The sequence below is a fragment of the Capsicum annuum genome, chromosome 7 (genome assembly GCF_002878395.1).
Source record: "Capsicum annuum cultivar UCD-10X-F1 chromosome 7, UCD10Xv1.1, whole genome shotgun sequence".
Taxonomy (NCBI): Eukaryota; Viridiplantae; Streptophyta; class Magnoliopsida; order Solanales; family Solanaceae; genus Capsicum; species Capsicum annuum.
The window spans coordinates 175,417,534-175,489,622 of NC_061117.1; the positions used below are offsets into that span (position 1 = coordinate 175,417,534).

Consider the following 72,089-nt stretch of genomic DNA (forward strand, 5'->3'; position numbering starts at 1 on the left):
GGGATAATTTCAGAACTGGAGAGAATTTGTTATTTAACAGTTTCAAACTCATAGGGAAGTCTAGCTAAAAAGTTCATTATAAATATTTGTTTCCTTTGAGCTTGTTGCACCTTGATATCCATACTGAACGACAGAAGTACATTCAATTCTTCATAGATTTTTTTGAACTCCGTAAAATATGCAGTGAGTGACTAAATCTTTACAAACTTCATATTATCTATTAGCTTCCTTCTCGAAATAATAGAAAGCTTTACAAGCTTCACAATTCAAGATAAATTACCTTTGTAAGAATATAAATATTTCAAATGATCCATTAACTCTTTCACAAACTTACAACGATTACAGACTTTATATTATCTGTTAGTTTCCTTCTCGAAATAATAGAGAGCTTTACAAACTTTATAAACTCAAGATAAATTACCTTTGCCAGAATATAATTAGTTGAAACGATCCATTAACTCTTTCACAAACTCACAGTGATTAACTAAACCAACTACTTCATTATTAATAGAGTTTATGATTTGCAAGAGAAGTCTAGTATTATCTCTTAGCCAAGTTTTTTAGCATCACCAATTGAAGGATCATGAAAAAAATGGTCATCCTTTTCAACACTACGCAAATAAATTTTGATTTTCGTAATCCAATCTAAATAGTTAGGTCCATTTAGTTTATAATTTGTTATTTTGAATAACACTGAAATAGTTTCAACCACAATAAATTTATTCTCAGGCATTTTAACTGAAGTTTAGTCAAAAAATTGATTAAGAAAAGCAAAAGATCAAAAATTTGACACCAAACTGATTGACAAAAGTAATAAATTGACACCCAAACTGAATCAAGCAGCCATAGAAGCATAAATCAATTTTCGTATTTAAACTCACAAATGCTAAGGCAAAAAAATAAATAAAAAACTAGAGAGAAAATATACAAACAAAGATTTAATACCCAAACTGATGAGACAAACAACTAAACTTAGACATATATTGTCAGACCCAAGTAGCCCAAACCTTTTTCCAAGATGTCATGAAAAATTTTAAATTTTTTGAACCTAGGTTTTGAGTCCTATGATACCATGTAATCAACAGAAGTCGTTATATTAAATCAGGATTACATGTATATATACAATAACAAGACACCCTATCAAAGGTAAAAAGAGATCCTATATATCTCTCCTATGATGCAACTAACTATATAAGGTAATAAAATATATTTACAATCTTCCTACAATATTTCTTACCAAATAGGTTATTCACCAGCATAATTTTCTAGTAAAATTCACGATCAACCAATATTCATAGTTTTGTTCAATCATTTAACACTAATTACAAGCATAATTTGCAATAAGTAAATAAATATTCAGTTAACGAACACATATGAAATCAAACTGAGTTTCAACTTCAATACAATCATATCCTACCTCAAAACAAGCCTTATAGTGTCTTATCTTACGTGGATCTTGTCTTTTCTTGTTTTCTTGGCTTGATCTCGATCTAACAACAACAAACAAACAATAATTCAACCATTTATCGAACCATTTTAGTCATAAAAGTCTAAATTCATTGCTTTTAGACCAAGTTCATGAACAATTTCACTATTCTAAAATTCTCAACCCTTCATTCCACCCAAATTCTCCATACTTTAAGATTAATGGGGTTAATTCTAGTTTAAAATACGTAATTGAACACTTCTAAATTATTAATAAGTGATTCAAATCTGCCTATAGTCATATCATATTAGGTTCTTTAATGGAAAAAACGTATATTGCAATTATTAGATAGAAAATTATAATTTATAGCATAACTTTCATTTTTTCAAGTTGTAGCAAATCTTATAAAAAAATAAAAAATAAATATATTTTTTTCTTTTTTAAAAAAAATACAAAAAAGTAATTACTGAAAAGGAAAATAAAGATTTAATACAACTAATATGCAATAATTCTTCCTTAAATATAGTTATCCATAATTATTGATAACAATCCACCCCAAATTCCTCTAACCGTTTTTATTTTCTCCTATTTTAATGCTTCCATTAAGAGTTTCCATCTTCATACACTATCTTCTTTTTATACACCATTTTGTTGTTCCAGTCACAAACGCTTTAATGAACAAACACGATCAATATGTCTCCATTTGATCAATAGGTCTACAGGGGAGCACTACTTGATTAATAAGACTTTAACCCCATCTCCTCAATTTGCTTGTGATTGAGGCGCAATAAGAGTTGCATACATAGACATGAATATTATATTTTAATATTTTTTGGTGCTTATTATTGTTGTCTTTCTATGATTGTTTGTATGAAAAAAGTTTAGTTTTTGTATTTAAGCAATTTTTTATTTGGTGTTAAGCTAATTTAACAGTTGTTTTGTATTTCACATCGTTGAATAAATTGGATATCAATTAAGTTTGTGTCAAATAGATTTACTGCAATTTTTCTTTACAAATAGTGATTGTTTTTTCAGTAAGAAAGATGATATTGTTCATTAAATTTTAATTTAATACAAAAGTAGATGAGATAGAATCTTGATTCAAAGAGAGAAGCACATAGTGTATGGAATGAGTATATAAATTGGTATCACCTAAATTTAATATCACAATCCATAAATATCAATTTATATATCTATTTCATACAAATGTGACATGTAAGAAAACACTTTATAAACTGATTCCATTCAATTTATAATCTTAAGTATATCTTCTTAATTGAAGATCACAATCACATTATACTCATTCCATATAAATATAACTTGTAAGAAACTATTTTATAAACCTTGAATGTAATATTGATATTATACAGGTTTCATACATGAAATAATTCAAAAAATACAAGTTTGTATATTTATTTCATAAACTAAAATAAATAATAACATATAATATTTGGTGAAAGTCGATTTCTATACCAACTTCTGCGATAATTGTACTTATTTCATACTGATTTTATACAGAATTCATACACGAAACAATTTAATGAGTATATACAAGATAATTTTCACTATATTATTCTTATGAAAGATTACGATCTATATTTAAATCCTTATTTATATTGTTATCAACACAAACTGATTGTTCAATATTTTTTCTCTAATATCCATTGACATATCTTTTATTGTTATATACAATGAGTATTTAATAAAGAAATTGACAATACTCCTTATATCATATTATTTTTAAAGAACAAAAGGAAAAATAGAAGAAAGAGAATTTTTGATGAAGGAGAACAAATCGTTGGTTGAATAATGATTTACAATGGAACAAATCGTTGGTTGAATATTCTAGGACTTCTACGCCAAGGAGTAGAATCGAATTTTGATTTAGACACGATTCACAACAGAGAATGAAAAAAACAAATATATTAATTTTATGTTTTTCGAAAAGAAGATGATTATTATCTTAAACCCACTTTTTTTCAATGAAGAAGATGAATATTATATGAAACCCACTTTTTTTCAATCTTGTATTTTCAAGAAAAGAATATGAATATTATATGAATAAGTTAATGGAATCAAAATTTTCAATAAATTTTTGAAAGGTTGAGTATTAGAATGGAGAAAGAGAATATATGTTTATCATAATTATCAATACACAATTTAAGGGGAAGATTGATTACAACCCTATAAATATGGAACTGATTTTAAATTATATAATTAAAAATGAATTTTGAAAATACAATTAAAATAATATATCTGTTATAAATATACCATATATAGTGAATGTCTACTTTACCATATATAGTGAATACCTACTTTACCATATATTGTGTATGTTTATTTATGGAAAAGTTACAAACCCCAAGGTTAGTTTTCCCCTATAAGTAAAGGGGTTTTGCTTCATTGTAATTCATCCCTCAAGAAGAAATAAGAATCACTCTCTCTATTCTCTCTACTCTTCTTCTTTATTCTTTCTTGTTTTATAACACGTTATCAGCATGAGACACTCTTTGAAGATAAGCATATGGATAATACTATTAAAAGGTAATATGTTGCATCTGTCCGTAGACACGAGGATGTGATTGTGATCTTATTTTGTTAAATATTGATTTGGTATTATATATTATGTTTAGGGGGAGGAAACTCATTAACTATTTCACTACTTGCTGATACTTAACTTGATTTTAAAGTTGTCAGAAACATTAACTACTTTTGCTGGGTGTATTCATTAATCTTCAGTGATGATAACATAAGTTTATTTTGTTCATAAAAGTTTCGTTTCCTTTGTAAAAAAAAAATAAAAATCTAAGAGTTTTGCAGCCACCTGCCAAGCTAACATTATATAATAAAATAAAGTTTCAATTGCTTTATATAGAGAATTGGTCAACTATTAATGGTCATAGTTATATATGTTTTCATACGATTATTGTATTCGGTGATTCTTTATGTCTATTTTTTTATATATATTTCATCGTGATATAGTCCAAAAGTATCTGTTGATTGAAATTTAAAAGTTTGCATTCAGTCAGCACTATTTGAGGGCTAAAAGTTAGCACTCATCGATTTATGCCTAAGACGTCTTTACGAGGATAAGACATTGAATTTGAATATCAATGCACCATACTGATGATATTATGATGGCTATAGCAAAATCATGGGTATTGGATGAAAAGTCATGAAATTCGACCCATTGAATATGCTCCATTCCATGAAGTAAATGTGGTAGCAATACATGATAAGTCTGAAATATGATAACTTACTTCATTCTTGAGGTGTACGTGGTAGCAGTGGTGTATGTGGTAGCAGTGCATAATATGTCTGAAAGAAGACAAGTGATTAAATGCATGAATATACACGTGGAGGGATAATGTGATAATGATCATCAAAAGTGATGATATTTTCACATGCTTATATGATTATAAGATATGCTAGAGAAAAATTCTCTACATCATATGTACACCTTGATTTGCTTCTGAAATAGCAAAATTTTGAAAAAAGTTATAAGCTATCATAATTTGATAGGCTTAAGGCACGATTATATTCCATTCCTGGGGAGTGAGAAACTTATTAATGCAAACGTGCACTTGATTGTGATTGTATCACAACTCACCTCCGAAAGAGGTTGAATAACTTTGAAATCTACTTCTGAAGTAGTAAATCTGAAATTTATTCATATAATAGTAAATCTGAAATTTATTAAAGCAAAAACACATATCATGGTAAATTTGGAGTTTACTAGATTAAAAGTTCATAAGTTGACATGAACGATTGCGATATCCCGTAGATGTGCATACTGAGTATTGAACATATATTGAAGAATTAAAATTTTTTTCATGAACTTTAATGTTGCTTGTTTTCATGATAAGTTGGTTGGACCAACTAATTTTGGGATTGGATCCCTCAAAATCTGAAAAGAATAAAAGGTGAATAAGGGTCTGTTCACCTATTATCTGATATGTTGAAAAGATGCATCAATAAGATGATCACATGTACATTTATTATCAACCTGTAGTTTGACATTCATAAAGTTGCTTGCTCAATAAAATTGAGTTAAGAACATAACTTTCAGATTGTGTAATCAAGACAATCTTGATGATGATGGTTTGGCATTGAATGCCTTCGATAAATAGCTAAGCCATTGCTAATGAGAACAAAGTTTCATGAGTTGGTCCGAAATATGATATGTTGCATACAATAACACTTGTATGTATTAGACCAATAAATTATGATTATTTCTTCTCTCTCAGTTGGTTTAAGGTCGGGAACCAACTATCCCTTCTAATATTTTTTATGTGCGGTATACGATTAGTGAATATACCATGATGCAAAAAGATGGATTCCTCAAAGAATGAAGGATATATGTTAATTTTCCTAACATAAGGGAGAGATTATAAGCAACTATAAAATATGCTAGGAATTATCATTAGATCCTCGTGAAAAGGATAATTCAAGTCATATGCCGGAAGCATTTACTGACTCAAATTTAATCTCATATTTAAGCTGCAAGTGCTCTTATTTTGTGTCCTTAAAGCACAAAGCCTACGCATGTAGGAAGCATGGTAGACCAATCGATTCCAAATAAAATAATCTTTGAAAAAGATAAGGAGCAAATAATCATAATAAGAAGGCAATGTGCTCTTGATGAGCCTACGGCATGACACTTCATAAAACCTTATGAAAGGTTCAGGTACCTGAAAATAATGAAGATGAGATCTCAAAATGTTATGTTGCATTATGAATCGATACGAAATGATATATCACCAATATCTTTGATACAATATTGGCGCAATATTGTAAAAGATCTCGAGGATCTGAATTCTACGTTTATTTAAGCATGTAGACGTAGAAACATTTATCAAGTAACATGAAAGGATGCATTTTGGTAAACGTAAAACTTATTTGATTTACAGTCCACACACTTGAAGATGTCACACTTGACATGTTGGATATTGTCACTTGACAATAATCTATATGAAAATTCCTAAAGGATTCAAAATGTCTAAAGCATATAAAGTTTTTGGGAAACTAGTTTATTATCCTTATAAGGGATAAATTGATGGTTTGAAAATCATTGAAACTCTTGGAGAGTTTTCAAAAGCAATAAGATTATTTGCTGAAATGTGAAACATACCGAATTGAATTGGTTATGAAGTACCATATCTTAGTACAATTGATGTACTAATGTATCTTGCAAATACTACAAGGCCTGCATAACCTTTTTGGTTAATTTGTTAGCAAGATTGCAGTCCCGATCTTATTGGTCATGCTGATGTTGGGTACTTATTTAACCCACATAAATTTCGATCTCAAACATGTAATATGTTCACATGTGGGGATACTGTCATATCTTGGAGATATGCAAGACAGTCTATCTAGCCACTTCATCGAAGCATGTTGAGATAATGACTATTTATGAAGCTAGCCGAGAATGTGTATGATTGAGGTCCATGATACATCTCTTTCGAGAAAAATGTGATTTGAAATGTGACAATGTACCCACAATTTTGTACATAGATAATGCAACATGCATAGCACATCTTAATGGAGGATTCATAAAAGGAGTTAGAACGAAGCATACTTCATCAAAGCTTTTCTACATGTATGAGCTCCAAAAGAATAGTGATAGTTACATGCAACAGATTCGTTCAAGTGACAGTGCGATTGATTTATTCACCAAGTCTCCCCCAATTGCAACTTTCAAGAAGATGGTGCATAAGATCGGGATGCAAAGGTCCAAGGATGTTCTCATTAGGGGGAGTTAATACGCGTTGTACTCTTTTTCCCTTATGAGGTTTTGTCTCACTGGGTTTTTCTTGTAAGGTTTTTAATGAGGTAGCTTATATGCGTATTGTTAGAGATGTGTACTCTTTTTCGTTCACTAGATTTTTTTTCCATTGGGTTTTTTCTAGTAAGGGTTTAACGAGGCACATTATCTATCAATTAGATATTCAAGAAGGAGTGTTATAAATATACCATATATAGTGAATGTCTACTTTACCATATATAGTGAATACCTACTTTACCATATATTGTGTATGTTTATTTATGGAAAAGTTACAAACCCCAAGGTTAGTTTTTCCTTATAAGTAAAACGGTTTTGCTTCATTGTAATTCATCCCTCAAGAGAAATAACAATTACTCTCTATTCTCTATTTTCTTCTCTATTCTTTCTTGTTTTATAACAATATCTTTTAATAAGTTGCTATAACTTGTAACTAAATTGCTATTAATGCAATTATCTAAAAATGTTGCTAAAATTTATTATTTTAGATCTAATAATACTATATGGGATAATTTTCTCTTCTTTAATTTAAGATTAGACCCATCATCCCCACCATGATCAATTCCTAAGAATTTTAAGAATTTGAGTATTAAAATTATGTTACATTGGAGAAAATTCACTTACCTTGACAGTGAAAATCGATGAAATTTACCAAAAATCATCATATTTTTCCTAACTCAACCTCTGAAATTTTAGAATGAAAATAACATTTTAAACTAGAAATTGCTATTGTATAGCAGTGTGATTTCCACTATAGCGGTATTGCTATAGCGGGATCCTTCTGCCGTAGCTATTTTTTGATGATCAAGCCTGACTTCCGCTATAGCGACACAAATCTCACAACAACAAGACTTTTATAGCAACCTCTTACCTGCTACAGTGGAGAGTGATGCAGTAAATCGGGATTTATTTTCAGTCTTGATATTTTTACAACACAATACTTAGATTTTAACCTTATGAACTAATTCCTTTTATGTGAAATGCTATATCTAAAACTCTACTAGCCCAAATTTTATTCTGAAATTTTCTATAAACTCCTTAATCAGTTAGGTAACTCGATATCATCTCAAATTTATGAACCACCACTCTATCAAAACCTAGATTTACATAGACCATACAACACCTGAAATTCATCCAAACTAGCCTAGCCTGAAATTTTAAAAATTTTTATTCGGGAATAGTTTGAATTTTTGCATACTAAGATATACAATAACGATGGAACATGTTGTTGCACATGTAGTTTATGGCCAACCGTCTTACATATGGAGCACTCATTTTTTCTTGTTGAAAACCTTCCTAGCTTCAGGCTTCCTCTTCATTTTCTTTCTACCCAATTTGCTTGGGTCAACACATGAAGGAGGTGTTTCTCTCTCTAAGATCTCCAAAGAAACAATCCAAGAATTTTTAACAGACAATAGATGAACTTTCTCATAATATGCAGCTATGTATTTTTTCACCGCATAATATGAAAATGAGTACTCATAAACCAGCCTTCCAAAATCTTCAGCATATTAGACTCGAAGTAATGCCATAACTTATGGACATGATATTTTGTTCAAGTCAAAAGCTCTACATGTACAAGTCCTTCTTTTGAGGATCAGTCATGGTAATTTCACTAAGACCAGTGACAGTGAACTTGCAGTCCACAATTTGATGGTTCTATAACTTGTTTTCCAAGTTGACGTACTCTTTTATTTTTTTATTAAAGGAATAGAGAGGTTTCGTGAGTTGACAAACTCCATAAGCCTCTGATAATTCTACAAACTTCTTATTTATTTTGTTAAATAGACCAATTATGATAAATTTTCTTTCAACCACAAGTGTTGCATGCATCAACTCTACAATGTTTGGCGTATGATATTATACTTATACAAAGATAAAATCACTCAGTAAGATATAAAATTATAATAAACTCAAACCAGACACTCAATTTATACTATTGCACCTATTTTTCGAGCAAAATGTCCTACACCATCTGTGAAATCCAACACATTCAAGATGTTCGGTGGCCTTGGGTACCATCTCCACTTATATCACCTGGAATATCCATATTCATCCTATCCAATTCATTATTTAGCATATCTTATTGGTCTTGTGCTAAATTATGGTTCTCTATCGATTTTTTAACTGCGTATACACTTAAAATGGTACTAGCAACATCATTTAAATAAGTTTGCAAATGAACCTGATCACCCATCTTAAAAGGTAGGACCCTCTGATTTTTAAAAGAGTTGTGCATATATCTGATGACAGGATCTGTCAGTTGGCAATTTAGTCCAAAATAATTGATTATTAAGTTCACAAAATCATCATACAAAATATCTCTTGCTATAGTCATTGCTATTATCTCTAAAATGTCATCACCCTCTAATGTCAAATAAATTAATTATTCTTCTCGATCCATTCACCATGACGATCAATCCCTATTGTTATTGATTCCTCTATTAATGATACTTAAAGAAATTTATTTCCAAAAACTAATCATGATCGTATAATAAATTGAGTGACTATATACAATAACTAAATGATCTATTACAAAAGGTTAGTAATCTGTTGGAACAAATGACTAATCTATTAGATACAACTTTTGATTCTATTATATTTTGCCAGCTGTTGTGACATGTATCCAACAAGTAAGTCATCTATTGCAACAGAAAAGTGATTTGTTGCAACCGATGACTAACCTATTGCAATAAATGACTATTCTGTTAGTCACAACTTCTGACAAAATAATGATAAAATCAGGGGAAAAGGCTATATCAAACAACTACGTGATCTGTTGCAACAAATGACTTATTTGTTAGATTCAACTTTTGGTTTTGTCCATATTTTGTTAAAAGCTATCCAACAGCTAAGTGGTGTTTGCAACAGATTATTAATTTGTTAGATTCACTGGAGACATCTGTCCCAACAGATTGCTAGCTATTTGAACAGATGACCTAGTCGTTGGAACTACTAAATTAATTTTTAACAATAGTGGAAACTATTCAACAGCTGTTGTAAATGAATACAACTGTTGTTTGATACACTATTATACATTATTGAAAAAGGAGCAGTTATCCATATGAGAAATTGAACTAAAAAATATTATTTACTTATTAGGATCACCTATGAAGTAATGCCCAATGTTCTATGAATAAAATATGGTCCAAAAATTACATAAATTGAACCAACAAAGAGAAAAAGAAGAAGCCACAGGAGCAACATCAATGGCGAGTTCAGCAAGAAGAAGAAGAAGAAGAAAACATAACAATAATAGCAAAAGAAAGAGAAAAAATGATGCAATGAAGAAGAAGCAGTTGTCGATTTTTTTATTTTCCCTCCAATTTTAGGTAAGTAGATTTTTATATAAGATGAACCAAAATGTAAAACCAAACTTTGCGGGCAAGTGTAAAAATGAGCTAAAACTTGTTAATCACTAATTTAATTTTTGTCACCTTTACTCAATAAAAATAACTTGAGTCACTACAATTTAATTTTTAAAGTTTTTTGTCACCCTTAATTAATTATCCTCTGTAGCATTTATATTGCAAAAGATTCATGGAGTCCATTTTTAAAATAATTAACTTGGTGTGGGTGGGTAGGGTAGAACAAAAATTGTGAGGGTGAGGTGGGGCGATGATTTTGAAAGTGAAAAGAGAAATTGCCACTTGACTTCCTAGTAATTTTGGGTCAAATGTTTTTTTTTTTTGGAAAAAGTACACAAAAATACATCAAAGGCAAACTTGCTCACATACCTATTTGTTACACCTCAAATTTGAATAAGGCTAACAAGTACCACATAAATATGTAATATATTAATGACATATGATAACCAAATGGCACAACATACAAATGGAACAACAAAACATAACCAATTGGCCAAACAGATTCAAATGTCAAATACAACAATGTATATGACATCTCCACAAACGTTTAAGAAGCCTCTAAAAAGTTTGTAAGTGTACAACTGTTAGGTGGCTAAGACAAGGCCACGACATATCAAAACTACAAGCATAAGTACAAACAAAGTAGTACTAGGCACATGCATGCTTGTTAAGTTCTTAGTTTTGATGATTGATAAACCACTAACTTTGGGACTTGGTTTATGAAGAGCCTTTTGATGATAAAACTAAAACTCCTTAGGGACCATGTTTATCGCATCTGCGTCTTATGCACTCAGTCAGCAATACAACTGAAAAAAGTATCGTTGGTAGAACGTTGGTAGAAAAGCTGCAACATTTTTTTGTTCCAGCCAATCAGAGAAGTCCTAGGTTTTCTTGTCTCATATATATTTAACATGTTACAACAAGAAAACCTAAGCTTCTATACATAAATAACAAAAATATTTCTTGAAGAAATTTGTCATCTAAAGCCTCACTTGCAACAGGGACCTCCACAGTTGTCATTTATGTCTCAATCTCTTGTTGCATTTGAGTCTTTATTTTGTTGTTTATAAATATTTAACCTGCAGCTCCAGTCCATTAATTGTAGGTGTTTTCTCAGTGTGTTCTCATTGTTGATAATGTCATCTAGAGTTAGTTGACATATAAGCTAGAGTTAGCTTGATACCATTTCAGTTAGAGTTAGCTGTATCATGCAATAGAGGTTAATCCTTGAACCATGAAGTCTATATTTGAGGTTGCTTGAACATAGTAAAGTGGTTGGAATCCTACGTGGTAGGTCGTGGTTTTACTCACTTGAGCAAGGAGGTTTCCACTTAAAACTTTGTGTGTGCATTTTTCCTTTGCGTTATTTGTCTGTTTAATTTTGTTCATTATTGTATACGTTAGTTTGAGACCAGGTCCCTAAGTTGGTGGGCATATTATTGTATACGTTAGTTTGAGACCAGGTCCCTAAGTTGGTGGGCAATTTGTATAGTTCTTCATTTTGTATCAGTGTAGGTTCTTCTTAAATGGTTAACACCTAGAAAGGATCATCTAAATGGCCTCACCACAAAATCTTGAAGAGGGTCAGTCAACCATAGACCACCCAAATTCAATGAACAGTACTATGAGTGGTGGAAAACTCGTATGAATGACTTTATCATGGTTGAGGACTGTGAGTTATGGGATATCATTGTTGATGAACCTTTTGTTCCTACTAAGCCAGTGAAAGTGGGTTAAGTTACTTCAAATGTTTCCAAAACAAGAAAGGAATACGATGATGCTGACCAGAAAAAGATAGAGAAAAACTTCAAAGCTAAGAAACTCCTTGTGTATGGAATTGGTCCCGATGAATATAACAGGATCTCAACTTGTGAAATGGCCCAGGAAATCTGGGAATGCTTACAAATTGCTCATGAAAGAATGAGTCGAGTTAAAGAGTCAAAGGTCGATATGCTGACTAGGCAATATGAAGCCTTTAATATGAAGAAAAGTGAAACCATTCAAGAAATGCATATCAGGTTCACTGCTATCATTAATGAACTCCATTGCCTCGGTGAAGTAATCAAAGCTACCAAATAGGTTCGCAAAATCTATAGTAGTTTACCTAAGTCATGAGAAAGCAAGGTAAATACCATAACTAAAGCTAGGGACCTAAAGACACTAACTATAGATGAGATGATTGGGAACTTGAAGACCTATAAACTTAATAAACAATAAAATAAAGTAAGAAGTGAACAGAAGAAAGAAAAGAATTTGGTGCTAAAGTCTGTAAAGGATATTCTAGTGTAAAGGATGAAGAGACAACATACATCACCAAAAGATTCCTCAAGATTATGAGGAGGAGGATGGAATACCCAGAAGAGGAGACTCAAGCAGGTTTAATAGGGATAATAAGGGCAATGAAACATGTCACAAGTGTGGAAAACTTGGTTATTTTATCAAAGATTGTCCCCTTCACAAGGTGTTACACAAAGAGTATATCAAGAACAATGTTGGAGACAGAGAGAAAAACAAGGACCAGTCCCTGAAAAGATATAGAAGAAGAGTTGCTGACAGAATAGTGAAGAAAGCTTTTGCAGCTTGGGGAGATACCTTCAGTGAGTCAGATGAATCACAAAATCAGGAGGATGTCTCAATGATGGTGGTTGAATATGATGTTCAAATCTATGATTCACTTTTTGCCTTAATGGTCAAGTCTGATGATGAAGAAGATGATAAGGTAACTATTATAGACAAAAAAGAAAATCTTAAAGATTATTCACCTAAGGAGTTAAGGTCCTTTTCTACTGTATTAATAGATTTTATGTGTGAGATCACTAAAGAAAATAATTCATTGAATAAAACCTTTGATGGATTTGAAGTAGAAAATATGGAGTTAACTGAATAATTGTCTAGTTGCAAGAAATCTACCTATCTCTTTCTTTTGAAAATGAATTGCTGAATGAAAAATTTAGTGCATATCTAATTCCAGTCATAAGGAAAAAAGTAAAGGTAGTAGGATTCAATTTGAGCTGGAAGAGAAACGTACAAAAGCTAATCTAGACTCGACTGCCTCTTTGGAAAGAAACTCTGAGCTTGAGAGGGACTTGGTTCGAATCAAAGCTGAACTTGAAAAGGCTCTCAAATAGACCACTTCCTCTCAAGTTCTGAAAAGTCTTGCAAATAAAAGATAAAAAAATGGAGTTGGTCTTGGCTTCTACAGTTTAAGTACACCTTATAATCCACATAGAAAGTATGTCTCTATAAATAATGTCTCTATAAAGAATAATTTTTTGTGCACTCACTATGGTAGGAATGGTCATATCAAGTACACCTGCTCTTCAAGATTAGCTATTGTAAAGAAGTTGAGAAGATTTTTTGAATCAAAGAAAAATTGTGGTGTCTCATCTGCTTGGACCAATAAGAAGTTAATATTTCCTTTGTCATCCTACTAGGAACTCAAATTGCAATGGGTTCCCAAGGCTAACCAATGATTTTGTCTTTAGGTTAGATCAAGAGGAAGTAGCCATTACTGGTACACGGATAGTGGTTGTTCTAAGCATATGACTGGAAGAATTGAAGATTTTTTCTCACTCAAGGCCCATGAAGGAGGCATTGTCTCCTTTGGTGATGGAAAAAAGGGATACATTTTAGGGATTGGTAAAGTTGGCAAAAGTCTGAATCAAGCTATTAATGATGTGCATTATGTGAATGGACTCAAATATAGTTTGTTGTGTATGTCACAAATTTATGACAAGGAAAATGAAGTGAAGTTTATGTCAGATAAGTGTATATTTACAAGCCTCAAGGATGGTCAAATTATGCTCATTGCATGGAGAAATAAGAACATGTATATTGCTGATTTGGGGTCATGCAACACTAAGAATCTCACTTGCCTTAGTGTCTTAGTGTTCAAGAAGATGCTGCTGAACTATGGCATAAAAAGTTAGGTCATGTAAGATACTCCTTGCTGAACAAGTTGGTCTATACAGACCTAGTTCGAGGAACGCCAAAGCTGAAGTTTGCCTGTTCTAAAGTGTGTGATGCTTGTGTGAAAGAAAAGCAGACTGGGTCCTCTTTCAAGTTAAAAAAACAAGTGAGTACTTTCAAACCCTTACAACTTCTTTACATGGACTTGTGAGGACCTGTTAAGGTCATAAGTAGAGGGGGAAAGAAGTACATTCTGGTTGTAGTTGATGATTATTCCAGGTTTACCTGGATAATGTTTCTGAAATCTAAGAAGGGCACCTTTCCAGTATTTGAAGCCTTTACAAAGTAGGTGCAAGTGAAGTAAAAAAAGGGCAGCCCGATGCACTAAAGCTACCGCTATGCGCGGTGTTCGGGGAAAGGCCCCACCACAAAAAGGAAAGCCCGGTGCACTAAAGCTACCATTATGTGCGGTGTCCGGGGAAGGGCCTCACTACAAGGGTGTATCGTACGCAACCTTACCTTGCATTTCTACCAGAGGCTGTTTCCAAGGCTTGAACCTGTGACCTTCTGGTCACATGGAAACAACTTTACTAGTTACTCCAGTAGGTGCAAGTGAAGTGCAATGAGAAAATTATTGAGATCAGGTTTGTCCATGACACAAAATTTGAAAATGCCAAATTCAATCAATTCTGTAATGATCTTGGGATCAATCGCAACTTTTAATCTCCTAAAACACCTCAGTAAAATGGTGTTGTAGAGAGAAAAATAAAACCTTAGTGGACATTACTAGGACTATGTTGATTAATGTAGGAATAACACAAAACTTCTAGGCTTAAACAGTTAACACAACTTGTCATATGATCCATAAATGTCTTATTAGGTCCAATCTTGATAAGACTCCATATGAGCTCATGACCAAAAATGAAGCCCAAGCTGAGTTACTTCAAACTTTTTGGTTGTAAGTGTTTTGTTCTTAACAATGGGAAGAATGATCTTAGGAATTTTAACCCAAGAAATGATGAATGAGTCTTTGTTGGGTATTCCTCAAATAGCAAGTCCTACAAAATCTACAACAAGAGAACTTAATATGTAGATGAAAGTGTACATGTTGTAATTGATGAACCTAGAAGTGCTAGTCAAGGTTATTCTCATGATAATACAGATCTTGATGAACTCCTCAATGCTTTGGAGAAGTCAAATAGAAATAATGATAAGTCAGATGACGGAACAAAAGATGGTGCAGACTCCTAGGGACCAGGTTCAACCCATAAAGATGAGGATGATTCGCTTGATAATCAGGAAACTTGTTCATCCCAATACCCTCATGAAAATCCTAATTCTTATTTCAGATTAGTGGATCACTAGTCCCCTAAGGGTAATACCTCTGTATGAACTGGTCCCAGATCAACCCAGCCCATCTCTTAAAGATCCAGCTAAAAACATCAATCATCACATCCTCTTGACAATCTACCCACTTCTTTAGTTCAGACATGTAAACCAGGAATCGAGCTAGAAGCTTATATGCTTTCTTAGTATTCTTGTCTCAAATTGAGCCCAAGAATGTTAAAATAAGGCCTTGAAAGATATTTATTGGATAAATTCCATGCAGGACAGATTGCATCAGTTTGAGAGAAGCAAGGTGTGGCACCTGGTCCCTCGTCCTGCTGATAGAATTGTCATAGGGACATAGGACCAGATGGCCTATAGGAACAAAACAGATAGCATGGTAACACTATCAGGAACAAGAAAAGACTAGTTATGCAAGGGTACAATTAGGAAGAATAAATAAATTATGATAAAAATTTGCACCTGTGGCTAGAATGGAAGCTATTCGAATTCTTATTACTTTTGCTTCCTACATTGAGTTCAAACTATTTCAAATGGATGTGAAAAGTGTTATCCTCAATGAATTTCTAAAAGAAAAAGTCTATGTTAAACAACCTCCAGGATTTGATGATGTTGACTTTCCAAATCATGTCTTCAAGCTTGACAAGGCCTTTTATGGATTGAAGCAAACCCCTCGAGTTTGGTATGAAAGGCTCTTAAAATTCTTACTGGACAATGGTTTCAAAAGAAGAAAGATTGACAACACACTTTTCTTGAAAGACAATGGGAAAAACCTGCTGATTGTTTAAGTCTATGTTGATGACAACACATTTAGAGCTACAGCCAGTTCCCTATGTTACGTATTTGCTAAGTTGATGAGTAGTGAATTTGAGATGAGTATGATAGGAGAGCTTAGTTTCTTTCTTGGGTTGCAGATGAAGCAAAGTGCGGTTGATACAAAAATTACCAACAAAAGTATATTAATGAGCTATTAAAAAGATTTCACATGGAGGATACAAAACCCATTGATACTCCCATTGGAACTTCTTCAAAACTAGAGCTGGATGTACCTGGTCCCTTTGTAAATGAAACTATGTATAGAGAAATCATTGGTTCATAGTTATATCTAACTGCTAACAGGCCTGACATTGTGTTCAATATAGGAATGTGTGCTAGATGCCTAGCATATCCAAAGAAATCTCATTTGAAGGCTGCCAAAAGAATTCTAAGATATCTCAAAGAAACTTCTGACCTGGTCCTCCTATATCCTACTGGTAATTTGATTTGGCTAGGTATCTAGATGCAGACTATGCTGGGTACCTAATTAACAGAAAGAATACCTTAAAAATGGCTCACTTCTTAGGGTCTTTCTTATTTTCCTAGGGTACCAATAAACAGAATTCAATGCCTCTTTCCACTGCTGAAGCTGAGTATGTGGCAGCTACTTCATATTATGCTCAATTACTTTGGATCAAATAATAACTTGAAGACTTTGGAATTTTCTCAAACCGTGTCCCCGTATATTGTGACAATAAAAGTGCAGTCAATATGATTAATACCCTGTTTAGCACAAGAGGACTAAGCACATAGATACTAGACATCATTTTCTTAAAGATAATGTAGAGAAGGGACTGATCCAAATGGTCTTTTATAACATCGGGGACCAAATAACTTATATCTTTACTAAAGTACTTGACAGGGACCAATTTGATAAGAAAAAGATGAAGTTGGGCCTGATGAGATCAACTTAACCACATGATGTATTCTATTTTTCCTAAAATGGCTATGATTTGGTAAGTAGGTATCCAAGTGAGGTAATGTTACATATGTCTAACTAAGTCTCATATCTTTGCAGATATACATCCATAGTAAGGAGAAGAAGATTAAAAAGGCTGATGAGACAACTTCAAGCAAAAAAGTTCAGAAAATCATATAGGGACCCGGTCCTTCGCAAGGTTAGTATCAGGCTTTATCTCTTAATAAGAGTGTTTTTAAAAATTGAGTTAGGTATGCCAAGTATTCTTCCCGCCCTATCCAAAAGGCAGCAAAGGTCGTGTCCATCTAGCCGGATATGCCGCATGACTCGCACGTCCTCAAATCTAAACCTTTTCATTTCTTTTCTATTTAAACCCTAACTATCATTTTCTTTCTTCTCATTTACTACCAAAACCTCACCGCATCACTTCCCAAATTTTCTTTCCTTCTTCACATTTCATCAAACTCATAATCGTTAAGAAATTTTGTAATCATATCTCATTTATCTCCCTCATCTCTTTCTCTAAATAAACCTAAACCTATTCAAGTTATTTCTCCTCCACCCTCTCCAGATACAAACCTACACAATCCTTTGCCTCCGTTTATCTCACTCCCTCATTGCTTCCAAGTGATGCTATACTTTTTATTTTCCCAACAGTTCAAAGTACAAAGTCATCTTCCTCTCAGATAGTGGTTAGTGCAACCACTTCTTCTACTACTCCTAGTGTATCCATCTCTGTCAAAAGTCTTCAGCATCTCTTCCAAAATCTTCATCCCAACCTGTCCCTCGGGCTACCTCTTCTGTCTCTCCATCCAAAATTTCTACTAAGGAACATGTTCCATTAAGCACTCCTGAAAGTGAGGCAATGGTTATTCAGGGTTTGACGACCTTAAGTGAGAAGGCCCCTCAAGAATCCAGTACTCCTACTCTTCTCAAGTGGGATAACACTCTTGGATCCCTTAGAGTAAGATGCCAAAATAATCCACCTAAGGTTGTTGAGGAAGAAAATAAAGTTCCGATACCTACTCTGAAAGTGACTAACACGGTTGAGGAGGAAAAAGAAAACACTAACGGTGATGGCAATTCCTTAAAATAGAAAGTCACTAAACACAGAGTTTTCTCCATTGCTAGATTGCCATCAAAAGCTGGCAAAGATCATGGGACCAGGTCAAGCTCCCAGAAGTTGTTGGAGGCTGCCCTGTTGAGAGTAAACGTAACACCCAAAAGAAGAAAATTTTGATGAAAAGAATGGTTATTGAGTTTGATGTACCCATAAAAGATACCGTGCTTGTGGAAGAGTCAGAAGATATTGAGAGTGAAAGTGAATCTGAAGAAAAAAGTAATGGGGTTGTGGCAAGAAGTGTGGCCGCTGAAAGGGCCAAAGTTAAAGATGGAACTGTTTTACTATAAAAAAAGAATGACAAAGGGGGTGCTAATCAAGAAACCAACAACCACCAGTGGTAGCAAGATGAAGAGAGAAGAGTCCTAAAGCTCCAATGGATTAGGTCCTAGTCCCAAAGCTGTCAGATCCTCTAAATGGTCTGATGTATCAGTTAAAGGACCAGGTCCAAACGACAAGGCTTCCACCTCTAAAGAAAAGGGAAAAGTTCTTACGAGGGAAGAAAGACAGGAAATCCTTAAGACACAAGAAGTTCTAAGAGGGCGTGTGTTTGATGTAGAGATTGCTACTATATTAGTGTATGGCTGAGTTAGTCGAGATGGTGAAATTTCAGAGTTGGGACCACTTGTTTGAGCCCCCCGTTCCTCTTCATGAAAAGGAAATGAGAATATTTTATCATAAGCTCACTTTTTCTAAGGATGACTTTTACTTGACTTCACAAGTTCATGATGTGAATATATCTTTAGATAAGCAGGTGTTGACCGAGGTGTTGGAAGTTCCCAATCAAGGAAACAGGTCCCTAAAAGATGAGTGGGGCTTTGTAAGATTCTTGAAATTGATAGGCAAGTTGGATGATTTAAACATTAAGTCAGTGACAAAGAAGTCTCTAAAAGGGGAATATCAACTCTTTTTTGAATTGGTCAACAAGGTTCTTCTTCTGCGAACTGAGAAAGATACTGCTATCACAGGTCCCGACTTGTTCCTAATGGAAGCTCTGTCCAAGTTTAAGCACGCGAACCTTCCTGCTATTATAATAGAACATATGCATAAGGTTATGACGGCGAAGAATGGCCATCATGGATTAGCCTATGGGTTCTTATTAAACAGGGTGTTAGCATATTTTGATATTGAGTGTGGGCCTAGAAAAGATGGGTTTGTCGAGCAAAGGTTCACAGTATTTACCTTTGGAGGAGAATGAGTACATCCTAGAAGAAGTGGAATGAAGTCAAAGTATATGGTGGCAAACTTGATTAAAGTTCAGACTAGGTTGAGGACTGAGTGGGAAGAGATGAGTACTCACCCTACACAAAAAGAAGCTAAGATAACTACTATGAACACAACCCTTCTGAACGGCAAAAGGAGGGACCAGGTGAAAGTGAGGGTCTACATACTGAGAATGAGATATTGCATTCTAAGGTTCAACAATTGGAAACTAAAGTTGAGGACTTGACTCAATAACTTTTGAAGAATCATGCCGATGAAAATAGAGAATGAACCTTCTTCCTCGCCAATTGTGTAATCCCCCTCCTCATCCTTCTAGTTCAACTAGTCCTAATAGTGCCTTGCACTCTTAAGCCCCGTCTTTTAAGTCCTTTCTTTCATATCCTTCTCTTTAAGCCCTGTTTTGCTCTTGTTCTATTGTCGTAGTATCTACCTTATACTTGGTTTATTATGCTTTTATTTTTTGGACATTATATTATGCTGACTTTAAAGATTAATGAACAATTTGTGTTTTGATGCTATCATTTTTCTCACTTTTTTTTTATTTTACTTATTTATGTCAATGTAGTCTCACTGGTCATGAGTTAACATGTGTGTTTATATTTTATATGGTTTACTATTTTATCTCTTTGATGACGCCAAAAAGGGGAAAGGTGGTATAGTATGTGTGTCAACACAACAATAGGGACTAGGTCCCTATATGTAGGGGAGAGTTTGTAGAAGAGTGGTATCACTGACAGGGGAGGCAGTAAGGCTCGTAGTGGATCTTGTTGAAAAATAGAGTGTGGGTTTGCCATAATCAAAAAGGAAAAAATTGTTAAGTCCTTTGTTTTGATGATTGACAAACCATCAACTTTGAGACCTAGTTCATGAAGAGCCTTTTGATGATAAAACTGCAACTCCTCAGGGACCAGGTTCATCGCGTTTACGTCTCATACACTCAGTCAGCAATACAGTTGGAAAAAGTACCGTTGGCAGGATGTTGGTGGCAAAGTTGCAACACTTTTTCGTTCCAGCCAATCAGAGAATTCCTAGGTTTTCTTGTCTCATATATATGCAACATGTTATAACAAGAAAACTAAGCTTCCATACACAAACAACAAAAAATCTCTCTTGAAGCAATTTGTCATCCAAAGCGCAATTTGTCATCCAAAGCCTCACTTGCAACAGGGACCTGCTCAATCGTCATTTGTGTCTCAATCTCTTGTTGTATTTGAGTCTTTGTTTTGTGGTTTGCAAACATTTAACCTACAGCTCTTGTCCATTAACTGTAGGCGTGTTCTCACTGTTGATAGTGTCATCTAGAGTTAGTTGAGATAGAAGCTAGAGTTAGCTTGATACTGATTCAATTTGAGTTAGTTGTGACTGTAGGAGTAATAGAGTTATCGCATTGGAGTTATTGTAATAGAGTTATTACAAGTTGAAGAGGTTAATCCTTGAACCATGGAGTCTATATTTGAGGTTGCTTGAACATAGTAAAGTGGTTGAAAATCCTACGTGGTAGGTCGTGGTTTTATGAGCAAGGAAGTTTCCACGTAAAACTTTGTGTATGCATTGTTCCTTTACGTTATTTGTCTGTTTAATTCTGTTCATTACTGCATACGTTAGTTTGGGACCGGGTCCCTAAGTTGGTGGGCAATTCGTATAGTTATTCATTGCCAGCTCTAGGTATAAGTGGAGCTCACCAAGTCCTCAATTGAATAGGTAACAGATGCCTACAGCAGATGTATGTTGTCGTGTGTACCTAAACCAGCATTTGCAGAAATGCAGCGCTCAAATCCATAGGGAAGTGGGTACTTATAAAACATGTACTCATATGTAAGGCAGACAAAAAATAATTAGACAAGTGAGAATGCTCAAAGGAATAATGCATCAAATATGAGTAACTATTAACAATGAATATCGGGAATGCTATCTGAAAGTAGAGTTCGTAACTTAGCCTTATTAACTCTTAATACCATCTATTTAGATAGGTTGTTAACACATGGGCAAGTAAACATTTAAATCTGTAGAATACTATGTCTTTTATTAAGTACCAAGTCTGGAGGGCAATTTATGACAACTGAAAAGCATATGTTACTAATTACATATGATTATTTGTACACAAATGAACCGGTCTCGCGGTCTATGACTATGAAGGTATGTAAAGACTCATTATGAAGTTTAACCTGTATAGTAGGCCATAAATGGCTCGTCAGTAGAACAAGTGCGTCATGTTCCTACTGATCAAGTGTGCAATGAATATTGCCTCAATGGGTAGGTACGCCACCACACATGCTCACTATAAAGGCATGGTCTCAACCTTGTGCACATGATTGGCGTCTCATCGTATATCAAGTGGACCTATGTATATCTTCTCATCGTCTAGTGTAGATTTTATCAAATGAAACATCTAAGCCATGTGATCAAGTGAATCAAATAACACATGAGCGAAGGAAAAACAAATCAAAATCCAAAAGAGGAAAAAGAGAAACATTCACCGGAAGAAAGGAATCCCAGAGAAAGTGCATATTTTCCGGTTTAATCTATGCAAAAGGGATTGAAGGAGCTTCTGCAAACCAAACTTTTAACGTTTTCGGACTCGATCCCAATTTGCTATCCGTCGCATAGCACCTGGGAAAACTCCCAAGTAGGCAAGGATAAATCCAGGATTTTCCTTCTGCAATAGTGATGCGTCGCATAAGCCTAAGCATATACAAATATAAAAATGCTGGGGAGGCCTTCAATTTGATTGAGTCACCCCTGCCGTGATGGACGCAAGACGAATAAAGTTACTCTTTTCGTTTCAATTTGTTTGACCTACTTTCATTTTTGGTATGTTTCAAAAAGAAAATTCCAATTTCCCGCATGACATGTTTTAGACCACAAAATTAAATGATATTCTGATACCATTTGCCATATCTTTAATTTAAAACGAGATTCAAAAGTTTCTTTATTTTTTAAACTCTGTGTCAAGTCAAAACAAGTTAATCAATTTGAAACGGAGGGAGTACTTATTCTCTTGAGCATTTGTATTCTGCATGCCATAACATTCTAATTCGAATTTTAGCAGGTACAGACGTACAAAAGTATAGACGTTTCTGAAAAACCAGAGTATCCTTTTTTTTAATTATTGTATATTATTTTGAGTCACAATACACATCGCGCGTCTAAAACTCAGCAAGCAGGTAATCCTCACACATTGAGATTTTACACAAGTGTAGGGTTCTCTCACCAAGCTGGTAATCCTCACATATTTGTTTTTCTTTGTAGTACTTTTACAAGGGACCATATATATATATATGATGTTTCAAAGTTAGCAAAGGATTTGTTTCTCCACCGAATTTTCGTCTGTAGATGTGGAATCGTTTGCTAACTGAGTAGGTGGTTCTTCCTCCTTGTTTTCTTTAATTATATCTCTCGTTCTCAAGAAGCTAGGTTGATTGGTTGAAGATAGAAGTCTTGCCCACATCCTGTCTGTAATCACAACCTTGTTTTGTTTCTCAATGATTCTCTGTTTCGTAAGGCACCATGTAAAAGTAGATCATAATCAAGGTAAAAACGATATTGTGCCATAATCATCGAGGATAAATGACTGATTATATGTAATACGAGAAGATGCGAGTGAGAGGAAATGTAACTCACATTAAAGGGTATGTAAGCATGTCTGCCGTTGACAGGACCAACTGTAAAACCTGTGTAGCCAGCCATTGCTCCATGTACAGCGCTTTGAGCAAGAAGAGTGCAATACACATTGTCAGATGCATTACTTGGAATAGCCCGAATCATGTATGTGGGATCTGCAAAGAGAACAGAGAAGCAGGTTGTTAGTTAGGTCCTTTCTAAATTCATCATCAAATTGGCATTCATTCAAAAAATAATTACCAACCTATATATTTGAGATTAATGACCATCTTCTTTTGTTTCAAGAAATGCTCCTGCAAAAAGTTCCGTGGTATTTAGCATGTACGATACAAATAAGTCTATGCATTCTCATTCAGGACTATCCCTGCATTTTAGAACATGCAGAATACATCTGGAGTGAGTAAAATGCACACAATGCAGTGTTCAATGAACTTTGGGATAATATACAACACACAAGGAAAGGACCAAATGCATTTTAGGGAGGACGTATATTAAGTAGATGCCAACCATGAATTGTACCTTTATCCTTTCCGAGATCCATAGCCCAACATCTGGTAAAAGCTTATTCCCTGAAGGATCAGTGGATTTCAAACTCTCGGAAACTAGCCCTTGTCCAGCACCTTCAGCTATGACTATAACCATGTGCCCATTTTCTTTAAGCCTACGTTCTATATACTCAAACAGTCCTCCGTGTCCTTCAAGATAGAAAGGGGATTCTGGAATCAAACAGCAGTCAACATCTCGACTAGCAAGAGTAGCATACATCGCTATGAACCCTGCACAATGAATACATGTTAAAGAAAGAATTTATATAGTCTGGTATAGCTATGTGGATCAATTTGCAATTCAAAAAGTCAAGCATGAAGATTACCACTATCCCGTCCCATTAACTTCACAACACCAATTCCATTCTCAAAACTGGTAGCTTCAACATGAGCAGCACTAATAGCACGTTGGGCTTCCTCAACAGCAGAATCAAAACCGAAAGACTTGTCAATAACCTGGAAAGAAGTAGAAAGTCACTAATTTAATTTTGTTACCCACTGAAATTTTGGTACTTGTTGAATAACAAGTACCACATGCCAAGTAATTAGTATGAGAAAGTGGATATACTGGTATATCATTATCGATTGTCTTGGGGATTCCAGCAACTGCAACATTGAGACCGCGCCTTCTAATTTCCTGTAGGAGATGAGGCAGAATAAACTTGAGTGACACAGTTCCATTATTTTCTCCATCATCACACTAAATGTTACGTCACATCAAAGTTATTCTGGAATGGTTACGAATCAAAGACTAAGAAGGTCTACCTCAAATATCACCGCTGCCCCTCTCTGGGTTCCATCTCCTCCAATTATATAAACCTTGAAAACAAAAGGCAACATGAATATCTCTATATGATCCACAGATTAAGATGGAAAGAAAATACACTGAATTAGTTCTCAAATAATTATTCTCTATTTTTTAGTTTTACCTGATTCATACCCCGGTCCTGAATGCTATCTACTATTTTCTTGGTAACATGACCTCCTCGAGATGTCCCAAGAATGGTTCCACCACGTTTATGGATATCATTCACAACCTTGGGTGTCAAGGGAATCGTGTTTTTGGAATAGAAACCTCTATATCCTCCCTACACACCCACAAATTTCATCAGTTCTAATGCAGATATGCATAAAGCAAACTTTTGGAATTATGAATCAAAGATAGAACGTACTCTCTTAAAACATAGAGAGAGATATTATAAACTTGGAATGCATAACGAAGTTTCATTTCAACCTTTTTTGATTGTTAAGTTTGATATTCAACCTTACTCCTTTGTGTTCCTAAAATTCCCAAAGTTTGCATTATACTTAGGATCGAGAGAACTGTTAATCTAGTTGCTGAAATCCTCTTCAAGATGAGTCTTGATGCTACTGGTTCTACAACTATCTATCAAGCGTTTTGATGAATAGAGTTAAAGAAGCGGGAAACCAAGTATGTAACCATTGTCATAAGTAAAGCTGCTTTATTTTTCAAAAGGGTACATGGTAAAATTGCTTAAATGTATTGCTGTGTCATGGAAAGAAATGTATACTCACATCTATCCCCACGACTCTGCTTACACCATACATATGGTATAGGCCACATACTATTTCCCTGGTAACTGTGTTGAGACCTGGACATAAGCCTCCACATGTTACAATACATGCATAAACATCGTCCGGCTCAAAGTAAACCTGAAAAATAATCACGAAGGTTTGTATTTATTTGACCAAACCATAGAATCTGGATGCTGAATAAGCTGTAGTTACATTAGATAATTACGTACTTTTTGGCGAGGACCAGCTCGACGAAAATGTTTCCCCCTTGGACTGTTCTTGTGGACAACAATCTGTTAATTTGTAGGCAAACATGTAAGCAGGAGAAAACCTTGGCCAACCAGGATTCTGTTAAAAGGATATATCATATACATACTATTCCTTCAAAATATTTAAGTATGTTTCAGCACATCTTAGATGATCTTTGTCTATGTTCTTACAGGAATATGGAGTAGGCAGCAAATCCCGCCAATGATATAGGCATTGTTATTAAGACAAATAAACATGTCTATTGGACGAAACTACGAAAGTCTAGGCATATTGCTTACAAGGCATATTACCCCGTGACCCGGACAACATATTAGCACGAGCACTATCAAGTGCTTCTCCGAATGATTAGAAGGTAATCCCCAAATATTTTTCATTTCAAACAGAGCTGACCTTTTGGGCAACTGCATCATCCACATTGACAAAATACTGCCTGGAAAAATGTTAAAATTTGTTTGATAAAGCGCGATCCTCTAAATAAGCAACCAGAAGTGAAGGAGAATATCAGGCGACTTACTTAACAACTGAATATGAAGGATTGTCCTGCAATGGATTAGGATATGTCTGCAATGACGAGATAAGTATTTAGTACTTGATCAAAATAGAGACTCTTTATCCCTTTTAGAGCATGGATGGAAAGCATTGGAAACACAAACGCCTCTTATAGCAAAAATCATGTTCAAAGGAAGTATATATGGCAATTTTTTTCCTCTTATGATCCACTAGACTAGACATACAAAAAAAGTTGTATTTTTGTATAGAAAGACAAAAATCAACAACAAAGGAAAGTGTAGTTGAACTTTCTCACTTAAAGTAATCGAGAAGTAAAATGATTTGCTTCGTTAAATTAATTGAAGAAAGATGTAGTGGTAAGAACAAATCTTTACCTCCTTTCCACCAATTGCTTTTTTATAAATAAATATAAGGGAAATATCAACTTGATCGTACACAAATATAATTCAATCATATCGCAAACCTACCAGTTTTGTCACATGGGCAAATCAAATGGAGGATTGTGATGAAGCAACAAATCATCATAGACCTAACTTATATAACAATTAGTTAATTGAATCTACATAAGGATTCACAAATAAATACTCTAATCCATTCATTATGGGAAAATAGAAGAAACAAGTCGAGAAGAAATAGAGCAGCTTTATTGTGTCAAAATCATCAAAACATAATCAAGAACCAGAAAGGATAGACTTATTTTAGGTACTTTTTAAGCTGTACTATTTGAGTAATATAAAAGAAATATTTTAAAACACTTTTCTCAAGTCAAATAACAAAATAAGTAAAAAAATTTGAAGTGATAGTTAGTAACTTACTACATGTACTTGCAATAAGTCACAAAATATAAGCTCATTCAAACAAATTCGAGATAAATAGAGGAAAAGAGAATATACAGGAAGATTAGGAATGTAATCAGACAAATGAGGAACATCCTCCAGAACATAACCATCATCACCGATCACGATCTTGTTCTGCGTGTGCTGCAAATTAGGCATTGAACTTATTATATTCAAACCAGCTGTCTTATTGATATTATGCCCAGACCCCACAGTTACTCCTGCTAAACAATGATCAACTGATCCCATTCAAGCAAATCTAGTTAAACCGTTTATCTCAGATGAACTAACTTGAAAATTGAATTAATCAAAGTGAGCAGCCTTTGTGCTCTTTAAACTAAAAATGGTCAACAACATATATTATATTATAGATACATATACATGTGGCCTTTTCTAAAAAGATATAGGTATGTGGCAACCGTTTATTGAATTTTCTCGTGGGTATTTTGGATAGGAGTTCACGAAAAGTTGGTAAATTAAAGAGGGAAAATAAATGAGAGGACTGAAATTACTTTTTTGATTCTTCTGGAAAATAGAAGATTCTATACTCGTATTCTTGATTCTTGTCAAATTTGGACTGCGTGAGGTTAATAATGACCTCATACTTCGAATAAATTACTAGTTTGATTGAATTAATTGTACTAGCATCGTCAAGCCGCACGCCTTCTTTTGTCTTTCTAATTTCGATCCACTAGATTTGCAATAATGACCTCATACTTCGAATAAATTACTAGTTTGATTGAATTAATTGTACTAGCATCTTCAAGCCGCACGCCTTCTTTTGTCTTTCTAATTTCGATCCACTAGATTTGCACGACCCTCGCTAGATTTTTTTTTTTTTTTTTAAGTGTGATGTAAATAAAATTTAGATAACTAACTATTAAAATAATTTAAATTTTTAATTATTATGATTTATTATACCCTTTCTTCTATTTTAATTTAAGTGATAATAATATAATTTCGAGAGCCAGCCAAATATTTATATTTTTAAAATTTTAAAATTATTAATTATTTGATTTATAATATTTCTTACATAATTTTTCAATAAGATATGAATATCCTCTCTATCCCAATTTATGCGACACAAATAAAATTTTGGCAATCAATCAATTTTTTAAATATTTTTCTTAATTATTTTTATTTACAGTACTTTTTATTTCACTTTCAAATAATATATGTTGCTTTATATCTTCCTCTGTCCCATCCCAATTTATATGACACTAATATAATTTTGATAGCCAATCAAATTTTTTATGTTTGACATATCATTTTGTTATTCTTAATTTTCTAATACATAAATAACTTAAAATAAGGGGTGGTATGGTAAAATTATCGTTTGAAGGAGGACAATTTAATTTAAAACATCAAAAGTCAATTTCACATTTTATGTTTATGTTATTTTTTTATTAAATATTATTTATTTTCTTAATAACTAGATGAATCATAATAATTAATTAAGAGCGATTGATTATGTTACTCCTATAAAAATTAACATAATTTTATCATATCCAATAGTAATCATTGATAACTCACTGGACTAGTATATTAATTAAATACGAGATGCTATATTTTACATATACAAAATATGATATTATTAAACATTATTGGATAGTGCATTATGTTTATCTCTCACAATAATAGAATTTTATTATATATTTTTGTATTTATTTATTTTTACTTGATACATATTGACCCAACACAAATCTTAAGAAAATATTCATTAGGAATTTATTTTATTAAATTAAATTTATTTATTTTGTACTTTAAAAATTTAAAGTTAAATTTTAATATAAGTATTTCTATATAAGAAAAAAATAATTTTAAAATTTAAATTTACTAAAATAAATAAGTAAAATAAATTAGGTTTGAATATAAAAGTCAATTAAAATAATAAAATTGATTTACTTTAAATATTTAGTTGCAATTAATTAAGATAAAATTATTATATTTTTAAATTACTTAAATTTAAAATGCTATATTTTGTATATACAAAATATGATATTATTAAACATTATTGGATAGTGCATTATGTTTATCTCTCACAATAATAAAATTTTATTATATATTTTTCTTTATTTCTTTTTTACTTGATACATATTGACCCAACACAAATCTTAAGAAAATATTCATTAAGAATTTATTTTATTAAATTAAATTTATTAATTTGTACTTTAAAAATTTAAAATTAATTTTAAATATTAGTATTTCCATATAAGAAAAAAATAATTTTAAAATTTAAATTTACAAAAATAAATAAGTAAAAAAAATTAATTTTGAATATAAAAGTCAATTAAAATAATTAAATTGATTTACTTTAAATATTTAGTTGTAATTAATTAAGATAAAATTATTATATTATTAAATTACTTAAATTTAAATTAAATCTATGAAAAGTTGAGGGCAATCTTATAAATAAAGAGAACAAGGTGGATTTTTTTAAGGGCATGATCAGTAATTAAATAAAAAATTGTGAGTTTTTTTAAAGTTATTAGTAAAGTACAACTAACATAACATAAAGGACAAATTCTTTAAGAAGTTTTTTCTTGTGAAAAGACTAAAATGCTTTCAAAATTGATTTGAAGGTCCCTCTCCTATAATATAATATAAAATATTGAGCAATTAACTGCCACTTGTTATTTGCCCTTGGCCAAACACACGCCACAAATTTTCATTTTTAATCCTTTATCGAGGCTATTACTCCCTCCGTCTAATATTATTTGTTTTACTTTTATTTTTAAATGATTGTCTCAAATTATATATCATTTTAAAAGTTTAAGATTAAACTTTTTTTTTTTTAATTTTATCTTAAGTATAGGTTTTCTTGAAGATCACAAAATTCATAATTATGTGGTGTTATTACTTCTGAAGATGCCTATTTAGATTTTCTACTCATTTTTGTTGAAAGCGGATAAATTGATTTTTACAATTGTCTACTCATTAATAGAGATGATGCATAAAATGAAAAAACATTTAATGGAGAGAAATTATGGCTTATATATATAAAACAAGTAAAATAATTAAAAATCCTTCATAGTTAATTATTCTTAAAGAAAAACGATAGATAATTTGAGACGCAAAAAGTATCTATTAAACACCCAAGTAGGGGTGTTCATGGTTTGATTTTCAACCAACCAAACCGAACCGTAAATCAAACTAAACCAACTAAAAAAATCAACATTTTATTTGGTTTGATTTGGTTTGATTTTAAATTTTAACAACCGATAATATTTTCTTTGATTTTGGTTCTAGTGAAAAAAAACTGAAAGAAATTAACCAAATCAAACCAAAAAATTATATACATAAATTTTATAATTATTTAAATATATAATAATAATTTTTCATAAATAATTATGAATATTTTATACCTTCTAATCTTTAATTTGATTTTATTTCACATTCACTACAACACTTAAATCTTATTTCTTGAAGAATCTGTACAAACCCAACACTCTAAATATAATTATCCAATTGTATATATGTGATGTGGTGCATTGCTAGTTTTTAATTTTCTTTGATATGACATCCATCTACTCTTCAATGGTTTGCATGTTTGATTTTTTAAACTATCGACCATTCTATTTGAATATGTATATTGTTTGATGTTAGACGTGTGAAGTGGAGGAACCTTGTCATGACCTAATGGATTATGCGGCATCTACTCTAATCCACTTAGATAGGAGAACCCTTACCATTCATTTTGAAAATACATGTGGAAGTCAATTAACAAATAATTAAATACCTCATTCGGTACAATCAGTTTAATAAACTTTAGATATAACTAAAAACTTTTCCCGAGGAGCTAGTCTGAACAGGTACAAGAGTTACTAAGAGGAGATATGCTAAGCATCATCGGACGACCCGAATTAAATTACATGAGCACCACATATATATCTAAAAAAAAATAAAAATACAACCTAAAAGTTATTTAGATAAAATCTTTTATTATAATAATTCGATAACACCTTTGGCTTTTAATAGCCTTATCATTGAGAACAACTTTCCATTATCCTAGTGAATCCTAATCACTATCTAGCCAAGTTAGACCTTAATCCATAATTGCCTGTGAGTTTCAAAATACTCAACCCCCAGGGTTTCTTACCCTTAGCTATTCGTCATTTAAGACTCTCACGTAACACTTACCCTATTCCAGCAATCCGGTTATACATTAACACCCTATTATCATTAGATTCTTTTTACGGCTAAGCAATTTGAATAACAAGACAGTAATACCCCACTTTATTGGTCCCAACTACAATAATCAATAGACCACTGATCATACACATGCTACAAGCACAACCGTGAACCTACTAAGTTGCTTTGATTCAAATTTATAATGCTTAACTCTATCCAACAATACCAAAAAGTTCAATCAATATAAATCAACTTCGACAATAAGTCAAGTTAAGACCAAAGCTACCAACAAGACTCCAAATCAACAAACTATGACTTAAAATAATTTGTCAACTATGTCTCAATTAACAAGTAAATAGACAATATACAAGTATGTCATCCTTACAGTTAGACCCAAACCACTCAAGGATCCATTCTACAATAACTATGGCAACTTCATGAACCTCAGATTACACCAGAAAACCAAATACAACAAGCAAAAATATAAACCTGATTCACTCAAGGAACCAATACAACAATCAACACCTAAATCCAGTTCACTCAAGGAACCAATATAACCCAAATATATAACAAGTACACAATAACCCAATTCAATCACGGAACTAATATAACAAGTAAACACATAATCCTTAATTTATTCAAGAAACTATTACACTCACTTGTACCTTGTATATACATGCTAAGGGCCTTTGGATCGCCCACTAGCCATGACTTGTAGGGGATGAGCTCTTCCCCATATATCAAATCTCAAACATCGAGTGTCTGCCAAACTTATACCAAACAAATTTTGTAAAGATGCCCAAATACTAATACATTCCATAATAATGACATATATCACAATAATCACAACCACAATGATACTATAAATAATATTTCTAAAAAAATAACAAGCTTTTCATATAAGTTCATTGTATGCGACTAACACATAGGATATCAAATAATCATTTATTTTCCTAGAACATGCATGGTAACAAGAAATACAAAGAAACAATTATCATTCACACATAAAACAAGTTAAGCTTCAACTACATTAAACCATCACTTATAGTTTGCACCTATGATCCGTGCCAAAATACACCCAAACTGTCCATTCTAATATTGATACCTTGCCAATTTTTCATTCCTCTGGTTACTATCATGGATTCTTTGGAATCTAACAACATTAATTACCTCTAATTTAGGCATTTACTAGGCTTAACCCAGGTTTTGGGTACAATATTATTTCTAGTTATGCAAGAATGAACAACAACAAAAGCAATCACATTAATTACTTCGACAATTTCAATATCAACAAATTATCACACAAATAATTGATTTTTTCATCCTTTTTATCCATCACAACATCGTACCTGAAGGCCTAAGCATGAAATCTCCCATCATCTATGTTATGCTTATGATTTTTAACTTAGATCTAAACTACTCAATTAAATCTAGCATACCTAGATGCTAAGCAGCTGCTACGGAGGTATGAATGTGAGTTTTTTACTCCATTTTAGTGAATTCTAACATGGAATTCTCGATAAAACCTTAAATTTTACCCCACTCAAGCAAAATCCCTCCTCTTTATTGATCTAAGTCCCTGAGTTAACCATAGGAGGATTTTTAGAGTAACCCTCGTCCTTTTTAAAATTGAAGAGAACTAACAAAATATTAAAAATAGGCTTGACTTTATGGTCTCATCATCCCATTATAGTGGCTCGTAGGCCGCTATGGTAACGCTGTTATAGCGGTACAATTTTCTCTATGGTAAACTGACGTCAGCTCGACCCAAAATTTTAAATTATAAGATTTTATTCACGTCGTCCCATACTAGTTTGAGATCGTATTTAAAAAAACCCTTCTAACCCATACTCGTAATGAGATGTCTTTTAATAACAATGGATCATGTTGTTACAACAAATATCAATTTATTCATCATTCATTCCCAAATGATCATGACAAGGAGAAAAAGGTATGAGTCTAGATTGAACCTCAATGCCCTCTTAATGACAACATATTTAGAGACTTAGGTGAAACACTGAATTTTTTTATTCCTAGTACACTAAATTTCGAACTATATTTTATTACTACTTTACTCCATCAAGGAATTTGCCTTACTTATAAGTCGTGCGAGAATAATTGAAGCAAAATATTTTTTGATCACCCAGGGTATCCGGGGCCTCATCAATATATCATAATAAAAAATGTTCAAAAATATAACAAACAATAAATTTTCTACACTTTGACAGTCTTAATCTCGCTATAGTGGGAATATTCAAGCCATAACGACATCACTATAGGGGGAGCAACCAGTTTAATGGGGTGAGAAAAATCCCCTCTCCTCCTCGATCACTTTGTTTTTATAGTTGGAAATAAGGTAATTATCGATGTGCTTCACCTCTTTACTTCATTTCTCATATTTCGACATGTTTTATACTTGAATTCATTGGAATAGAATAGGTTTTTGGTTGTTTTATAAATTTTAAAATTACGATTGATTTGGCTAAAATTTTGAAGCATGGACACTTTTTTTATGTTTAATTTTCCTTTATAGTTTTTTGGGCGTAATTGGGCTTCATGGCCAAAATAGACTCAAAAAAGTAAGAAATGTAAAAAGTTACTCGTAGTTTTGCTTTGAAAATTTTGGCATGTTTTAAGAGTTTCCATGCTCAATTTTTTGCATAAGATAGTGCTAGGTACTTTATAAACACTGATCTGGGGTTGAAATGCCAAAAATGAGATTTTTCCTCAAGAGGTGCCATTTTGTATGTAAAACTCCGATCGTTTCTTAAGCCTAAATCCGCCTTTTGAGTGGATATGTATGACTTCCAAAGTGATTGATGTCTAAACCATATTGTATTTCTCTAATTTCTACTTTTTTTTCATGTAGATCATTAAATAATCTTTGCATCGATAGCAATTTCATTGAAATCCGACATCAGACGAGGTAGTTATAGCCGTTTTACTTAGCGATATCGGATCACCCAGGTCTGACGGTCGACCTGGCGGATCGTCAAATCCCTGGTGGACCGTCAAGTGCCCCGTCAAGCCAAGGCAATGACTCTTTTTTCAGGCCATTCGTGCGATGGCCAAGTTGGTGGACCATCAAAAAGTTGACGGACCATCAAAGGGTCCTTCAGGTCGAGACAGAATATCTCGTTTCTGGCCCTTGAGTGATGGATGACTTGGTGGTCCGTCAGTTTCCTGACGGACCATCACTTCGACCATCACGTCGAGGCAGAACGTTTCAGTTTTGGCACTCGAGTGACAGACGATCTGGTGGATCATCAGGAGACTTGATGGACCGTCAGATTGACCGTCACAGGCCCCAATCAGCGAATTTTAGCTCTTTTAAAAGGGTATTTTGGTTATTTCCTCCCCATATGGTCTTATATATATATCCTAATAGAGAATAACCATTCATTTTTCTCCCTTCCTCTTTCAAGAAATATCTAGAACCAAAAATTCAATCTTCTTCCAAGAAATTCAAGGATCTTCCATAAATTTCTCCAAGTTGTTCAAGAATTAAGTTCCCCAAGTCAAGGGCATCAAGAATCTTGGTCTAAAAGTATGAGAAAGAAGTTCCAAACAAGTTTCTACATCTCCAAAATTATAATCCAAGGTATGTGGGGTTTGAACAAGAACACTTTTTTCGTTCTTGTGCCTAAATATTTACTTTCTATTATTGATTTACATGATTTTTCAAGTGAATTTACACCTGATTTTCTTTATTTATGATTTACGATATTTGAGTTGAATAAGTTTGATATTTATGATTATTTCACCATCATATTTCTTAAATTGAGAATTTATTCCATGAGTTGTATATTGTCATTATGTATTGATGATTTCTAAGCGATTTAAGACAAGTGTTATGAGTTATGCCTTTCCATGAGAAATTTGACTATTGAATATATATCGATATTTGAGATTGAAAGTCAAGATGAGTCCTATAATGTTTCCTTAAAACTTTTGATATTTGAAAATAATTCGAAAAACAAATGTACTTGATGTTGAGAAAGATTGTGTTGAGTTGAGTCGGGTTAGGAATCCATAAGATGTTTATGATTTACAGATGAGATATATATTTATGTTTTGGTCTTTATAATAGACCCATGAGTTGGTATTGATTAAGGTAGATTTCCTAACGCGTTCTGAGTTGAGTCTGGGAGGCGTATTTAGCACCGAGCAGAAAATGTGGTATTTCCTCAAAACTACATGCCACCGTAGGATTGATGTTGATAATTGTGGGCTAGAGGCTGAGTATGGGATTGTGATAACGAGATTGAGGTTGTACTCCCTGGTAAGAGTACAACACCCCCACCAATTGGGGTTCTCTCCTTAGGAGGGCAAAACGTTGGACTCGATGCGGCTCACATGGTGTAGTTATGTCGGTTATAAGAAACTCCCACGTCCATAATGATCTAAGTACCATGAGTTACCGAGTCACTCTAATTTATGAGTCAAAGAGTTTGAGTTGAGTTAAATGATTTATGAGATTTATGAAGCATATGTTATTACTGATGACTTACATAAATGATGTTTTAGATAATTCAAGTGAAGAGAGTTATTATTGTCCGTATGCATGATTTTCTTATACATTTATGATATTATTTAAAATGTTGCATCCACCCCCATATACTCAGTACATTTCCAAGTACTGACTCTCATACTCTTTTGTATTCTATATTTCCCCCTGATATAGGTTTAGGTGCTCAGTCTCAATAGCGACGCTGATTTTTGAGTACCTTCATCTACATTTTTGCAGTTGGTGAGTCCTCATGGTTTGAGGACCTGTGTCTCCGATTTTGTCTTGTTAATAGATGGTTGTTTACTTTTAGTTCAGTACGAGTCAGTTGGGGATCTATCCCAATGGCTCCTCAGTCCTATGTAGTAGAGGCTTTGTCAGACTAGTGTAATAACGTGTACAAAGAATTCGGTATTTTATTTGTACAAGGCAATATTACTTCGTATTTTAGTATGTTCATGACATGGTTATTCATCTTTATCTTAGCATGATTTGCGGTATAATGAGTTCTGAAAGTAATGACAGGCTTAGAAGGTTAGCTTGAGGCCACGTGTGGCCTTAAGCACCATGCGACGTCTCGGGATAGGTTGTTGGGGCATTACAAGCTTGGTATCAGAGCCTAAGGTCCAAGAAGTCCTAGGGAGTCTGACAACCTGTGTTACATAGAGTCTTGATCATCGGTGTGTAGCGCGCCACATCTATGAGCAAAGGGCTACGGGATGTATTAGGAAAAGTTGTTTCTTTCTTTTAAGAGTATATCATGCCTATGACTGTCTCTCTCTGCTATTAATTCGTGCTATCTTATGACAGAAAATGCCTCCTCATAGAGCTCGCAAAAACAACGAACAACCTCAACCCGTTGATTCTTTAGGTGAGACGATGTCCCATGCCGAATTTCAAGCAGCTTTGTAAGAGGTAGCCCAGGCGGTCACCGCCAATGCCCAAGCCAACACCCAGGCTATTGTTCTACCTTTGCAAGGGAATAATTCTGCTGCAGCCCGGTTTCGTGATTTTATGCGAATAAATCCACCTGAGTTCTTTGGGTCAAAAGTAGGTGAAGACTTGTAAATGTATTTAGATGAAGTAAGAAAGATCACTCAAATTATGCATGTGACTGAGGAGGAGAATGTTGAATTGGCTGCCTATCGAATAAAAGATGTTTCTTATAATTGGTTGGAGATGTGGAGGAAGAGTAGAGGGGATAATGATACTCCTGTGATTTGGCAATTATTCCAAGATGCCTTCTTAGACAGATTCTTTCCCCCAAAGCTGAGGGAAGTAAAATTAGAAAAATTTATGAACTTGAGACAGGGCCTCATGACAGTTAAGGAGTATTGCCATAAGTTTAACCAGTTATCTAAGTATGCTCCCGGTATGATGGCTGATTCTAGAACTAGTATGAGTAAGTTCTTGACCGGTGTATCTAGTTATGTTGTGAAAGAGTGTAGATCCACTATGCTTAATAGGGATATGGAACTTTCAAGACTAATGATTCATGCTCAGCAGATTGAAGCAGACAAAGTGAAGGAGAGAGAGAGTGAGAGAGAATAAGAGAATTGGATCAGAGCAACATAGGTATATCAGACTAGATTTTCTGGAGGGATCCGCCCTCAGTTCTAGAGCCATTCTCTTATGCCAGCGCATTCATCATCCAGTACTCCTGCATTCAGAATTAGGCCAGAGCAGGGTAGTAGGCCTACTATGTCCAGGTCCCAGGACAGTGTAAGTAATAGACCCTATCCTCCCCTATGTCTGAAGTACGGTAGAGACCATCCTGGTGAGTGATTAGTCGGTCAGAGGGGTTGTTTTAGTTGCTGTAAGTTGGGCCACAAGTTCAGAGATTGCCTATATGCTAGACAAAGGAGCCGCGATGTTCGTCCTCAGAGTCAGACTATTAGTTGTCCAGCCCCTGTAGTTCATCCTACTCCTCCTCAGGGTGCCTCATCTAGTATTGTAGGTAGTCAGCGACATAATTGCTTTTATTCTATACCACCCCACTAGGAGCAGGAGGATTCACCAGATATTGTTACTGGTACTCTCTGTGTATTTTATTTTGATGTGTATGTGTTGCTAGACCCTGGGTCAAGTCTTTCTTATGTGACTCCATTGGTGGCTGTGAATTTTAAAATCAGTGCTAAAAAGATTTCCGAGCCTTTTCTAGTATCTACACCAGTGGGTGAATTTGTTGTTGCTAAGCAAGTGTACAAGAAGTGTCCTATCACTGTCCTTCACAGAGTCATGTTTGCAAATTTAATTGAGCTAGACATGGTTGATTTTGATATTATGCTGGGTATGGATTAGCTTTACTCTTGTTATGCATCTATAGACTATCGTACCCGGGCAGTTAAGTTTTAGTTTGCCAATGAGCCAGTCATTGAGTGGTCCAAAAATTCTGTATCTCCTAAAAGTCATTTCATATCCTATCTTAAAGCTAGGAAATTGATATTCAAGGGTTGTATTTATCATTTGGTCCAAGTTAAGGACACTAAGACTGAGACTCCAACTATTCAGTCTCTTAGTGTTGTTAATAAGTTTCCTGAAAGATCTCCCAGGGGTACCACCCGATAGAGAGATAGAATTTGGAATTAATCTTCTTCCTGATACACAGCCTATTTCTATTTCTCCATATTGTATGGCCCCCGCAGAACTTAAGGAGTTGAAAAAGCAACTCAAAGATCTTCTTGATAAGGGTTTTATAAGGCCCAGTGTGTCTCCCTAGGGTGCACCCGTTCTATTTGTGCGAAATAAAGATGGTTCATTGCGAATGTGCAATGACTATTATCAGCTTAACAAGGTCACAGTCAAGAACAATTACCCTCTTCCTAGAATTGATGACCTATTTGATCAGCTGCAAGGTGGTAGTTACTTCTCAAAAATAGATTTGAGATTTGTTTATCACCAACTTAAAGTCAGAGAGTGTGATATTCCAAAGATAGCTTTCCTCACTCGTTATGGTCATTTTAAATTCTTGGTCATGTCCTTCGGGCTAACGAATTCCCCGATAGCTTTTATGGACCTCATGAATTGGGTGTTTAGACCGTACCTAGATATGTTCGTTATTGTGTTTATAGATGATATCCTTGTATATTCCCAGAGTGAATACGACCATGCAGATCATCTCTGAATTGTCTTGCAAACCCTTAGAGATCAACAGTTATTTGCCAAATTTAGCAAGTGTGAGTTTTGGCTTCGGTCAGTTGCCTTTTTGGGTCATATTGTTTCTTCTGATGGTATTTGAGTTGATCCTTGAAAGGTAAAAGCTGTGAAAAATTAGCCTAGACCTATTTCCCCATCTGATATTAGGAGTTTCTTGGGTCTAGCTGGCTACTACCATCGTTTTGTGGAAGGTTTCTCTTCCATTGCTGTTCCTTTGACCCGGTTGACCCAAAAGAAGGTTAAATTCCAGCGGTCAAATTCTTGTAAGAAGTGTTTTCAGGAGTTGAAGACTCGACTCACTCCAGCACCTGTAATAACCCTACCTAATGGTGTAGATGATTTTGTGGTATATTGTGATGCTTCCAGAGTTGGTTTGGGTTACGTGTTGATGCAGAAGGGTAAGGTTATAGCCTATGCCTCCAGGAAGTTGAAACCTCATGAAAAGAATGATCCAACCTATGACCTTGAGTTAGCTGCAGTGGTCATTGCTTTGAAAATCTGGAGACACTATTTGTACGGTATTTATGTTGATCTCTTTACGGATCACAAGAGTTTACAGTATGTGTTCACTCAGAGAGAGTTGAATCTTTGGCAGAGGCGATGGTTAGAATTACTGAAGGACTATGATATGAGTGTGTTGTATCACTCGGGAAAGGCCAATGTAGTGGCAGATACCCTTTGCAGATCGTCCATGGGTAGTGTAGCACATGTTGAGGAAGATAAGAAGGACTTAGCTCATGAAGTGCATTATTTGGCTAGGTTAGGTATTAAATTGCTTGAATCAGCTCAGGTTAATGTTTGGGTCCCAAGTAGTTCCAAATCTTCCCTAGTTTTGGAAGTGAAGGAGAAGCAGGATACAGATTCTCGTTTGATCAAACTGAAAGAATCAGTTAAAGACCAAAAGGTGGAGGTTTTTTCCCAAGGGAGAGATCGTGTATTGAGATTTCAGAATAGATTGTGTGTGACTGATGTTGATGATCTGAGGTAGAGAATTATGAATGAGGCACATGGCGCGAGGTATTCTATTTATCTCGGTGCTACCAAGATGTACCGCGATTTGCGGGAAATTTATTGGTGGAATGGTATGAAAAAAGATATAGCAAAGTTCGTAGAAAAGTGTGCAACTTACCAATAGGTAAAGATAGAGCACCACAGACCCGGTGGTGTGATGCAAGAATTTAACATTCCTACTTAGAAGTGGGAAGTGGTGAACATAGATTTCGTGACCAGTTAACCTCTCTCTCGTCGTCATCATGATTCTATTTGGGTTGTTGTAGACAGGTTGACTAAGTCAGCATATTTTTTACCAATACATACATCTTTCACCTCAGAGAACTATGCTAAGCTGTATATTCGATAGTTAGTCAGATTACATGGAGTTCCGTTGTCTATCATCTCTGATAGAGGTACTAAGTTCACTTCTCAGTTTTGGAGAGCATTTTAGAAGAGTCTTGTCACCCAAGTTTATCTTAGCTTCGTTTTTCATCCGCAGACAGATGGTCAGGCTGAGAGGACTATCCAGAATTTAGAGGATATGTTGAGGGCTTGTGTTTTAAAGAAAGTTGGGATGAACATTTACCGTTGATTGAATTTGCTTACAATAATAGTTTTCATGCTAGTATTGGAATGGCTCCATTTGAAACTTTGTATGAGAGAAGATGTAGATTGCCCATAGGTTGGTTCAAAGTGGGTGAAGCTACTGTGATTGGACCTGATGCTGTGTTCAAGGCTATGGAGAAAGTTAAGTTAATTCGGGAGAGGTTGAAGATAGCCCAGAGTCATCAGAAGTCGTATGCAGATGTGAGAAGAAGAGCTCTTGAGTTTGAAGTCAATGATTTGGTGTATTTGAAAATTTCACCCATGAAAGGGGTGAAAAGATTTGGAAAGAAAAGGAAGCTGAGTCCCAGATATGTTGGCCCTTATAGAGTTTTGAATCGTGTTGGAAAAACAGCTTATGAGGTTGAGTTTCCTGCAAAATTGTCAGCTGTCCATCCTGTGTTACATGTTTCTATGCTCAAAAAGCACATTGGAGACTCTGTTGTTGTTGATCCGTCGGAAGGTTGTGATGTTCAGGATAGCCTTTCATATGATGAAATCCCAGTTGAAATCCTATATTATCAAGTCCGTAGACTAAGGAACAAAGAAGTTCCCTTGGTTAAAGTTCTGTGGCAAAATCAATCAGTAGAGGGTGCCACTTGGGAAGCAGAAGCAGATATGCGAGCTAGTTACCCTCATCATTTCTCCGTGAGTCCAAATAAAGTTGAAGGTACTATTCCCCTATTTAGTTTCCTCTTAATCTAATAAATTCAGCTATATGGTTATTCCATCTATGATTCGTGCATTTAGTGAAGTACTCAAAAGTTTAGAGTAAAGTGAGCCCTTAGATGTGAGTCGTTCCAGCTATATGTCCTCATTTTCTCTTGTTCTTGTCCTATCTGACAACATTCGAGGATGAATGTGTCCAAGGGGGGAGATATTGTAATACCCCAATCGTTTCTTAAGCCTAAATCCGTCGTTTGAGTGGATATGTATGACTTCCAAAGTGATTGATGTTTAAACCATATTGTATTTCTCTATTTTCTACTTTTTTTTCATGTATAGCATTGAATAAGATTTCCATCGATACCAATTTAATTGAAATCCGACATCGGATGAGGGAGTTATAGCCGTTTTACTCAACGATATTGAATCACCCAGGTCTGACGGTCGACCTGGCGGACCGTCAGGTCCCTGGTGGACTATCAAGTGCCCCGTCAAGCCAAGGCAGTGAATCCTTTTTCAGGACATCGTGCAACGGCCAAGTTGGTGGACCGTAAAAAAGTTGATGGACCGTCAAGGGGTCTGTTAAGTCGAGACTGAATGTCTTATTTATGGCCCTCGAGTGACGGATGACTTGGTGGTCCGTCAGTTTCTTGATAGACCATCACTTTGATCGTCACGTCAAGGCAAAATGTTCCAGTTTTGGCACTCGAGTGACGGACCATCTGGTGGACTGTCAAGAGACTTAACGGACCGTCAGATCGATCGTCACAGGCCCTGATCAGCGAATTTTAGCTCTTTTAAAAGGACATTTTGGTCATTTCTGCCCCATATGGTCTTATATATATATATATCCTAGTAGAGAATAGCCATTCATTTTTCTCCTTTCCTCTTCCAAGAAATATCTAGAAATTAGGGTTTCTTCCAAAACCCAAAAATTCAATCTTCTTCCAAGAAATTCAAGGATCTTCCACAGATTTCTCCAAGTTGTTCAAGAATTAAGTCCCCCAAGTCAAGGGCATCAAGAATCTTGGTCTAAAAGTATGAGAAAGAAGTTCCAAACAAGTTTCTACACCTCCAAAATTATAATCCAAGGTATGTGGGGTTTGAACAACAACACTCCTTTCGTTCGTGTGCCTAAAGATTTACTTTCTATTATTGATTTACATGATTTTGCAAGTGGGTTTACACCCAAATTTCTTTATTTATGATTTATGAGATTTGAGTTGAATAAGTTTGATATTTATGATTATTTCACCATCATGTTTCTTAAATTGAGAATTTATTCCATGAGTTGTATATTGTCATTATGTGTTGATGATTTTTAAGCGATTTAAGACAAGTGTCATGAGTTATGCCTTTCCATGAGAAATTTGACTATTAAATATATATCGATATTTGAGATTGAAAGTCAAGAATTAGTCCTATGATGTTTCCTTTAAGCTTTTAATATTTGAAAATGATTCAAAAAACAAATGTACTTGATGTTGAGAAAGATTGTGTTGAGTTGAGTCGGGTTAGGAATCCACAAGATGTCTATGATTTACAGATGAGATATATATTTATGTTTTGGTCTTTATAATAGACCCATGAGTTGATATTGATTAAGGTGGATTTCCTAACGCGTTCTGAGTTGAGTCTGGGAGGCGTATTTAGCACCGAGCGGGAAATATGGTATTTCCCTAAAACTACGTGCCACCGTAGGATTGATGTTGATAATTGTGGGCTAGAGGCCGAGTATGAGATTGTGATAACGAGATTAAGGTTGTACTCCCTAGCAAGAGTACAACATGCCCTCCAATGTGGGGTTCTTTCTTTAGGAGGGCAAAATATTGGACTCCATGCGGCTCACATGGTGTAGTTATGTCGGTTATAAGAAACTCCCACGTCCATAATGATCTAAGTACCATGAGTTACCGAGTCACTCTAAGTCATGAGTCAAAGAGTTTGAGTTGATTTAAATGATTTATAAGATTTATGAAGCATATGTTATTACTGATGACTTACGAAAATGATGTTTTAGATAATTCAAGTGAAGAGAGTTATTATTGTCAGCATGCATGATTTTCTTATACATTTATGATATTATTTAAAATGTTGCATCCACCCCCACATACTCAGTACATTCCCAAGTACTGACTCCCATACTCTTTTGTATTCTATATTTCCTCCTGATATAGGTTCAGGTGCTCAGTCTCAGTAGTGACAGTGATCTTTAAGTACCTTCATCTACATTTCTGCAGTTGGTGAGTCCTCATGGTTCGAGGACCTGTGTCTCCGATTTTGTCTTGTTAATAGATGTTTGTTTACTTTTAGTTCAGTACGAGTCAGTTGGGGATCTATCCCAATGGCTCCTCAGTCCTATGTAGTAGAGGCTTTGTCAGACTAGTGTACCATCGTGTACAAAGCTTTCAGTATTTTATTTGTACAGGGCAGTATTACTTCGTCTTTTTGTATGTTCATGACATGGTTATTCCTCTTTATGTTAGCATGATTTGCGCTATAATGAGTTTTGAAAGTGATGACAGGCTTAGAGGGTTAGCTTGAGGCCACGTGTGGCCCTGAGCACCATGTGATATCTCGCGATAGGTTCTTGGGGAGTTACACTTCTCCTCTCGAGATTTTGGGATGATGAAGGACACTATAACGACCTTATATTTCTATAGCGATCCTGGTATAGCAGAAAAATTACTTCTATAACAGTTCTATGTTAGAGAGGTGCTATAAGCTATAGTGGGATTTCTTGAAGAAAGCTATCTGAAGAGATTTCTAAATTATCAAAGGATAAGATTCTTCTATGAACAACGCTTTGTGATGAAGGGGGTGGCGATGCCTAAATTATACAATCGGCTCTTTACGTTTGGTTGGGTACCATCAATGGAGGCTCCTCCATATGGGGTCTCGGGTTGAGTTAGAGAATTTTATGCCATACTCTCCATATGGTTTGGGATGATGCCAACCCCACCATCTATATTAGTGAAGTGGATACCCTCCCATATATTGGTACTATCAATGAGGTGCTTGGGGTACTGAATATCTCTAATGTAAGGTACATGGCTAAGGCTTGGGATATGGATGTGAAGTGGTTGCGGGACACTCTGATTATGGAGGAGTGGATTGACCAGATCTATTGGCCCTCTACTAAGGGGATCAAGAGTACATACTTCATAGATAACGCTAGGAGGTGGCTGAACCTTGTGTCCTAGATGATTCATTCATCAGGCAGTATTTTTGATATGACCTACCCTCATTCTCTGGTAGTGGACTATGCTGTATGAGGTATACCACTGAATTTTAGGGAATTTTTAGTGATAAAATATAAATACTTCTATCGAGGAAGCAAGAAGGGCCCTGACCTTCCCAGCCTGGTTTCTCCACTATGTAGGCACATCAAGGTGCCGAGGAGGATACTAACATTGAGTTATAAATGGACATCCCCTAAAGGTAAAGGTGGTCACATATAAGGAGAAGAAGAAGAGAAGGTGAGTCCGAGATCAGCCGGAGTGGAGGAGGACAATGATGATAAGGATGATGCTGCCCCCTCCCTACCCTAGCCTCTAATTTCTAACAGTCGATTGGAAGAGGACTTGACTTTGGTGGGGAGATACATGAAGCACGACCCTTTCATCTTTTAAACCCCACCATTCACTGCCCAAGACAATGCAGGGTTCTGCGAAGATCTCGATAATGATAAGAGGAGGAGACACTCCTAAGAATGCATGCTCGTATGAATGTGAAAGACCGTAAAAGTTATGTTCAAGTATGCAGTCCCTGACAAGGGGTTTCCCCAGCTGGATCCAAAGGACATGCAGGAGTTTTCCCTCTTAAATAATGTGGAGAGAGAAGGTCTCACCTCGGTAGCCCGTGATGGTGACAGGGCATCTAGCTAGTCCCCGTGGTGTATATTAGCTCAGTTCACCCCCTTTTCATACATTGTTGTAGATTTGGGTTACCTTCCTTTGGGGAATGTTTTAAATAATATTTCTCTCTTTCTTTTCCTTTTATTTTGTTGCACATGAATACTTATTTTAATAATTTTTATATTGAATGCATACTTTTATCCTTCTTTATGCTATTTCTATAATCCATGTGGTAACTCATAACTTAAATTAATGAATAGTATAGGCTAAGAATAAAAAATAAAATAAGGGAAAACAAGATAGAGGTTTTATCCCAGACCGTCCCGTTATAGCAGCCTGCACCCTGCTATGGTAATGCCGCAATAGCGGTTTCACTATAGTGGGTTAATACCACCATGGCGGTCTAACAATAATAACCCAAAAATTTTATATTTTCTGCAATTCCCTCATTCCCCTTTCATGTTTACAACAATAAAGTATGAAATCACATTATGGCCTTTAATTTAATCCCAAGAATGGATCCAAAATTCATAAGACAATAACTTAGAATCAGATTACTTTACATCAGTTAAAAATCACAACACAAAACTTTTATTACAACAATTCCCGCTATTATGCAACAATAGCCTCTTTTTACCATGTTCTTTAACCAAATTCCCACTATTTAAAACAAGAGTTTCCACAATCATAAACTATTTTTTCATTTACCATTTCACCAATGATAAGTGCACGCCTAGCATTTAGCTTACAATTTTCAATTAAACCACATAACAAATAATTTTTGTAGTCATCAACACATAATCAAATAATGATCTTACACAACTCATAATTCACAACCATTCGAGCAGTTATAAGTCACACAAGTATCAATCTCAAAGTTTTATCCATAAACAAGCCTTTTTTATTATCCTTTATTCACCTCTTGGTCATCTACTAGCTAGTTATCCTGAAATTTTACACCTCTCTAGCTGCCAGATATCAATTGGAACCTTCCTGGTTCTAATTTCCATTGATTATGTCATTCTAATGGAGTCAAATGATATCTATTTACCTTGTTGAGATACCAATTAAAATAGGGAGATACTAATTGGACTCAACTCATACAAGCAAGCATACAAATCACACGTAAAGAGAGAATAAAGTAAAACCATTTCGTAGAATGCCTTATAGCTCCATGAAGATTAGATGTAGACGTCAACACACTAATTGGCAAGACTCTACTCAATATTTTCACTTGTATGGGGAGATTTGTGACCTAGTATGTGATACCAACTGTCATAATCCAACTACTGAATCGTGTAGGCACCTACTTTAATCCACTTAAATAGGAGAACCCTTACCATCAATTATAAAAATACATGCGAAAGTTAATTAAAAAACAATAAGATATTTAATTGTTATAACCAGTTTAGTAAAATTTAGACACCACTAAGAACTTTTTCCAAGAAATAAGTCTAAACAGGTACATGAGCTACAAAGAGGAAATACCAAACTGTACATACGACTTAACTTCCAGTGTAGGAACAATAATAGAACATGTTGGAGATCTTTACAATACCAAACATGAAATACCTATTGATCCTGCAACCAAACCATATCCCATAAAGGGTATTGCAAGAGTAGTATCAGTGAAAATAACACATATTGGTAAGCATCATCTGCTGATCCACATTAAATCACAAAAACATCCAAAAAAAAAATACAACTTGAAAGTTATTTAACCAAGATCTTCAATTATGATAATTTCTTAACACCTTTGGCTTTTACTAGCCTTATCATTGAGAACAACTTTTCATTATCATAATCAACCCTAATCACCATCTATCCACTATATCATCAAGTTAGACCTTAATCTGTAGTTTCTTGTGAGTTCCAGAAACTCAACCCCCAAGGTTTCTTACCCTTAATAATTCATTGTTAAAGACTCTTACGTAACACTTAACCTTATTCCAGGAATTCGATTATGCAACTTGAATAGAAAGAAGTAACACCCTGCTTTCCCAATCTCAACTAAAATAACTAATAGATGTAAAACCCCACAAAATTCCTTCATAGTCTGAGCCTTAGAGTGTGTCAAGTAAAGTATAAATTCGGTCCTAAAAGGGTGAGAAGTGTCTTTATAAGTGATAGATATTTTTGAACCATGTATAATTTCCCTAATATCAACTTTATGTTATGTATAGCATTGAATAATCTTTCCATCGATACCAATTTTTTCAAAAATCGACATCAGACGAGGAAGTTATGGTCGTTTTATTGAAAGCAGTCGGAACCGCCCAAGTGCGATGGCCGGGTTGATGGACCGTCGAGCTTTCGAAGGACTGTCGCCCAGCCCGTTGAAACCAAGGCAGTAACACCCAAGTGCAACAGCTAGGACAATGGACCATCGAGGCTACGACGGACCATCGCGCTGAGGCAGTGTGACCTCATCTTGGCCAATGTGCGACGGACGATTCGACTGACCATTAGACCTAGCGATGGACCGTCACTTTGACCATCACCTCAAGGAAGTGTATTATTTTTTGGGCCAACATGCGATGGATGATCTGAAGGACCGTCAAGCTAAGCGACGGACCGTCACTTCGACCGTCGCAGTCCCCGATCGATAATTTTAACTCAATTTTAAAAGGGATTTTTGGTCTTTTTCCACTCTTTTCAGCCCCTATTTATATCTGATCAAGGCTCATAATTTCATTCTTCATCGTTAACATAAAAAACTAGGATTTTTACAAAATCAAAACCCTTCTTTCTTCTTCAAGAAAAATCAAGAGAAATCAAGAATCTCTCTAAGAGCCTTTAAGAAAGAGTTTCCTAAGGTATGAAGATGTTGATTCTTGAGTCCCTTTCATCCAAGAAGCTCAATAATCCTTTTCTAAATTTCAAAGATCTTATTTTTATTAGTTTTCATGATTCATGTGGGTTGGAATTGATGTTCATGCTATTGTTGAGCTGTGATTCATGTTTGTTTACAAGGTTTTCAGGCTTCGATCCAGTATGTGATATTCATGATAAACCCTCTTTAAGTTGCTTGTTAAGTGATGTGTCCATGTCAATTAAGTGAAGAAATTATTGAATAAGAAAAGCATGCTCTCCATATGTTTGATAAAATGCTTATGTGAAGGAATTAGAGCCCTTATAGCATGTTGACTAGAAATCCCCAATTGTGTGCAAGCCCATGCATGCCAAGTGTTTGTTGAAAAGCCTTAGTGAATGAATTGTGACATGATAGCATGAAATTCCCCAATTATGTGCTCTTTGATACATGATAAGACTTTAATACATGCTAAGTGTTTGATACAAGACCTTGTTGAATAGAGTATGAGCCAATAGTATGTCTCGCTATACTATCACATGTTTATGATTCCTAAATGCTTGAAGAGATGTTTTAGTGATTATGATGGAGAATGAATGTCCATGGTCTTGAATTATTCAAGAATGAATATGTTTCACTTTTATGTTATCGTGTCCTGGGGGTATCTATACCCGACAATTTAGCTGCAGTCTAGAGCCTGTGTCAGTTTTCACGATAATCTTAGTCAAGCCATGATTCTCAGAACTCAGTGAGTTATAGAACTCTGTACTCTCATATAGATACAAAACTTAAGAAATCTTAGAAATCTTAGTAATCTCAGTATCGCTAGTAATCTAGCCTCAGTACTATACTCAGCTCAGATCTAGTAGTATTCAAGTGTTCAGTTCAATCCTCAGTAGTATTTGAGTAATCTATCCCGAGCTCAATATTCTTCAGTCAGATAATGAGATTCAGTAGTATTCCGTTAGATACAGAACCAAGTGAATTAAGATTAACTTAGTCAGATTATTTGAGAAACATGATCAGTATCAGATTCAGCTCAGTTTATGTTCAGTTAAGAATCAGTTCAGAGTCTTTCAGTTGGGAGTAGAAGCTAGCACCGAGCGAGTGCAGGGATGGCGGCTCCCCGTTAGAGAGGTAGAGCTGTTAGGAGCAATCCCTAAACTCCAGAATTGTGCAGCCAGTGCAGGATGTTGGAGTCACCCATTAGAAAAGTCTTGTCACCCGCTAGATAGGCTTGACTATTACACTGCCTTAGGCTTGACTTCCTGCGAGGGTCACCCGTTAGAGAGGCTTGACTAGAGAGGTCTTTACCCATGGCATGGTATTGACACCCTTCTAGCTGGGGTTACAGGTTGGACCTCACCAGTTTAGATTCGGGGCATATCGGTTAAGTGAGTACTCCCACAGTTACAGTTTCAGTATCAGTTTTCAAAAAAGAACTCAGAAATCAGGACTGTCAGATACAGTCATCTATCTCAGTGAGGAACTCAGATAGTTCCATTGATTCATGGGCAGGTCCAAGACCATGACCAATCCAAACAAGTCTAACCATCCAATACCCAACCAACAACCATAACAAAATCAAAATAATAACCAAGTCCATATCTATACCATAACATGCCCAAGTCCACAGTTTGTCCATACAAAGCCTCTAAAAGAAATTCAAGAATATCCGATCGGGACATGCCCCAATCATAGGTAAAACCAATGTCCAAGTCTAAACCAATAAAGATATAAGAAAACTCAAAGCAATAAATGAAGCCTTCCGAAGTATGGAAGCTCACCACTTCAAGTCAACATAAGTTGTTTCCGAGTCCAATTAATGAGTAGGCGGTGTGAAGACGGTTAGCGATTGGAGCGCTATCATGTAACTCAAGGATAAGGAAAAAATAATGCCAACAGTTCAAATTCAATCAACCAAATACATATAACTAATGTAATATATATATATATATATACATATATATATATATATGTATACATATATACTATGCCGGGGTAGGAAACAAGATTAGCATGAACTTTGAAATAATTAACCTGGACTGTGTAGCGAACCGTCATAATACAAGGCACCCACAGGCTATATGGGCCCATCTCCCTCATAGCTGGAAGGGCCCAGTGCATGTAGCCGCACGAATTAGAGAATATTTATAACCGTATATGCCTATATGGGGGACTCGATCCTCCCAGCATAATTAAGGTGACTTATGCACCGATATATACATTATGGGGGACTCAGACCTCCCATTCATATATTCATTCGGAGGACTTGAACCACCCAATCAAAAAGACACCCGCACCAGCTAGTGCAGTTTCTAATGTTAGTCTTTCAAACTCCACTTTTGCTGTAATGCCCCAAGAACCTATCCCGAGACGTCATATGGTGCTCAAGGCCACACATGGCCTCAAGCTAACTCTCTAAACTTGTCATCACTTTCAGAACTCATTATAGCGCAAATTATGCTAAGATAAAGAGAAATAACCATGTCATGAACATACTGAAACATGAAATAATACTGCCCTGTACAAACAAAATACTAAAATCTCTATACATACTGGTACACTAGTCTGACAAAGCCTGTACTACATAGGACTGAGAAGCCATTGGGATAGATCCCCAACTGACTCGTACTGAACTAAAAGTAAACAAACATCTATTAACAAGACAAAATTGGAGACACAGGTTCTCGAACCGTGAGGACTCACCAACTGCAGAAGTGTAGAGGAAGGTACTCAAAGATCACTGTCGCTGCTGAGACTGAGCACCTGAACCTATATCACGAGAAAATATAGAATACAAAAGAGTATAGGGGTCAGTACTTGGGAATGTACTGAGTATGTGGGGGTGGATGCAACATTTTAAATAATATCATAAATGTATGAGAAATCATGCATGCTGATAATAATAACTATCTTCGCTTGAATTCTCTTAAACATTATTTCCATAAATCATCAGTAATGACACATGTTTCACAAATCTCATAAATCATTTAACTCAACTCAAACTCTTTAACTCGTGACTCAGAGTGACTCGGTAACTCAAGAGACTTATATCATTATGGACGTGGAAATTTCTTATAACCGACATAACTACATCATGTGAGCCACATGGAGTCCAACGTTTTGCCCTCCTAAGGAGAGAACCCCACATTGGCAGGGGTGTTGTACTCTTGCCAAGGAGTACAAACTCAATCTCATCTTCACAATCTCATACTCGACCTTTGGCCCACAATCATCAACATCAATCCTACGGTGGCACGTAGTTCTGGGGAAATGCCATATTTCCCGCTCGTTGCTAAATACTCCTCACAGTCTCATCTCAGAACGTGTTAGGAAATCCACCTCAATCAATATCAACTCATGGGTCTATCATGATGACCAAAACAATAGTATATCTCATCGGTAAATCATATACGATTGTGGATTCCTAACTCGACTCAAATTCAAACAATGTTTCTCAACATCAAGTACATTTGCTTATCAAATCATTTCATATGCCAAAGCTTCAAGGAATCATCATCAAACTCATTCTTGACTTTCAATTCACATATCGATATATATATATATATATATATATATTCAATAGTCAAATTTCTCATAGAAAAACACAAATCTTGACACTTATCATAAATCACTTAGAATCATCAATATATATAATGACAATATACATCTCATGGAATAAATACTCACTTTAAGAAGCATGATGGTGAAATAACCATAAATATCAAGCTTATTCAACTCAGGTCTCATAAATCATACATAAAGAAATTTGGGTGTAAACCCACTTGCAAAATCATGTAAATCAATAATAGAAAGTAAATCTTTAGGCACAAGAACGAAATGAGTGTTCTTGTTGAAACGCCACATACTTTAGATTTTGATTTTGAAGATATAAAAACTTGCTTGAAACTTCTTTCTCACACTTTTAGATCAAGACCATGTTGCCTTTAACTTGAGGGACTTAGTTCTTGAACAACTTGAAGAAATTTATGGGAGATTTCTTGAATTTCTTGGAGATGATTTGATTTTTGGGTTTGGAAGAAACCCTAGGTTTCTAGAGAATTCTTGAAAGAATTTTGGAGAGAAATGGAGAGAAAATGATCTTTTCTTCTCTACACACACACACACACACACACACACACACACACAGAGATATATATATATATATATAAGGCCACAAGGAGCGGAAATGACAAAGATGCCCTTTTGAAAAATGCTGAAATTTGCTGATCGGGCCTGTGACGATTGATCTGATGGTCCATCAGATTAGCTGACGGTCCACCAGGTCATCCATCACTCGAGTGTCAAAACTGGAATGCTCTGCCTCGGAGTGACGGTCAAAGTGACGGTCCGTCAGAAGGACTGATGGTTCACCATATCGTCCATTACTCAGGGCTCAGGAATGGGACATTCTGCCTCGGTCTGACGAATATCTTGACGGTCCGTCAACCTTGTGATGGTCCACCACCTTGACCATCACACGACATCCCAAAAAAGAAGCTACTGCCTTGTCTTGACGGGACACTTGATGGTCCACCAAGGACCTGACGGTCCACTAGGTCGACCGTCAAGCCTGGGCGATCTGATAGCATTCAGTAAAGCGGTAATAACTCACTCATCTGATGTCAGATTTTGATGAAATTGGTATCGATGGAAAGCTTATTCAATGCTCTACATGACAAATTAGAGAAATAAAACATGGTTTAAATATCAATCACAGTGGAAGTCATACATATCCATTCAAAAAGACAAATTTAGGCTTAAGGAATGATCAGGGTATTACATTTGTGGTCCGACTACACATCCCGCTTTAAAACCTAATTTAAACCATCATTTCACGCACACCACCATTAAACCAATTACTTACCAATGGAACTTCATTGGTATCATCATACCAACACCACTTTCAAGCGTACAACATGTCATAATCATTACCATTTGACTTTGGGACTTGAACCCATTGTCTATACAACAAATCAATTCAATTCAATAATTAGGGACTCAAACCCATTATCAAGTAAAGACATTAATCAGTTTAACATTTAAGGACTCAAGCCCTTTTATCCAATTGAACCACCAAGATTACCATTTAAATCATTAAATGGAAAATAAGGCCCTGACAAAACCATTTACCAATCATTCATATTAATTAGGCCAATGCCTTAGTTCAAAACGCCATTAATATGTGACTAGTTTATTCTCTCAGGCATTTTCACAAGCACTTTGAGGGCATATAATTTCCAAGACCAAAACCAAAGTAAAAACCATCAAGTTTAGGGTTATCCATGACCCATTGTTAAACCACAATTACCAAGAACCCACATGTGCAAAGTATCACCAAAAGCATGTATAAATACATTTTAAACCAAGAGTAAATAATACTCAACAATATGTGTCAAAACCCTCAACATTGGTTTTCAAAACCACCATTTATGAATCATAAACAATGTTTAAAACACATGATATTTGAGAACTAACAATGGGGGAAAAGTCACATGCCTTATTCACGAAGATTCATGGAAGAAACTTGACTCTTGAGCCTCTAAATGAACACCTTTGAAGAACCCTAGCCCCAATTTTCTTGAGAGAGTTTAGAGAGGATTTTGATATGTTTTGATCTTTCAAAGTATGTTATGAGAGGTTAAAATATGTTTTAACACGTGGGGAATTAAGGGTTTTGGGGTGGGAAATCTCTAAAATATCCTCAGCTTAAAAGCTATAAAATTTGCACATGAGGGTACGACCCCCTCCTTAACTCGTACACAAACATACAAGTGGTACACACCACTCGTACACTAGGCATTAAGTTGGACTCCAAAACTGTCCAACATATGATCCCCTAGACCAAATCGTACCCAATCATATGATTAGTACCCCCTAACTTGTACCCTAGACAGAATTCTCTAGGCAAGACATAGGACATCATACGATTAGGTACCGTACTACTCGTACCCTAACATACGACTAGTAAGATGCCTAATCATACCTTGGAAAGAATATAACCAAACCATACTAATTTTCATGTGAGTAGGGGGACCCTAAGTCGTACCACATCATACGACTAGTACCCACAAGTTGTATGATGTCCAGAGATCTTAAAATCAAGAACTTTCTAAAGGTCAAAAGCCAAGGTATTTCAATTCTCCCCCACATGGATCATTCGTCCTCGAATGACGGGTAAAGGCAAGCACAAGTACGAGTTAACACATTGTTACACATCAAACTACCCTTTAAACAAGTTAGAAAACAAGACATAAAATGAGGATATTAAGAAAAACACTTACCTCAAACAACAAATTTTTGGAATGGAGAACAAATACCGATACTTGGACTTTATGTCCACTTTCGCCTCCCAAGTAGCTTCTTCAACCTTATGGTTCCTCCAAAGAACCTTTACCGAAGTCACATCCTTTGTCCACAACCGACGTACTTGAAAATCCAAGATGTCAACCAAGACTACTTTATAAGATAAGAAATCCAAGATACCAATCATTCCAAAGAAACAACCGATGAAGGGTCACCCACACACTTCCTCAACATAGAGACATACAAAATCGGATGAATGGAGCTCAAGCTAGAAAGCAAATCTAACTCGTAAGAAACATGGCCAACCTTCTTTCAAACCTAGTAGAGACCGACATACCGAGGGCTTAACTTAGCTTTTTTACCAAACGAATTACTCCCTTCATGGGAGACACCTTCAAGAATACCCAATTTCCAACCTTGAACTCTAAGTCCCTATGCCTCACATCCACATAAGACTTTTGGCGACTTTGAAAGGCTTTTAATCTATCATGAAACACCTTCACTTTCTCCAAGGCTTGGTGAACCAGATTAGGGCCAAATAACCTACCCTCACCAACTTCATACCACCCAATAGGAGAACGCTATCTCCTACAATACAATGCCTCAAAATGAGCCATACCAATGCTAGAGTGATAACTATTATTATAAGAAAATTCTATAAGAGGCAAATGGTCAATCCAACTACCACCATACTCAATCATGCAAGCAAGAAACATATCTTTCAATGTTTGAATGGTCCTCTCTACTTGTCCATTTGACTGTGGGTGGAAACCGGTACTAAGGCACACTTTAGTCCCAAAACCTTTCTGAAAAAATTTCCAAAAATAAGATAAGAACAGAGTACCATGATCCGGGATGATAGAAATAGGAGCACCATACAACTTGACAATCTCCACAAGATACAACTTAGCATAATCCTTCACTGAATAACTAGTCCTTATCGACATAAAGTGAGCGGACTTGGGCATCCTATACACGATGACCCAAATCAAATCACACTAGTTCTTCGACCAAGAAAGACCGATTATGAAATCCATATTAATTACCTCCCCTTTCATTCGGGCAACTCAATCTCTTGGTACATACCTCTAGGTCTTATGTGCTCAACTTTCACTTGTTAACACACTATGCACTTAGCCACATAGTTAGAGACATCTCGCTTCATATTATTCCACCAATAAAAATCCTTAAGATAATGATACATCTTCGTAGAACTTAGATGAATGGCATAACAATATCCATGAGCTTCGCCTAAAATCCTTCCCCTTAATCTATCAATGTCGGAAACACATAACCTGCCTTGGTACCTCAAGATACCATCACCACTAATCGTAAAGTTAACAGGCTTTTGCTGACCTACATTTCTCTTAATCTTCTCAAATTAGAATCAAACATTTGTTTTTCCATTACCTCAACAAAATGAGATGACTGAGATACCTGATGCATGAAAATAACACCATTCTCAAAGTCCGTGATATGAACTCTAAGATAAGCCAAATTGTGAATGTACTTCACTAACTACCGCATATCCTCATCTACATGAGCTAGAATCCCTATGAATAATTTTCTAAGAGCATCAGCAAATATATTAGCCTTATCTGGATGGTAGTGAAGAATCATATCATAGTCCTTCAATAATTCAAGCCACCTTCTTTGCCTGAGATTTAACTCTTTTTGAGTAAATACATACTGTAGACTCTTATGATCAGAAAAGATATCAACATGAACTCCATAGAGATAGTGATGCCAAATTTTCAATGCAAATACCACAGCTAACAACTCTAAATCATGAGTAGGGTAGTTCTTATCGTGAACCTTCAGCTACCTAGAAGCATAGGCCACCACCCTACCATGCTGCATCAACACACAACCAACCCTAACATGAGAAGAATCACAATACATTAAGAAGCCATCATTACCCTCGGGCAAGGTCAAAATTGAAGCCAAAGTCAACTTATCCTTCAACTTCTCAAAATTACCCTCACACACACCAAACCACAAGAACTTGACCTTCTTTTGAGTCTACTTAGCCAATAGGGAAGCTATAGTTAAAAAAAACTTCCAAAAACCTCCTATAATAACCGACTAAACCTGAGAAGCTCTGAATATTGATTAGAGTCACTGGTCTAGACCACTTCTCAATATAGCACCCTATATTTTTGCGCTAGTCTTTGAACCATCATTCCTATGTGTATAAGTTATAATCAAAATAATTTCCATGTGAATATGAGTTTCATGATATTTATCCTCATGCTTGATGTGCTTTTGAGGTAAAAACTATTCCTAAGAATCACTTAGAGCCAAGTTGAGCTAAGAACCTTAGATTCGTCCAAAGTTTGGGGTTCGATTCTTGAAGTGTCTACTTTGAATATGTATAAATTATTATATACGTGGAATTTGGCAGATCAATACCCATCAAATTGTAGATAATTTAATTATCTTTTCAATGATGCCAATTTTTCCTTAATTCAATAACCGAGCAAAAAGTTATGGCATTTTTTGTGAGAGCTAGTAAGCCGACACGATTGGGACGCGACGCATCGGTCATCGACCAACTAGCAATGCAATGCGATGGAAACCACATCTCTGAACTATTCACATGCTATTTTAGTTCCTAAAAGGTCTAGGGTCACTTTGGTTACTTCCCCTCACCCAAATCCGCCCATAACACTTAATTTTAGCCCCCAAAAGCATTAGATACATGATTTCTCATCTTTTTCTCCCCAAGAAAATCCTAGCCCCCTCAAGAACATCAAGAACTTCATTAAAGTTTCCTTAATAAAATCAAAAAATTAAGGTTCCTAATCCAAGAAGTTCAATAAAATGCTTTTAATAACATTCCCAAGGCTTCCAAGTCAAGCTTTCTACATCAAATTCATGATTTTTTTTCAAGAATCTATCTAATTAAGGTATCCGGAAGTTCATCCATGGGTCCTCTTTCATCTATGGAGCCCAAACCCCTTTTATTTTAATTAAAGAACAAATTTTTTTATTATTATGTTATTTTAAATGTTCAGGAAAGATTGAATTGCATGTTTTCATGGTGATTTTAATTAATTTCAGCCCATGTGTGATTCCATGCAAAATTTTGAATTCCCCATGCTATGAATTTGAGTTTCCCGTGCTTTATTCAAGTGAATTCCATGATAGATCCTAAATTCAAAATTTTTAGCAACATTCCCAAGTTTTAAATTCATGTTTTCCATATGTTTGATGTAATTCCCATATCATGTTCAATCAATTTCAAGATGAATCCCCAAGTTATGAATTTTTCCATGTAACTCTATTGTTCACCCATGTTTAAGACATTTTTAGGTTCAAGCTATGATCTTTACATGTATGATTAAACGACTATGTCCTATTTCAAGCGAATTTCATGTGAATTCCTAAATTCATGATTTTTAGTTATATAATCATGCTATGCTTCCATGTTTGAGATATTCCCATCTCCAAGTTCATGATTCCCATATGTTTGATGGATTGCGCCATGTTAAAGAATTAATCTCCATGTGCTTGATGAAATGCCCAAGTGATGGATTTCTTTAAATAATGCTTACTTATTATGGTTTCAAATGCTCACATGTGTCCTTATTATCTATGCTATTGAGTCCTAGGGGTATTGAATACCCAAAATTTAGCTGTTTATCTAGTCTTTAGTTGAAATAGAATGATTTTGTAGTATCTCGAACAGTAGCATTCGGCCAGTCAACAAAATCAGTGTAAGTTCAGTCAAGCCTAGTATAGTCTAGTGATTAGTTTAGTGTCGATTCAGTTGGGAGGTGAATTAAACATCGAGCGAACCCAGGAATGGGGGCATTCCTACCAGTAGAGGGTTTGATCCTTAGTAGCAGTCCCTAAGTTATAGAACTGCATAGCCAGCATAGGAAAAATCATCTTTCTGCTAGATTAGGGTTGACGTAACCATATACATCTCATGAGTCTTCCTGTCAGATTAGGGTTGACCCAGCTACTGTTAGTAACCCATGGTATGGTTCTAACACCCTTCCAACTAGGGTTACAGGTTGGACCCCAAATCAGTCTATAATCGAGGTATGTCGGTTAGATGATAACTCCCACAGTTCCAGTTTCAATATTTAGTTCAGAACTCAGTTCAGTTTCAGGTTTGCTTGACCATAGCATGCCGTTATCAGTTATTCAGTTATCAATATTTTAGTATTTTAGTTTGCAGATTATTTCAGAATCATGTTATATACTTGGTCTTGCATTTTCAGATAATATAGTCTACAGGCATTCATGTTCGGTCATCTCATGTTGTTCAGTTAGTCCTTATCTCATATGCATAGTACTCTACAGTTTTAATTTAGTTATTCAGAATAAGTACAAAGTCCAGTCTAACATGACCAGTATTTAGCTATTAGTCATTTAGTTAATCAGATAAGCTCAGTATATGTTACATTTGGTTTTGTATGTTTAGGTACTTATGCATAGTATAATTGTATATTCAGATCCTCGATGTTATGTCAGTTTTTATCACGTGGTTCCAGACTCAGTATTTATACAGTATTCACATTTTATCGTATCCTAGCTTCAGTTCTACTTATATCATTAAAGTAAAGCTTTACAGAAACTAAGTGTAGAGATTCACTATCTTATCAGAGTATGTTTTTTCACTCATGCTTTAAGATGTTTTCATCTTTTAGTTTATTCCAGCCTATTAGTGAGTCTACTTACACTTAGCATGCATGTTTTAAGATTACGTATGAAATCAATTTTACTTATTGCATTCACCCCTGCATACTCAGTACATTCCATAAATACTGATCCACATATATGTCTATCGGGCTACATCATTTCATAATGTAGGTACCATTTGTAGCCCACACACCATGATCAGACAGTTGCAATTTCCAGCCAATAGGTGATGAGTTCTCTTATTTTGGGAACTCCAGATAGTTTTAGTTCATGTACAGTTCATTTATTTTCATATGTATTGATTAGTGGTAGTTGGATACATGTCCCAGCTATCTATAGTCAGTATAGTAGAGGCTTCATAGATGTCAGTCAGAGTCAATCATGTAAATTTCAGTTTCTTCCTTCAATTTTATCAGATTGTAAACTTTATCAGTAATGTATTTATTCAGATTATGCCATGACTATGTTTCCGCATAGCAGAACTTGTTATTTATTTTATTATAATTCAGTTTCTTAACAATATGCCAGTTCATGGGTTAGCTTGGGATCACTTGTGGTTCCAAGCACCGTGTGATGACTAGGGGGTAGTCTCGGGTCATTACACTTAACCATGACAACCTTTTGTGGATATACCATGATCCCTTCACTAGAGATAACATGATCAAGAAAAGTCACAGACTTCAACCAAAACTCACATTTAGATAACTTGGCATACAAACATTGATCTTTCAAGGTTTTCAGCATAGCACAAAGGTGATAACATAATCCACCTCACTCTTAGAGTAGACCAAGATGTCATCAATGAAAACAATAATAAGAAATCAAGAAACTGATGGAAGACCTTATTCATCAAATCCATAAATGTTGCCGGAGCATTAGTCAACCCAAAAGACATAACCAGGAACTAATAGTGATCATATCGGGTATAGGAACTCATAGTGACCATATCGAGTCCTGAAGGCAGTTTTAGGGATATCCACTTCCCTAATCTTAAGCTGATGATAACCCAACCTAAGATCAATATTAGATAAAGACTTCTTACCTTAAAGTTGGTCAAACAAATCATTGATCCTAGGAAGAGGATATTTATTCTTTATAGTCACCTTATTCAACTAACGATAATCAATGCACATTCGAAGGGAATATCCTTCTTGCGCACGAAAAACACAAGAGCACTCCAAGGAGACACATTAGGACGGATGAAAACTTTATCTAAGAGGTCCTTCAATTGCTTCTTAAGCTCCTTCAATTCAGCTGGAGCCATTCTATAGGGAGAGATAGAAATAGGACGAGTGTCCAGAACAAGATCAATCCCAAAATCAATTTCCCTATTGGGAGGGACACCAAGAAGATCATCAGGAAGTATCTCGGGAAACTCATTTACCACAGGAATAAGTTCTAAAGAAGGACCCTCCAAGTTGGAATCTTTAACTCAGACCAAATGATACAAACACCCCTTTGAAATCAACTTTTGGGCTCTAAGATATGAGATGAATCTCCCCTTAGTCACTAAAGAACCCCCTTCCCATACAATGACTGAATCATTAGGAAATTTAAACGTGACCTTATGGGTCTGACAATCTAAGGAAGCATAGCACAAATGCAACTAATCCATCCTTAATATGATATCAACATCAACTATATCCAATTCTATCAAATCTACAAGAGTTGCTCTACCACTAACAGATATGACAAATCCCCTATAGACTCTTTTAGCAATCACAGAGTCATCAATCGGGGTGGATATAGAAAAAGGATCAGAAATAAACTCAGGACCAAAACCAAAATGTACAGCCAAAAATAGGGTCACATTAGATAGAGTGACCCCTGTATCAAGTTAATAATACACATCACGGGAGAAAATTTTCAACTTACCCATAACAACATTGAGATTCCTCAGAATTCTGGTGAGACATAAGAGCATATAATCGATTTGAACTAGTGTCGGTACCAGAAGTAGAAATAAACACAGATTCAGTACCCTTCGGTGCTAGAGAAGATGAAAAGGCAACCGAGAACTTGTTATCCCCAGAAGCCATTCTAATATGATAATCACGCTACATATGACCAACCTAACCACAATAAAAATATTTGTTCTTTCTTTCCTCATATAACCCATGGTGCGACCACTCACAAAATTTGTAAGGATAGTGGGATGGAGCCGATTGAGCCCCACTAACCTAAGATTGGGCACCCTATGCCCATAACCCACCATTATGGAAAGATCGACAATTACCCAATGACTTAGGGTAAGGAGAAATAACATTAGAGAAAGAACTAGAACTCCCCCTGCCACCTTGCTCAGAAGGCCTAAATTTCTTCCCCTTCCTCTCACTAAACTCAGCCTGCTTCCTTTTCTCTTCTTCCACTTGCTTCAAGTACATAACAAACCTAGAGATATCCATATCCTTGATCAGTAGGCGGCCTTACTTTCAAGAATCTACTTACAAAATAGTCTTGAAGCAAATATTCTCATTCAAGCCCTTATAGCAAACACCATCTCTAGAGCATACTGATACAGTTGGTGAAACTTCAAGGCATCCTCCTTGACCGATATCTTCCCTTGATTTAGATTTACAAACTCTTCTATTTTTGCTTTCCCCAACTCCTAAGGAAAGAAGTGGTCTAGAAATGCATTAGAGAAATCCTCTCATAAAGATGACTTATCACCATCAGCCCTTGCTCGATCCCACTCTTCGTACCATTGGTATGCCATATCCTTTAGCTGGTAGGTATCAAAATCTACCCCTCCAAGTTCGTGGCATGCATAACCCAAAAAATCTTTTCCATCTCATCTATAAAACCCTAAGAATCATCCTCCAACTTAACATCAGTAAAATTAGGATGGTTCAACCTCATGAACTGGTCAACCATTGTGGCCTCAGTAAATGGATTAGTAGATGCACCATGCACATCTAGATAAGCTACCAATTGATTAATCATATAAATCGACTAACGAAACTCAACATTCATAATGTTAACCTGAGGAGTTGAAGAAAGACTAGAGAGAACCGATGGAATTCCACGACAATCAGGAACCTTGACTGGGTTTGGACTCCACTAGTAGAGGGTGTCCCATCAACATCATCTCTAGTTGGGACAAAGGAGTTTCCATGATTTTCAAATCATCGAGGAGGCATGATCTGAAAATCGGGCAAATGATAGTTAGAAGAATGTAAGACCTTAGACTCTATAGCTTGAAATAAGAAAACAAGAAAGTAAAACATTCCTAAATACCTCATAGACTCTCCCTTATGAGTGTGGTGCAATACCAAACCTTAAAAGAGACTCTAGCTGATATGACTTTGTGGACACCTAACTGACCATGAACCTAAGCTCTGACACCAACTTGACACGACCTAAACCAGTGCCTTGTTGTAATGGAAATCTCAAGCCCAACAAGTATTAATATCACCCCGCTACCCAATCTAACCAACCAACATATACCTAGAGTCGGATGAATTTCAAACATATAATATGATAAGGTGATTAACAACACAAAGACTTTGGGATAGGTCCAAGACCATGACCAACCTGAACAAGTCTAACCATCCAATACCCAACCTACAACCATAACAAAACCAAAGTAATAACTAAGTCCATATCCATACCATGACGTACCCAACTCCACAGTTTGTCCATACAAAGCATTTAACAGAAGTCTAAGAATATCCGGTCGGGACATGTCCCCGACCATTGTATAAACCAATGTCTAAGTCTAAATTATAAAGACATTAGAAAACTCAATGCAAGAAATAGAGCCTTTGAAAATATGGAAGCTCACCACTTCAAGTCAACACAAGTTATTCCAGAGTCCAATCACTGAGTAGGATATGTAAGATTTTAACCAATACCTACATCGCTTGGGAATACAGTGTCAAAGATGGTTAATGGTTGGAGTGCTAACATGTAACTCAAGCATAGGGATAAAATAATGCCAATAGTTTAAATTCAATCAACTAAATGTATATAACAAATGCAGTATATATATACATATATACCAAGCCAGGGTAGGGAACAAGATTAGCATAAACTTTAAAATCATTAACCTGGGCTATGTATTATAACATCATAATACAAGGCAACCACATGCTATATGGTCCCAGCTCTCCCTAAGATAGGCCCAGTGCGTGTAGCCGCTTGAACCAGAGAATATCCATAATCGTATATGCCTATATGGGGGACTCAAACATCCCGACATAATCAAGGTGACTTAAGAACCAATACATGTATTATGGGGGACTCGACCCTCCCAGTTATATATTCATTTGGGGGACACAAACTACCCATTTATAAAGACACCAGCAAGGGCTAGTGCAGTTTCCATTGTTAGTCCTTTGGACTCCACTTTTGTGGCCCAGCTACACATCCCACTTTAAAACCATCATTTCATGTACACTACCATTAAGCTAATTACTTACCAAAGGCACTTTGTTGGTATCATTATACCAACACTACTTGCAAGCATACAATATGCCATAACCATTATTATTTGACTTTGGGACTCGAACCTATTATCTATAAAAAAAACCATCAATTTAATTCACCATTTAGGGATGCGAACCCATTATCTAGTAAAAATATAAATTAATTTAATGTTTAGGGACTCAAACCCTTTTAGCCAATTGAACCACCAAGGTTACCATTTAAATCATTAAATGGAAAATAAGGCCTTTACAAAACTATTTACCAACCATTCATATTAATTAGTCCAATGCCTTATTTCCAAACACCATTAACATGTGACTAGTTTGTTCTCTTAGGCATTTTCACAAACACTTTGAGGAAACACAATTTCCAAGACCAAAACCAAAGTAAAAATCATACAGTTTAGGGTTACCTATGAGCCATTGTAAAACCATAATTACCAAGCACCCACATGTGAAAAGCATCACCAAAAATATGTATAAACACAATTTAAACCAAGAGTAAAGAATACTTAAAAGGGTTAAGGGCTTTGGGTGGAAAATATCTAAAATGTCCTTAGCTTAAAAGTTATAAAACGTGCACAAGAGGGTAGGCCCCCCCCCCCCCCCCGAACTCATACACAAACAAACGAGTGGTATACACCACTCATACCCTAGGAATCAAGTTGGATTCCAATGCTGTCCAACATATGAGCCCCTAGACCAAATCGTACCCAATCATACAATTAGTACCCCCTAACCCATATCCTAGACAAAATCCTCTAGAATAGACATAGGATATCATTCTATTAGGTACTATACTACTCGTACCCTAACATACGTCTAGTAAGATACCTGATAGTATCTTGTTTAGAATATAACCAAACCACACTAATTTTCATACTAGTGGAGGGACCCTAAATTGTACCACATTATACGATAGTACCCACAAGCCGTATGATGTCTAGAGAGCTTAAAATCAAGAACTTTCTAAGGGTCAGAAGCTAAGGTATTTCACCAGTATTCCCTCGACTTGACATATGTAACGGTCCATTCCATCATTACTAAATTATTTGTGGTAAATTCTTGACAATTAATAATTTTTATTTCTCATTATTAACTAGAGTCTGAAATAGCCATTATTTTGTTTATTGTGTGACCTCAATCTTTTCAATAAAGATATAATCCTTTCGATGAATCTAAATATACTTGATCTCGATGAATTTAATTATTCATGAGTACTAATATCAATCTTTTAGTTTGAAAGTTCTTTTAGTATGAATTAAGGTCATACAATGTCCCTATCACAAAGTTAAGTTGAAAACTTTCTTACCGATAGAGTTTTGATATGAATTTTTACTAGGTTCAAATTCAAACAACCATATCTCCTATAATATAAGGAGTTACATTACTCATAACTTATCAAAATTCAACTTATCTAAGTTCCCTTTCTAACGCAATAAATTATTTGTCAATCACCGAGTTTAGAGTAAATAGTTAAAGATAATACCTAATTACCCCCTGAATTATACCCTAAAAAGATATGACACACCTCAACTTAAAGGGGTCCTATTACCCCCTGAACTAATTAAAAGTATAATTTTGACACCCTTAGTGCGTACGTGGCACATACATGTCACAACACACTGGAGTATCCACGTAGGAACACGTGTATGCCACGTGGGCACTAAGGGTGTCCAAATTACACTTTTAGTTTAGGGGGATAATAGGACCACCTTTATGTTGAGGTGTGTCATAGCCTTTTTGGGTATAGTTTTGGGGGTAATTGGGTATTTTCTCAAAAAGTTATGACTATTTTACTGAGCACTCTCTGAGCTGAAATAGGGTTGCCCACTGTGGTAGAACCTATTCATTTATGGAATAATTTTCTTGCAGTTTTAAGTCAATTCAACCATTTTTCAAATCTCTAAGACTCTAAAACTTCATTCCCTAAACCTAGAGAAGTGATTTCTTAAGGTTTAAGGTGAAAGTCCTTTGTTGAGGTAAGTTTTTTCATCATCTTCTTTGTCTTTTAATCGTTCAACGTCCTAGAATTATTAGAAAGACCTTCAATGGTGAAATTTTGGGTTAGAACCTTTAATGGTGGATTTTTGGAGAAAACTTATGTGTGTTCTTAATATCACCTAAAATTAATTATAAATTATGAATTAATGATTCCTAGCATTAGCATGGTAAATTAGATTATGTATTTTGTTGGTTGGAAATCTTGAATTCCAAAAAATAAGAGACCATTAGCATAAAAACTCCATTAATGAAGATGGATTAAGCTTGGAAGAATTAGTTAATGGTTAATTGACCTTGAGGAATGATAAATACCTTGAATTAGGGTAGAACTAGTGGATTGAATTTTCAAATATATTTATTTGAAGGGTAATTGATTAATTGAACTTCTAATTGCTTGATTCATAGACGATTGATTATTCCGAAGCATGAGGAAAGGGAAGGAGCAACTTTGGTATGACTTGTTGCTTCAAAAAGCTTGACATCCAGATTGGCTAGGTTAAATAAGTAGGAGACTTTGTTATTTCATATCTTCATAACTTAAAAGCGATGGGAGAAAACATGTCTAATCCTACAGGTATAGAGTTGAGGTGGATAAAATACAAGAACCTTGCTTTAAATGTCAAAAACTATGTCATTGTTTGATTATGTGATATTTTATAATATTATGTGTTATGTGCCAAAGGGGATTGTTGTGCATGAAGTATGTAGATATGATTTTTCTTATTTTTTCTAGTAACGAGCCTAGTTAAGTTACAAAAGTAATAATTTATCTATATTTATATTGTGCGATGAAGTGATGAAGAGAATGAAGCTAGGATTAAATAATGGTGATCCATAAGAGATAGTTGACTTGACTGATTATGAATATTATATTATATGAAAAAAGGTAGGGAATAATGATAGGCTTGAATATTCTAATTATGGGTGGTGATATGAGAACCCAGGTTGTGATATTTGAGGAAATAGTGGTAATCTAATAATTAACGAGTAATGAAGGCTCCAATAGCTACTTGTATGCTTAAGTGTTTTATTGTGATTTATTTTATGACATTTTAGGTTTGTATTGATAAACATACTTTATGTGTTGGATGTCCATGAGAGGCTAAAATGATGATTTATTAAATTATGCCTATGCGAGGCTTGTTTGATAATGATAACTCCTTGAATTGATGTCATGAAAGACTTATTGATGATAAATATAAATTTCTAAGATAATATTATGAGAGGATTAAAATGTTAATGAATGAAAGATCTTGATCCAGAATGATAATGTGTGAAAGAATGTCTTGAATAATGAAGACATGTGATATACCTTGATAAAGGTTGAAAGTGAAAGTTGAATATTGATAAAGAATTGAACTAGAAGTAAAAAGATTTATTGGTAGCAATCTGACCGATGTGAAATTTTGATATTGCTATAGTATTCTGATATGACATGCATATATCAGGGCAATACCAATAAATCTACATACTAAATACTTTTGGTGAAAAGGGTGTCACACCGGCTTGGTAAAGATGATGATGACAATCATGAAGATCATGATGATGATGATTATGATGCTGCTGCTGATGATGATGATGAAAAATAAATAAAGCAATATAAAGTGATGATCCAATGAATAATCTCAAAGAACAATCCCAAAAATCCAAAATTGAACTGACTTTTCCAAAAGAATATCCATAAAGATTTGCTAAGGAGACTTGAGTTCTCTAATGTTCTTACTGAGATGATGATGATGATGATGATGATGATGAAAAATAAATAAAGCAATCTAAAGTGGTAAGCCAATGAATAATCTCAAAGAACGATCCCAAAAATCCAAAATTGAATTGACCTTTCCAAAAGAATATCTACAAAGATTTACTGATGAGACTTGAGTTCTCTTATGTGCTTACTAAGATGTGAGTTGACTTGTATTCTTTATTTGATTATATCCTTAATATTGACTGTGTGACATTTACTTGAAAAGGTGAAGCATTGTGCACATTTGCTATATGTTGGTTGACTTGCTTTATTATAGTTGTTATCTTGACTTACCTGATTGACTAATTGTTATTGTTTAATGTTATAAGAGAATGGTTAGTTATTAACCTGAGAGTTTAGTATGAGTTTTTTATAATTACTGGGTTGGTTCTATAGATGTGAGTAATGAAAGAGGTAACGTGAATAAAAGGGTGATAGTAATGGCTTGGCATTGAATTGTGGTTGATGGTGTGAATTCAAAAGGCTAGAGTATTTTGGTGGTATATATTATATTAATAGAGTTGGGAGAGTAGTTGGGATATTGTAACTTATATGGGTAAATTATGATAATGTTAATACAATCCGATTTGGATTTCAAATCTGTTAAGATGTCATGATTTTTTTCTTTAATTATATTTTATCATTATGTGAACTAATATGAGTCGGTCGATGATGCCTTATAGTACATATGTACATACTGATCCAACTCTTCTATATCCTTTTTTGGAGTGTACACTGGATGCAGGTTAGTTGTACAGTTACTAGAAGGATGACAATATTCAACACCAACTTCTGCACCTCATTCTTGACAAAAGTGGAGTCTCTTTATTATTTATTTTATTGTTAGTCTATTATGTAATAGGTAGCTCTTACATGTATGATCAGATTTTGTGGTAGTTAATGACTATTGTTTGTATTTGTAATAGATTTAAATAGTTTATCTTAGTGTGTTAAATGATTTTATCATATAAACTGGAGTCTTCCACATAATTGGTTGGGTGATGAGGGTTCTTCTAGCTACTTAGAATAGCGTAGGTGCCCACACGATCTATTAATTTAGACAATGACAGTTGGTATTGGAGCATTAGGATCACCGGTCCAATAAGTATAAGAGCAATGTCAAGTAGAAGTTTATGAAATAGTGTGTAGGGCCTCAAACCCAAACCTTAGAAGTTTATAAGGCATGTAGAAGTCGTTCCTTTTCTTTCTCTCCATCTTATCGTACTAATCTTTGAGTACTAGGCTAAATTCAATTGGTATCTAGATGATTTAATTGGTATATAGATAATTTCAATTGGCATCTCAACAAAGCTCAATTAGAATCTAGTTGATTCTAAATGGTATCTTAGTGAGTTCACATTGAGATCTAGGAGATTTGAATTGGTATCTGTTAATAATGACTAGGGGTTAATATCATTATACGAAGATGTATGAAAGTAATGAATTTATTTGGTTTTATGTTTCTGATATTTGGCTAAACTTGAATTGTTAAATTCTATGATTGTTGTTAATTATTTTTGTTTGAATTGTGGTGAAATAAATTGCTTACGTTGCTTTTGCTGAAAATTATAATGAAACCATGTTATTTTCTGTTGTTGTGAAATCAATAAATGTTTTGATGCTTCCTTGTTCTTGATACTATTATTATGTTGATGAAATCGATGATATAAGAATTGATTGGATGATAGAGGATATGATGTCAAAGGAAGATTATAAAAAAGACATAAATAAAAAATTGAAGTGATTATGTTTTTCCCTTAATGATGGGCTCATGCAATTGATATTGTGAATGGATCCTTGTGTGCTCCAGTTATTTGATATTATATGTGGATACTTGTATTGCTTGCTTATTGAAACTTTATTTGAATGCTTTTACAGCCTTATCATTTGAAATTTAAATTAATTCCTTGTGAGAACTAGCTAAATGATATTATCTTTGAGGTCCTTGTATGAACTGACTTTTAAGGTTTGATAAAATGAGTTCTAAATGAAAGTGCCGAAAATTAGTAAAGGTTGTTGATACCTGGTGACGTCCAAGCTACACCTCCTCTAAGAAGATGATACGGTCACTGCCAAATATAGTAATCCAACAAAGGTTGAGGTTGAATCCCAAGGGAATACATGGAGTCACGGCTCTAAGTTGTTGTAATCAACGAGCAGAACTAGAAAAGTAAATGGGATTAGAGGTTGAGTATTAGTGTCGAACTAGTAGAAAATATCAACTTTGGTTGTAATCAGTGTTAAATGAACACTAGGATTATGTCCCCATGGCTTCTCAACTCTGTAGGCTCATCGTGTTATGTTGAACCAACCCAATACCTTGCATGCAGAATCGATAATTTATGTACCTTCTACAATCTTTTGGAGGAGTAAAAGGATTTCACCCTTTAACTTTTGAGTCTTAGGATGTAGCCTTACTAACCCTTATCATGATCCCAGTTAATTATTACCTATTGAGTTTCTAGTTATTAGATGAAACCTAACCATCTTACTAAGATAAAACCTAGAAGCGTGGATCGACAGCTAAACTCCAAATTACTATTGTCTTTATCTTTTCCTAGTCACTACTCCTCTTTTGGATTAAGTAGAAATAATATAGGAAGGATCCTAACATGTTCACCTATTAATAAAACTATTATATTAAAGATAAAGAAATATATGCATGGGTATCGGTTCAGAACAACAATAGCACTTTCCCTACTTCGTCAATCTGCTAGGATTTCCACAACCCTAGCTATTGGTTTCTAGCCGCTCATTCTTTTGAAGAAATCAAAAACATTCATAATTGAAAGTATAGATGAAATCACAATAATAAGGAGTAGAAAAAACCCACAACTATAACTGAATTAAAGAACCAAAGTCAATACAAGAGAATCCCAAGATCAAAGTCAAATCTTGGAATCAAAATATGTTTGTGAATATCAAAAGTGTGTTACCCCTACTAAAAAACACATAAAGGATATTTATAGTACATGAGAAAACCCTAAAATCAAAGCCCAAACAAAATAAGAGAAAAAAGGGTCGGTGGCCACTTATGGTCTGCATTTGCGCCCTGACCTTGGGCATAGGTAGCACTTGCAGCCTGCAGTATGGGCGCAAGTAGTAGGAGTAAGTGCCTGGACCTGAAAATTCAGCAGGTCAGGTCTCAGTATTTTGGACTTCTGGCACTTTCTTTGTCAACTTGTGGTTCATGAGTGCTACAAGCGGTCTACATGTTGACTTAGTAAGTGTCGGGAGTCATCTTTTCAGCTCTTCTTCACTTCCCAAACATACTTTGATCACAAACAAGCCAAAAAGTGTCCCAAACATCCATAATTGCTCTAATAAGTAGCCAAAAACACCTTTTTCATCCTTTTCATGAATTTAGCATCCAAAACATGATTTCCTGCAAAACATATCCAAACGCATCATATCTAACAAAACAACCTCGGAAACTTGCATATTTTTCTTGTTTTAAGCATCGAAAGTGCTATATTTTAATAGCACATCAACACCCTCAACTTAGAATATTTTTATGTCCTCAAGCAATAAAACACAACAAAAACAAACATGACGCTTAACTAGGAGAATCTAAGCTTTTCAAGATAGTCAGTCAACACTTTTAGCTCAGAACATAACACCCCTTCCAATCTCACTTTTCAAAACCAATTGTATATGAATATGAAGCACAACAATGTGACACAATGGGATCAAAGTATGTCAATTACATTAGCAACAGACAACCACACATATATACAAGTTACACTACCCAAAACAACAAATAGCTAGCAATATGACTCATGTGCTCTCACAACAAAGAAGTCCAACTCACTTATATGAAATCATGCATGACAATGTAGGGACAGTCAAGAGACACTCACACTCAGAAGATAAGTTTCGTTCAATGTGCATCAAATACCATAGGCTTGCCCTTATTTTCTATACCTTAGTTTTCAGACAGTCAAGTTAGGATCACTATAGGACTTTTCTCAGCTTGTAATTTAGGCTTGGGTATGGTATGGTACATATGGACATATCAAGTGACTAAGACTCTTGGAACTACACTAACCATGGGGTCCCACTTACTAGCTAATTTCCTTTTTATTCCACCCTTATTTCTCCCTTTTTATTCTTTATTGCACATTCATGTTGGTTGTGGTCTTTTATTATTTCTTTCCTTTTCACAATTTTTTCTTTTATTTTTCTTTTTATTCTTATTTTTATTTTCTTTTTATTTTTATTTTTATTTTTATTTTTATTTTTATTTTTCTATCACACCCAGCCCTACTAACTTTTTCTCTTATTTTACCCTTCGACATACCCACTTTACATTATGCACCCATATGATAGACACCCTCAATTTAGGCATTTTGTCTGAGTTAAGGTGCATAATGTCCAGGGAGTGCTAAGGCCAAAATAGGTTCATTGTAATACAAATGGGAAGCTGAATGGTGAAACAAGAAAAATAGGCTACAATGATCAAAATAGGGATTAACGGATACTATTTCACATAGGGAAGGTCATTTAGGCTAAAAGTGGACTAGAATAAAAAATGGTCTATGATCCTTTCCTAACCGACTATCTTTCAACCTCGGCAAGACTAATCGGAAATGTTTTGAATTCGACACATAAAGAAAACTAATTAGCATCTCACACACACATGGCACATAGTCAATATTACAAGCTACTACCTATTTGATTCATGTAATTGTTAGCAAGTGGTTATCAAGGCCTTAATCCTAACATCATAACAAGATCCATAATGTTCACACATAAATACATTTGCACAGTTCTAAAACACAAAATTTTGAAGGGGTATCATTTTTCTCAAAAATCCATAAAAACATGATAACTGCCCTAAATACTTAAAAATCTCCTAATTACACAAAATATATCACAATACGAAATAAAACACAATACGAAATAAATTATCCTAGACATATCGGTTCTACAACCATACCGCGGCCGACGGGAAAAGAATCACGACAACAAAAACCCATTACGGCTATGGTACATCTC

At 35.0% G+C, this 72,089-nt stretch overlaps 1 protein-coding gene across 6 annotated transcripts; it reads right to left on the minus strand.

Annotated features, from left to right (window-relative positions):
• Window positions 1-22,985: 22,985 nt before the first annotated feature.
• LOC107878064 (ATP-dependent 6-phosphofructokinase 6) lies at window positions 22,986-27,807 on the minus strand. Of its 6 annotated transcripts, none has more exons than XM_016724932.2 (13): window positions 27,287-27,807; window positions 26,398-26,444; window positions 26,274-26,313; window positions 25,844-25,906; window positions 25,614-25,751; window positions 25,007-25,165; window positions 24,843-24,896; window positions 24,646-24,714; window positions 24,404-24,533; window positions 24,052-24,308; window positions 23,777-23,825; window positions 23,533-23,687; window positions 22,986-23,401 (listed from the first exon to the last, which is right to left on the minus strand). In XM_016724932.2, the coding sequence occupies exons 1-13, from the start codon at window positions 27,476-27,478 to the stop codon at window positions 23,204-23,206; spliced, it is 1,551 nt and encodes a 516-aa protein (XP_016580418.1). In that variant the 5' UTR covers window positions 27,479-27,807; the 3' UTR covers window positions 22,986-23,203. The 6 variants fall into 6 exon arrangements, with proteins under 6 accessions (XP_016580418.1, XP_047249818.1, XP_016580419.2 ...); XM_047393862.1 differs by having other exon boundaries at window positions 26,174-26,313; window positions 27,287-27,785; XM_016724933.2 differs by having other exon boundaries at window positions 26,162-26,313; window positions 27,287-27,785.
• Between the last annotated feature and the right edge of the window lie 44,282 nt (window positions 27,808-72,089).

Excerpts from the sequence above, each read along its gene's own strand:
- LOC107878064 (XM_016724932.2), bottom strand. The coding sequence starts at position 27,478 with ATGGGATCAGTTGATCATTGTTTAGCAGGAGTAACTGTGGGGTCTGGG. Across the intron at positions 26,445-27,286 it reads ATTACATTCCTAATCTTCCT|ACATATCCTAATCCATTGCA; the intron begins GTATATTCTCTT and ends TCGTCATTGCAG. Across the intron at positions 25,907-26,273 it reads ATGATGCAGTTGCCCAAAAG|ATTGTTGTCCACAAGAACAG; the intron begins GTCAGCTCTGTT and ends ACAAATTAACAG.